The following is a 60,948-nucleotide window of genomic DNA, read 5'->3' as shown; positions in this document are numbered from 1 at the left end:
ACAGGCTATCAGCTATCAATGGCAATGGAGATTTTGTATAGCAGAACATTAGTGTTTTTAGGACCAGAAGGTAAGAATCCATTTTCACTCCAGGACTGGATATGGCCACCTCTGTGGTCTCTGGCAAGTCATTTAACTTCTTTTCCTTAATTTCCAAATCTTTAAAAAGTGGCAGTAATCCTTACTGATTGAAAAGGTCACGAGGTTGCAGTGATTTAAGAATAGTGCTTTAAGGATTAAAAGCCCTGTGGATAATGATTAAATAATGTCTTTTTCACTGGTGATCTCCATTTGGTTATCTTGCCTAAGACATAAGTCAAAAATCCCAAGGACTGATTAGCTTACTTGAAAAGAACAAAACATTTTCAAGATGTAACACATAATTGTAGAGGACTATTTATAAACATGACAAACCTCTTTATTTATCATCACTAAGAACAGTAATATTTATCACATATCCTATATTTCTGTGGGTTGGCTAAGTATATTACTTTTGATATACCAAAAACAAGTTTATAAAGGATTTCAAACAAAGATATACGTGTGTGTTGTGTTGGAAAATACAAGGAAAACATGAGTCCCTGCAGTTAAAACTGAGCGCTTCTAGGGTTCAGTTTGATGAGTTTTTTCTCAAATAAATTCACACAACCAGTACATAAATATAGTTAATTAAGTTTTTTGATATTAGAAAGAGTTGGAGTTTAGGGTCCTTTTCATGGATTTGCCATGTAAAAGGGGCTGCAAACAGATAACTCACCTTGTAAAGGAATGCCAGTCTAGGGCTTAAGTGGTATAAAGAAGCATCAAGAGCAATGTTTTATTATGTTAATTGACGACATTTTAATGTAATCAGTAGGGATCAGAAAATATGCTCTGAATTCGGAGCAAAAAAGGTGTTTTAGAAATTGCTGTTCTATAGGAGTAAGTAATTTTGAAGAGCATGTCATATTTGCAACAAAATTCTTAGAATAACTAACTTCTCTGTGCAGTTTTTTTCTTATTTCTTTTTGAGGTTGTAATGGGCCTATAGAGTAACATTTATTAGCTGAAGGTTGGTAAATACTCTTGTATCTGGTCTGGCATCGCTAAAACAGAGCAAACAAATGTTGATGTTGTCTAGACTGGATTCTGCCATGAAACGTGAATGTAAACTTGCGCACGGGCTGATGGAGGGCAAGGGAAAACTCCACAAAGTACTTGGAGTAGCCTGTGAATTATTCGGTCGTGCGGAAAAGGGAACGGAAGATTGAGGCCTCCTGGCCAGCATGCTCCTCCTCACCTTGCCTCCGATCACACTGATGTCTTTTTGAAATTTGAAATAAAGAAATGTATCTGCTTGCAATCCTGCCTTCACTACTCTTCTTCCCCACTGACAGCTTCCTCTTAATTCCACTCTTCGCCCTCCACTGGTGTCCCCAGAGGAGACTTCTCTGAAAAAGCTCGCAGCGGGTAAAAGTGGTGGTAAGGACAGAGCCGTAGCAGATACTGAATCCCTCTTCCATAGCTGAAAAGTCTATGTTTTGTTTCTCTGGCAGAATCCAAGTACATTAATCATGACTGCTAATTAAACTTAATTAATCCACAAAATTAAGTCCACGGCAGTCTTCCACTCCCCTCTGTGTTTGCCTTTGGTTTTGCCAGCAAATGCACATGAAATCAATTCAGAGACAGACAAAAAAACCCCCACCCCAATCCTTTGCTCCCCTCCTGAAGTGGAATCAACACTATATATGTATATATATACAGTTATACACATACAGACATATACATACATATATGCACGTGTATGTAACATATATATATGTATGTGTGCAATGGAAACCATCAGTCTCATCTAGATGATGGCTTTGTCAGAAACAGTGATAGTTATATTCGCCTTCATAAGCACGGACATCGCTCGCTTTGACTTTCCTCCTCCTTCCCTCCCTTCCTCCGTCTGCCACTACTCTTCAGAGCTACATTTTAGGCTTCCTATGGTTTTCACTGAGTTCATTATGTGTCTTTCCATTGAGTTCAGCAAAAAACAAACCAAGCCTTGCACCTACTTTTTGAAACAGTATATATAAAATAAAATCACGTGTGGAATCAGAAAAATATACGTGTGGGACAGTCTACACTTTTACTCCATGTTTCAGACTTCCTGTTTACTGACGTCAGGTCCTACAATGTTCACTTTTATATACGGTCTATCCCTGCAACAGGGAGAAAAAAAATTTCCTCTCTCCATGAAAATCATCCAGACAAGGCTTTTGCACCATTGATACATTCCTGATGTTTCATTTACAGACTGCACACATGCACTACATTACACATATCTCAGAAGTGATCCTGTCATTACACATCGGCAGCTGATAATTTAACTCTGACTGGCAAAGCAGATCTTGATTGCCCAAAGTAAATCTAGTACGTTACTTGGAGAGTAAGAAATGCATGACAGCTGGGCTGAGCATCCTTTAACAGTAGGCATGGGATTTTTAAGCTACAGCATGTATGCATATAATACCTACATATATATATATATATAAAGGTATATAGCACATATATATATATATGTGTATTCCATACATGCACCATAATTTTCAAGACAGCTACAAATTTCCACATGCATTAAACTATCTAAAAACATAGAAATAGGCAAGTCTAATAAGTGGAATTTTCTTAAATTATATTTTAACAATAAACAGCAAGAGTAATACTGCAAAGTACTGCTCTATTCTCATGTATATCTACAATAAAATTCTAGGAACAGTTGTCTCCCAAAACATCCCCCAATAAAATAAAATAATAAAAAAAAAAAAGGTAACACCGAGTGTCCTATATTTGTATATCCATTGTCAGTTCGAAAAAGAAAAAAAAAAAAAGTAAACAAAGAAAAGAGAAAAAAGACATCCCCACTCAGAGTTGCATATTTACATTCTTCAAACTGTAGCGGTGAAAAATAATTCTATTAAGTGCAGGACATTCCTAGTGTTGCAGTAGTGACATTTTTAATAAGTTCTTCATGAAAACATTTCTTTTTGTCTTAATAGTGACGCATTCCATGACTACGTGAAAATTCTATTATCCCCTTCACTTGCAGCCAGTGGTTGAGTCTGGATTGAAAAGCTCCTTGTATAATGGAGGAAAGAGTGTGTTCACTATATCTGGATGAGATTGCTTAAATACCTGTAGTTTCTCTCCGTGCAAGTTGCAAAGTGCAGTAATGGTTGGTATCTTGGCTATTAACTGTGAGACATTAAAATAAAAAGAAAAGGAACAGGGAGGAAGCAAATTTAGTATAAATTACAGTTAAACTACGTTAACATCTTGTTGGGTAACTGAATGCAATACTCTGAACTCATCAAAACTATCCCTACAAAGGACCAGACACTGCTCTTCCCATAAGAGGCTGAAAACAACTGTCCTGGAAGGTTTAGCCAAGTGACAAAGATGTATTTAACAAGGAACTGCCTCCAGGGGTATTTCTTTAAGGCAGTCTCATTCTTGCTAGGATACCAATTAAAAAGATTAGTAGGGTGAATAAAAAAATGGAGTAAGAGGAACCAGGGAAAAGCGTAAAACAAGCCTTACTTCTCCTATATATAGCAAGTACATAGTCTGCTGTTTTTAACTTACGTTAACACAGCAATACATGGAGAAAAGGCTACCAAAAAAAAAAGTCATGGTCAAGGAGCGCTTAGCTCTTCATTTTAACAATGTACCTTTGTCAAAGTCTCATCGTCGAGGTGGTTCTTCTGGATCACATGTTGAAGTGCAAAGTAAATCTTTTCCTGAAGCTTCTGGACCTTCCTTGGCTCTATTAACCAGGCTCGATCTGAGAAAAGAAAATAACCAAGACCCAAAGTCAAGAATGCACAGATGTGGGGCATGCTCATGGATGAACACAGTGTCCCATGCTGGCGAGCGTTCATGGCAATCATAATTCCCATGAGGCAGGACTGCACGATAATTAATTAAGACATGGTTTCAGAGGCAAAGTATCTTAATCCATTAAAGGAACACCTGAGAGTTTAATTAACATACAAAGCATACAGGAACACAATGTTGGCTCTGCATCTCTTTGTTTAAGCCAGGATGTTAAAGATAAAGATGGGAGTATAAATGAAACCAGGGCCAACCATTTTATTATTCTCTGTTGGTACAATCAGTGTTTTTCTAACTTCATAGTGGCTAGGTGAAAAACATGTCATATTATCTCAGTGGCTTAATACATAAATAATAAACATATTGATCAAAACAGTTCTTTGAAAATAATAGAATATAATTATTTAAAAATTAAAATAAAATATATCTCATTATTTACTAGGCTAACATTTTGAGACCAAATATATTCTGAATAAAAAGAAATGGCTTCCTTCAAAAGAGTTTCTTTAATAATTCAAAAGAATTATGAGTTGTTGCAATGTCTTGAAGTGCAAATTTCTCATTATTTAAAAATGTTCTCTTTTTAAACAACACAAAATAAAAGATTATCTGGGAGAATAACAGTTACAGACACAGTTGTTTGGAAACCTATATGTTTTCTACTGAACTCAAACCCCAAGTGTAGGAGGTCTTCCTTAAGATCTGTATTCTCACAAGTCATAGATTCTGGAGACAAACGTACAGAAAGAGAAGTAGCAGACCCCAAGGCAATCCCAAAACCATTAATACAGTGTGTTTACAGCACCATTAAACCTTCTGTTTTCCCATGCTGCAAACTTGTTTCTTCCTCCCTCTCTCCCTCAATCCAGACGAATCCTTGGGTATAGATTTTAGCTTTCAAACAGGAAATAAGACAATCTATGTCATCACATGGCATGAATCTTCATGTATAAATTGAAAAGTGCTGGAAAATTTTTGCAAAGGTTAGAGAATCATGCTCCCAGAAGGTGAGCCAATGGATCCTGTGCCACCAGTGGCCACAGGAACAGAATTAGCTGAGAGCACACACAGTATCTACACAAATAAGCACACAGTAATATTTAGACTTCACGGGTTAGGTGCCAAATTTTATGCTATTGCAAAAACATGTCTTTCAATAGTGTTAAATCAAGGCCTATTGTGGCAGACTGGAGCTAAATAGATTTATCATAGAGAGCAATCCTTAAAGATTTATCTTTCTGTCACAAAAATAAGCTTAAAAATAGACTGTGGCTGTTGGAGGACAGGTTTAATCACTTTCCTGTCATGGAACATGCTGTATATAAGACAAGAGTTCTTAAATTCATGACAAGAGCTAGGTGAAACTTTTACAATGGATATTAAGTTTGTCTCCCCAAATGTGGTTTCTATCACCTGAAAACCATCTGCAAATTCGGCGTGAATTCCCCCGGTACCTCTGGTTATATTTGTAAAAGTGCAGGAATAAAGCCAACAGCTCAGCAGCCACCCACACAGGATATAAAAAGCAGCGGTTCAATTCTGCACTTTTCTTTTTGGGTTTTGAATTTGTGTATCTTTAAACACTGCACGGGCCACGAGGCTCAAGAATAGTGTAGAAGGCGAGGGACAACTTAAAAGATCTGCTTTTGCAAAAAGAACCTGAGCAGTTCTATTAATGGATGTTCTTAGGTCCCCTTACTTCTGATAGGACCGCTCTGTTTCCTGTAAACTACCTAAACGGTGAAATCGAAGGCACAAGAATCACCTTTCAAGATGGTGGCTTCCGCAGAAAAGAAACACTAATGTGAGTACTTCCCACAGGGAATCTCTCTGTGCTTACATTAGTGGGTGGAAGGACTGGTGCAGGTACTTCCGTGAAGCCGTGCTTCCTTTTTTTTTTTTATTTTTTAAATATGTTCCCAACATGAAACACTTTGTTGTGAAGAAACCAGAACACCTAGTGTGGAAAGAAATTATTCCTTTCTCTATTGTTTACTGTTAAAATTTTTGTAAGAAAATAAATGGCAAATTTCAATGTCAGTTCAATCGGTGCTGCTTTTTCCTGCCTCCTCCCCACTCCCAAACTTTGTAGCCTAGCTGAAATGGGAATCATTTGCGCAATCCATATTTGCAGTATTTTTACGGAAGAGAGATTGTTTTTGCTCATGCACATGCTGCTGCAGCCCGTCGTTTCTTTTGTATTGCATCCTCTATGACTAAAGATACACGTGCTTACAGACTACAGAAATAAGCAGTTAGCATGCATCCAGCACTTTCACGCTTTTTTTCTTTTGGTTAATGGAATATGAGACAGTGTATGTGTCCTCTTGCTCGCAAGCAGGAAAAATCCAACTTTCATGTGAAACGGGGAACCGTGGATTATTTAAATATTTCATCTCGTAGCACCACCTTCAACCCTGAATCTTGATTATAGTGAAAAAAAAACCCTTGGAATTGCCTCTACTTATCTGTGCTACTTAGCAGAAAGAGAAGCTGCTATTCAGGAGACACCCAGCTCTGAAAGGCTGTATCAGGACCGACATATATCTGGTCTGAAACGCGGTACTGGTGGAGAATTTTGCAACACTTGCCTGCAATACAGCTGGCTCAAAGCCTGTGCTGAGTTGCTAGTTTTTTCAAGTGCTTAGTACAGCTGCAAGAAGTAGAGGTGAGAGTGGATACTCAGGCAACATGAACTGCTGGCAGAATGCAAGAGATTTTGGTGCTTTGCAAACTAAAGGAACATATGTAGAAATGCAGAGCTGAATAAGAATTTTGATGTCCACCTCATGCCTAACTGCAGCTAAGCACATAAATTACTTGTTCCAAAATCCATTAAAATCAATGGGAAACTTTCCATTACTTAAACAAACTTTGCTCAGGGCTTAGGCACCGGACACTCAGATACTAGGAGCTTTCTGCAAGCAGATTTTGCAGTTCTCCTTTCCAAGATTACATGGGAGAGAGAAACATGACTGCTTTTCAGTTTGGCTAGAAACTACATAACTGAGTTTTCTTTACCCCTGCAGATGAGATGCCCCCATCTGATCCAAAGTGCTTTGAAGTCAGCTTCGTAATGATCTCACTGTTTCTGTCTGTTCAACTAACTTCTACTTTTCCTGTCTCTAATGGTAAGAAAATAAGACAGTAGAAAAATAAGAGTAGAAAAACCTCCAGCTGTTACACAAGAGAAATGCAGATCCTGCCACCCTCTTCCTGCTTCCCTTGGTTTCACAATGTGAAGTCAGCTAGAAACACTGCAACCATCTTCTCCAGTCTCTGCTAACATCTTACTGAAGAACTTCACAGCCCAGACCCCAAATTCCCAGGTTGTCTTCAGCTTTGCACTGAGTCAGTCTGCTGAGTAGGCCACTAGTGCTAACGAGGAGCAAGGACTGGCCGCACATCTCTGGCATGCTCACAGCTTTGGTCTTTTCAAACTGAGGCAGAGCTGACAGACAGGAACCCACCAGGACTGCAAGCCCTCCGTCCCAGAAGAAGTCAGGGCAGCTGGGGGACAGCACACAGGCGACTTGCACCCCTGCGCACAGTTGGGACACCTCTGAGATGGAAATGGTTGCTGTTTGCAGGGTCCTCTCTGGAATATCCTGGCCTAACAGCATGAAGAGCCACCAGCTCAACCATTTCACCTCTGAGCAGATGACCGCAAGAACTGCTCAAAGGGAAAATAAAAGGAGCAGAGTCCTTTCAGTAGGTGTCATTAATGATGAGAATGAACATGTTGACACCATCTGTGCTAGTTTAATTCTGCCTAACATAATCTCCACCACAGATGTGCAAAAGGGCAAAGTGACCTAGAGGACGTCTTTACAGAACAGGCTGGAAAAATAATTCATGGTGGGACTATTTGTAAAAGTCCTTCAAGAGGTTATTCTTACTGGGAACTGGGGGTCTATCTCTGCTGAGGCATGTTTAGAAATTCCACACTAAACTGTAAGTTTGTCTACTAGACCCACCTTCTGAGTCAATTCAACTACAAACCCCTCTTTTCTGTAGTCAGACAACCAGCACTCACTGAATGCATGCTTGCCTGTGCCATTACGCTATATGAACACATGGAAAAGAGCCTGTTGCCCCTGGAATCACCACCTCTCACGTGGAGCTAAATTCACACAGGACCTCATACAGGCTTTTGCTGCTCATGTTCTCATACCCACAGAAAAAGCCCATCATGGTTAGGGACTATACAACCCACTCAGGGCTGTGAGGTTTGAGCTCCTTGAAAATGCTAAGAGGAGCATGCACCTCCTGGGGCACCATGCCTCTCTGTACACGGTCTGGAGGAATGCCAACCTGCATGGCTTGTCTGCACAATCCTGCTCCTTGTCTGTACCCCCACACTTTGGGTCTATTACCAGTATGTGTAAGCCCTGACAGTCTACCAAAAAGAGAGTGAGATATAGTAGGGTAATTCAGGTATTATTCCACTGCTGAATACCTTGCTTAGTGTTGCTTAATACAGCTTGAACAGCTGTTTAAGTAGGTAGAAATAGAGGTGGACAAGGATGAAAAAAAAAATATTGTGGTGTTTGGAATGAATAATTACCTGGTGATATCAGAACAGCAGATGAAAACAAGGCAATCTCCTCCTCAGTCAGCTGTAAGGAACATAAATTCTTTGCAAAGTCAAATGCTTCATTCACCAGATCATCAGAACCTGCAGACAATAGAGGACAAAATCAATGCTAGAAATTTATCAGCTCTTTAGTCCACCATAAAAAGAGAATTACTTTGGTATCAAAAAAATTTGTGAGTGAATGTCTGTACTTCTAAAACAAGTGCCTTTCATCAGCTATTAAAATTCCACCTACCACGAAAATATATCACTAAAACACCTGTTGGAGCACAAAAATTATCAAGAATTAGCGGCATGACCTGTACAGAAATTGCACAGACATCTTAGAAGAGGGTTGTCTTTTCAAGTCTGGAAAGAAATGCTATTTCTAAACATATATTAAATATAAGAGGTATGAATGACCAGTCCTAAATAACTTTCACATATATAATTTTATTAATTAACAGTACAAATATTTATGAAAATAACATAAAGACCAAAATAAATCAACTAAAGCAGAGTCATAAATGCTTTAAGCTTGAAAAGTAGTGTCACGTTTGTCCATATGCAAATAAGAAAATTATATACCTATATGATAAATACATACATTTGAAGCAAATATATCTCTCTGAGTTTGGTCCTGTATAAATTTCTGGTAATGCATCAGTCTCATGGATGGGCAAAAGTCACCCATTTAGCTATTAACATTTCAGCTGGCATTCAGCATCATGTTGCGAAATTAAGCAATTGTTTTAGTACATGAATCTATATGAGCTTGAAAGTTTTAGGCAAAACATTATTTTAGGTAAGTTTTTGTCTATGTTTTGTAGTAGTTCATCATTTTAGTCCCCTCATTGCTGGGGCTAAAATTGCCTTCTGCAGGACACAATTAGTGGGAGTGATTTGATATATCAAGCATAACTGAACTGTGAAGATAAACTGCTTGGCTCCTGCCATAAACACAAGTTTTATCAAAACTTCAGATGGCAGAGTAAGAGATCTATCTAAAAAACCCTCATGCTGCTCTTTTTTATTAGAGAAAAAACCTCGCACTGCTGGCAGATAGTGGAGTTACCTTTTTTCTTTTTCAGTTCCAGAGATTTGGAGGTTTGGGGATTCAACATTTACTGCAGATTTTCATTGTGGGTCACTTATTTTCAGAAAGACAAATCTGTCGCTATGTGGCTCAACGTAATTGGTTGAAAAGAAGAAGACTAACATACCCAAGGCTTTAAACATTTGCATCCCTCCATACTTTCCTTCAAACAGAACAGTATTGTTGAGTGGGTTGAAGGCACGGCACATTCTCACCAAAACCACTTCCAGGCAGCCTATCAGACACGAAAAAGCAAAAGTACAACACATTACTGCAAAACATCAGAATACAGGAAATGATGAGCAAATATTTAGGAAGATATCAGTCATTAGAAACATCAGCAGGGATAAAAACTCTTTGAAGGCATCTAGATGATATATGAGAGCCACAAGGATGATCCGAGTGCTGGAGCACCTCTCCTATGAGGAGAGGCTGAAAGAGTTGGGGCTGTTCAGCCTGGAGAAGAGAAGGCTCCCGGGAGATCTTATTGCGGCCTTCCAGTACCTAAAGGGGGCCTACAGGAGAGCTGGGGAAGGATTTTTACTAGGGCATGTAGCGGTAGGATGAGGGGGAATGGCTTTGAACTAGAAGAGGGCAGGTTCAGATTAAACATTAGGAAGAAGGTTTTCACTTTGAGGGTGGTAAGGCGCTGGAACAGGTTGCCCAGAGAGGTTATTGAGGCCTCATCCCTGGAGGTGTTCAAGGCCAGGCTGGACGTGGCCTTGGGCAACCTGGTCTAATGGTAGGTGTCCCTGTCTATGGCAGGGGGTTTGGAACTCGATGATCTTCAAGGTCCTTTCCAACCTAAACTATTCTATGATTCTATGTCTCTGAATGAGAGAAAATATATTTCTGTCTGCTTCGAGTATAGAAAGGTGTGATTTCTGGTCCAGCCTAACCACCTTTTCTTTAGGTTGATTTTTCCCCATTGCAGAAAATTGGCATCCTGGACTTAATCTGAATTTAGACCTGGGCAACTGTTTTCAATTTGAAATATTTTATCCTGAAAATTAGGCATTTACTGAAACTCTTTTTTAATAATTAAACCTTTTTAGTACAAAAAACCCGGCTTCATTCATTGTGTATATAAATCCCAGTTTCATTTGGTTGGGGGGTGCAGAACATCACAAAGATTTTAGGGAGGAAATAAAAGTTAAAGTACTGTCAGGAACACCCTTAAATTTGGTTTTACTTTTGTTTCCCCTGTTTTAAGCATCCCTTAACTAAATCCAAGTCTCCTGTAAGAGGAACTCTGAATCTGAGGATTCTTTTGAAGACGCGCTTTTGAATGAAAAGTCCTGACTTTTTAACTCCTGCTCAGCATTAACCGTAAAACAGAAAATAGAACCTAACATATTTATACATGCTGAAGCTAAACAGAGTTGTCTGACAGTACAGTCAAATACAACTGTATCTCTTGCTGAAGGTGCAGTTGTTAGCTTTGCCAGCCAAATGAAGTTAGTTACTTGGGGTGCGCTGGCACCTGCAGAATTCTCAAAATTAGTACGAGCCGAAAAAAAATAGTTCTCATGCTATGGCTCCATTTTCCCAGGATGTTGCCTGCATGTTCCCAGGGTCTCTGTATCCCTTCCCTTTGCACCTGTGCCCACCGTCTCAGTCCAGCCCCACACCGAGCCACAGCCCTGTGCGCAGAGCACTGAATCACACTGGCTTTCAGCCTTAATGGAGAGCTCTCTCTCCAAATAGGAAGCGCTTCTTACGCTTTAACAAGCCGCCTCACACAGCATCCTGCCTTTTACACATAGAGGGAGCACGAAACTGATATGACAGGGTAAATGCAATTAATTACCAGTCGCGGTTCACTCGGTCGTACCGTTTTGCCCTCCCGAGTTTGGTGATGTTACTACGTAGTCACGATAAATCTTGTCATGATTCTTCCGTAGGACAGAAATTACCAAGTCCCATGACAGGGAAGGAAACCCTTTTCCCCCTTGCCCTCATGCACGCACGTGCACACGCCGGCACGCACAGAGAGCACGGCTGGAGCACACCGCTGTAATCCGCTCTTATTTATTCTGAAACCAACTGGCGCCAGCGGGGATTTTCCCTCCTGTGCACTGGCTGGAGGGTATTTCTGTAGTCTCATTAAAAAGATTAGAGATGACCACAGAGGCAGGCCCCGGTGAGCCTGCCTTCGTTTTACTAATGACAAGTGGGGATTTTACAGGGTGGCAGATGACTGATTCGACCAGCTCAACTCGCAGGGTCCTTCCACCACATGTCATGTTGGAGACTGCAGTTTCTGCAACGATTGTGTGCGCGTGTGTGCTTAATAACCACAACCGACTGTAGCGGGAAGGGGATCAGAAGGCAGCAATGTGATTAATGGGGAAAAACACGGAAGGGTTAATGTAGCTAATGAAACAGACTGAAATTAGGGGTCCTTCAAAATTGAAATGATTTGCAGAACAAGACAGCAGAGCACATTTCTAATGTGCTGGGTCCTCAACCAGCCTCAAGCCTCTGGCGTTTACCCACCTGACTTAAGGAGGAGAATTTGGTCATTCTGGCAGAGCTCCATGAAGCCCGTTATGCGCTTCGCGAACTCCACCACGTACTGGATAGCGTGGGTGATCTGAATGGCACACTGCTGCCACAGAGCTTCTCTGGTCTGCCGGGAAAGCACACAGGGAGAAGCAAAGCGGTGAGCAAGCAGGTTCATCAGTGCGTTAAGTTCTTCGGGCGGCCTTGCAGAGAGGCGCACGCCTCGGACTCCACCCCCATCCCCAGGCAGAGCTAGCAGCATCTCTGCTTCTCAAGGTACCCGACGCTTTTCATTAGAAAGCTTCATCACAAGCCGATTGCCCCGCTGATCTGAACTCTGGCATGGCCTCTTCAAAAGAGGGGAATGCATTGTCCAATGTTAAAATGTGATTCTAATGTCGGCTTTTGTGCAACTCAGACAAACAGTATAAACATCCTGGAGTACTCTTAGGGAAGAAGTGCTACTAAGTTGTCCAACCGAATATTTTTGCTAGTTTGGAACTGAAAATAATATATAATTAAAGTACTGTTGCAATATGGACACTGTATCAAAATTTTGTCTCCGTGACGATCCTTTCCCCCGCGCACACAAGTGTGCAAATGTAAACGGATGGTTTTGGTTTGCATGCCACAGCTCTGCAAGCTGTGGTGAGCATCTATTCTTGCTAGTACTGCATAGCCCCTCAGCTTTCAAAGAACCAGCTGAAGTATTTTCTTTCTCTTGCGTGATCAGCAAATGTGAGAATCGAAATCTGACTGAAGAGTCATTGCTAGTGATGTGGGTGCAAGAGGCACAAAGATTTCTGCTGACTGGACTACAGCTGAAGAGGAGAAAGTGGGAAATAATCTGAATTTGACCTGAGAATTGCAAAGGTAGAATAAAAATGCAGTGTAATTAGATCGTTTTTCCATCCGGTTTTGAACATCTTCAGTTTAAGGAGTATTTTCAGTTTTTCATTATCTGTTGTCTGTAAGTGACAGATATTTGTTATTCACATAAAAAGGGGATGTGCTTTCAAAATTAAAAGGAAACAAAGTTAGGTTGTCTTATTTTCTTAAAATCCTTACAACAGAGGATCCAGTCCTGGTCACATTAAAGTCAACTGAATTCCCGCATGAGGTTTGGACCTGTGATAAGAAGCAAAGCATGGCAAGCTGGATTCCAGAACCGTAACCATGCCTAAGCTTTAACATTAGCAAACATCCCAACATGCTGGAAAGCTGCTGCTTCTTTTTATGAAGTGTCACTCCTCATCGGCATATTCTTGCCAAATACATTACACTGTTAACAATGTCAAACCTAGGGAGCAGGAGAAGCAGCATATTACAGAATTGTACCTTGCTCTGGTAAACCTTAATTTCTTCATATGTGTGGGTCTGCCACGCTAGCTGGTGTAGTTCCTCCATTGTATATTGACATGTCTCCAAGTGAGATTTAATGATATTCTGTGCAATTCGATCTGCAAAGAGGAGAATAAAAAATAACTTGCATGAAACAATGTACAGTGATTTTTAATAGCAAAATGTTGAAAACATTAAGTTGTTGGAAAATGAAGATTTTTTTTTTTCTTTCCAATGCTACCTTTCTTATTTTTGTTATTTCTGAAGCTGACTGTTGCAAAATGTTTCAGTATTCAACACAAAGCCAAACTATACTTGATAAATAGTGGATCTGCACATGAAAATAACAAGGAATCTTGTGAAACTATTCAGATTCTTTCATTCTGGAAATGATTTTTTTTTTTTTTCAGCGTTTAAATAAATGTCATTTGGAGACCCTGGTTACTTAATCACTTCTGTATGCCCCAAGCCTGCGCAGCTGCCCAGCTGTGACTACCCAATCCTGACATGGAGGGGTAACTCATACCAGAGAAACAGGAAACAGGTCTCTTCTCTTTTTTCTCAAGTTAGTTTTCAGCTGGATCAATTTCTGATTTAGCTCAATGAACATGAATGTGGAGACTGGTGCTAGCAAGGAGTGAAAGCTACAACCAGTACCCTGAGTTTTAGAGGGAGAGATGGGGAGAATGGATCTCACATGCAGGGTTAAATTACCTAAAGTTATTCTGAAATTGCAGCCTTAGAACTACTGCATAACACAGAATGCAGGGTGCAAAGGCAAAGGGAAGCCTTCAGCACTGGCATGAGATCCACTGAAACTAAGAGTAAACTTCTCAGGGAAGTGTTTTAGAGTAGATCTTTGCCCCTTAAGTCACTTGAGTGGATTAAAAAGCTTTTCACAAAAACTTCCAGCATGAATGCATTAACACTGCAAGTCGAAACGTCTTGATAAAACATGCTATGGAAATATGATGGTTTCTTATTTTGCAGCTTTGAGACCTATATATCTAATGAAGCTCAGTGCTTCAGCGTGAAGACATTGCTTAAGCTGAATATCTTTTAAATAACGGAACAAAGTTGAAGACACAGAACTGAACTGAAGCCCTTGTGGCAGAACTGGCATTTCGCAGAATACATGTTTGTCAAAAAAGGAAAGGACATTTACAATGCATTAGCCAAGCCTGAGCATGTGAAATAGAAAGAACCAGGTATATCATCATTTACTCATTCACATCTTCAGCAGTTTGCATACAGTGGGTGGATCTGGTGCTTGGAGTCCTAAAATAAGACTGTTTTTTTGGCCAAATGTTGACTGAATTAAAAAACACTAGGAAGGAGGAAAGCTGAAAAATGAATGTAAACATGTATATGCTTCCTGCAATCACTGCTATAGGAGTGTTATTTAAAGGAGAGACGCCTGTGCTACTGTCACAGTTAATAAGCTGAGACTCAGTGGAAAGGCAATGAAGAAAGCCCAAAAGAGTTCCAGGTTTTTGTAGGAACAATAAAACCTGCTCAATTCAATCTTTACTTGTATCCCTTTAAAGGTCGACACTATCTTTAGGTTTCCTGATGGAACAATTGACTCAGGCATAAAGATAACTAAAAATGTATATTAGTGAGTATAGGGACCTACCTATTGTTCTTTTATGCAAGGCTGGTGCAAGTCTTAACTCACGGTGGTAAGCTGTTGCAGTGTATAGTAAAAACCTTACAGACAAATGAGCATGTTGAAAGAAAGGGATAATGAATTTTAACAGATTTTTTTTTAAAGGATCAATAAAGGCTTATTTGCATTTCTTTAACCAAGAAAAGCAAGTAATCCCCATCTTTTTTAGAGAGATCAAATTTCATCAATTATGTTTATCCCCATATTTTTCTATTTAAAGTACAGTTTTAAAAACATCTGCTTTCTGGGAACATCCTTAGCCATGGTAAACCTGACTGCAGAAGTTAAGCTCAAGCTATAGGTTTTGTCACTTGTGATCCTGGAAGGGTTTAACCAGACGGAACTGAGGTATGGTCAGAGGAACATTTAGGCCCCATATCTAAAACACCAGTGAAAGAGGTTTGATTTCAGCTTGTATTACAATTCCACAGCCTGAATGGTGAGGGATTTTGCTTTCTACACCCTGGGGCCGGTCTTTTTCCCTCTTGTGCTTCCTATCCCTGCTCTCCTAGACTCACCATTTGTTACAAAAGCTGGAACTATTCACACTCTTGACATAAAGAAAATGCTTGCAATAAATACCTCAAATACTTTAATATTACTGCATAGACAGATTTTTAATCAGATGAGGTGACCTGAGGCCAACAATCTGAAAATAAGACCTTTTCATTTCACCGACCTCAAAATATACTTGATTCGCAGTTCTACACTACTGCAAAGAGCCTCAGCTCCACCCCTTTTCCTACCATTTATGTATTTACCTTAGAACCGAAGAGCTGACAAACTCTTCAGGGCTCTGCAGGGGTGGCATCCTGTGTTTTACCCCCATACATCTTTTCCTTATGTACTTGTGCTTATGTTGAGCTAACATGAGAACCCATTTAGATGTGTGAAGGCCTAGGGCAATCGCAGCAAGCAGCAGCTCCGAATGCTGACATCCAAAGAGGAATCAGGTGCAAGACAGACTTGAAACTCTCGCGCCGCAGGCTAGGCAAGGCTGAGTGTGTGATGGAAAGGGTACACTGGGTCTCAGGGGAGGAGGGGACTGCTCATTCAGCATAAGCAGCAGAGGAGGCTGTTTGCTTACACTCAGTGCTGGAGTCCCTGGAAGGAGCTTTATGCAAATATAGGATGCGCTGGGTGTGCAGACCTGACACGGTGGAAAAAGTAAAAGAAGTATAAGCTTGTCTTGGCTTCTCAGATGGTCCAGCAACAGAAGAACCAATGCAGGCAGAGCAAAAAACATCACTCTCAAAGGATTTTAAAGACCATAGCCTTTTTTTCTGACATTTTCAGATTTTAGGATCTTTTCACTAATGAAGTTGGAATTAGTACACATCTTGGCAAATCCCATGCAGAAAAAAGTTCCTAAACCACTGGGAATAATGTACTGACATCTAATATAAACCTGTCTTGTCACATGGCACAGGTACTGTGCTGTACCCAAAATATGATACATTTCTGCGCATCTCTGAAGCATGGCTAGCAACTGAGTTCAACAGATTAATTTTTCTAGTAGAGCTGGAAAGAAAGGGACAATGAGGAAAGAAAACAAACAGCTTCATACAGAGGGAGGAGAGCTACTGCCTTGATGCAGAGGCTGTGGCATCAACCCTGTGGAGATAGACTGCTGGGGTGATGCCCAACAGCTATGTTCCTCCTGTTCTCCAGGCTAGAAGAGTCCACCACAGTTACTCCACGCACTGAATCTTGACTTTTTTTTTTTTGTTTTCAAAAATCTTGAGTCAGAGATTTCAAGGGTCCCCTTACACTGTGAAGCTGCATGGACAGAACTAGGAATCCTGTTTGGATGGGCTGCAAGGACCATAAAAGACAACTCCATTTTTGTGAACTTGACGTGAACTGCATTTCTGCTTGAAATGTCGTCAGCCTCCATTTCACATAAACTACAGCAGGTTTGCAAGGTTTGCTTTATGAAAAGGAAAACAAAGAGATGACGCTGGCCACTCAGGTGTGATAATCAGTCTGCAACATTTTATTTGCTGCAACTGTTGAGTGAAAATTAATAATTCCAACTGAATGAATTACTAAGCCTGCATGATGGTACACCACCGGCATTATAATAACCACAGCTGTGAACTGCAGGATTTGTAAAACTTATCTACCATGGTATGTAAACACAAACGTAGACTAGGTGCTTCACTCCTCCCCTTTTGTCTATATGCTGGGTTTATTATATTAGGGCTATGTCTCCTCCATGCATCATGATCACCTGATACTACATGATACCACGGGGAAACGGAAAGCCACTGCATACCCTGGCAGATTGACTCTGTCTGGGGAACATGGCCCACAGAAAAGAACATGTTCCTAGTGTCTGAACTCCAGCATGCACTGTGACACGGAATACATTACATTAGATAGTTTTGTTCTAAATTTGGAGATTTCTTAGTATTGGTACCTTGAAATTTTTCATGGACAGCAGACACTTTTTGTACAAATGCTATGTTTCATCAAAAAAAAAAAAAAAAAAGTCTAGAAAAAACTATTTGCTTCCAGAGAGACAAACCAGAAACAACATAGTCAATAAAGAAAACAGCCAATAGTGGTAACCAGTATGAGGTCTTGAAAAATTAGAAATACTCGAACAAGCTGTACCCTGGATTGACCACTTGTATTTCATCTCTGTCCTGCATGTATCTGATTGGTTTTCTATAATGGCCCTCTGTCCTAGCTGTAAAGTCTCATCCATTCTTAGGGGGGTACAAGGAAACCTGGATAATGTTGGTTGGTGTAGCTGGAAAGCAGAAACCTGAGAGGTCGGACTGGCCTTCATGCTCTGCACAGCAGCTCGGGTATGGCTGGTGGGGCCCTGAAAGGTGCCAGCTGGTTGGGACGTAAATTAATTGGGGTTTTCCTATGCAGGAGTGTAAGAAAGAAGTCAAACGCATCGTAGGAGATGTCCAGAGGAAGCTGAAAATTGTACATCAGAGAGCTGAATCTGCCAAATGAGATTTGTTCTCATTCAGGAAAAAAAAAAAAAGTGGGTTTCTTGAAAGAAATACTGTGTGCATGTAAGTAATTTTATGGTCTGCGATGTGCAACTTGTCAAATAACATGGCCTCAATGCCGATGACTAGATGGAGCAATAAAATGCAACAGAAGATGTACATGTACTGTGGGTGGAACAAAGGCTGTACAAGGTGCAAGGGAGCATGGTAACAGAATAAATAAACATATATGGAACGTGCTCTTGGGCTTGTGGCCTGGTGGTTACAAATCAGACTGCTGAGGCCAATACCTGAAAGAGGCCACGTGCAAATATTGATGGGAACTGTCCTGAAGCATAATGAGGGACCTCACCGACGGTAACAGAATTAAATGAAGCTATCAGGGAAAAGCAGCACGTGAAGGGTGAGACATAGAATATAGGACATAGGCAAAATGGGGGTGAGGAGGACAGTGAGAGATCAATGCTGTTTTAGCAAAAGAAATGGCTTTTAAATTTGGCCTGGCCTACCTAAAACTACAGAGGACAAAAAAACTCGATTCTGTGAGGACGGCCCAGTGAACAGTGAAGAAAGCTGTATGTCAATTAGAGCAACGAGCCCATCCTGGTTTCCTACAGGCCTGTCAAATATTGCTTGCCGTTCCCTCTCTGACCTCCCATCCCCTGTGCTTGGCTGGGTAAGAGGTACAAGGAACATGTATGAGGGGCCGGTCTGCTCATGCTGATTGATTGGCCAGTAGCCACTGCTTTTTGGGGTGAACATGGGCCTGGGTCACAACTTCTGCCTTTCCCCAAGGTTGTCTGTCTCCTTCACCTACTGAGCAGCTTCTTTTCCAAAGTCTGTAGGAACCCAAGTGTCTGAGACTTCTGCTTCCCTTCACTGAAGCTGGACAGTAGCTGAAGAAGTATTGGATGGTCCTGACAGAAGGACTGGGCAGACAGCAAGACTGCAAAAGCCTTACTCCATCAGCAAAACAGGCCAAAAGCATATGTTTGCAAGGGAAGAGCAACAGTGCACAAGCTATACACCTCTTGCATAAACTTGGGACTACAGCTCTCAACTTCCAGAAAAGCAAATGACCTTTTCTGTTTCCAGTTTTGGCTACTCTGCTGGGCTCTCCCCCCACCCCCACCCCTTTTTCTTTTTTTTCGCCTACTGTAATTTCTTATTTTAGGTTTCAGTAGACACGTCACAAAAGGCACACTCTAAAGGTTATGATAGCTCAAACATGTATTGTACCAGTGGGTTATGAGCTGCTTAAATCCTAAGTACATACAGAAAACTGAACATTGCAACCTAGATAGCATAAATCAGCATAGCGCAGACCTGCAGGGGTCTATTGTCAGCTGATGAGTCTGTCCTACCTTTTTCAGACATTTCCTTGTAATAATCAGAGATCTCAAACTACAATACTGAGGAAAAACTCCAGCTTGGGGTCAAGTACAATGCTGATGGGGATGGGTGTAATAACTGCACGGACGGCACACAGCATTCACCAGCTGTGAGTTTGGCCTGCTAAGTGGAAATTATCCACAGTACTTGGCAGTGTCTGTTTCCTACAGGCTCTAGTTCTTTCATTTGTCTCTCTTTTCTCAGGAGAGACTCTAGTTTTTCTCAGCATTCCCTTCTTTTGCACTGGGAACTAAAGAACTTTGAAGTGTGCCTCCTAAAACACTGATAATCATCCTCAATTAAAATGAATAATGAATTTTTAATTTGCCACTTACCCTTAGGATCCAGTTGAACAGCTAAGAGCTCATCTCAGCTTATATCCTAAGTTGAGCTCTCGCAGGGATCCACTTTGAATTAATGCTGCAATAACACCACAGCTTTGGCTGGCTGCTACAAGCATGCGTATCAGTTCATACAACTATCAAAACCCCAGCTAGACATTCTAAACAAAATCTCTGTTCTAGGACCCAAAATAATGCCAAGCTATATCAGATCTGTACCCTAATTCAAGGGTATTGTGACTGCAAAATGAAAAGTTTTTGCAAACTGGTATCAATACACAGAATACTTCAAGAAATTCTTAGACAGTAGTAAAGGCAGTGACACAGGGAATAAAGCAAAAGTATGCCTTGTGGTTGCTGTCAAACATGCATAATGGGTGCCAACTTTTTTAAAATGAACTGGCTGAAAAGTCTGAACTTTTTTTCGCAGAAAAGCAGGAACACTTTTTCCTAAAAGTGGTTGCAAAAAGCTCATCTCATTTTTCATCTGTCCCTGGCATTCTTAATGTCATAACGCACAAAAGATTTCCCTTTAAAAAACTGTTATAGATGGACTAGCAAGCTTCATAACCCTCATTTGTTTAATAAATTTGTAACACTACACAATATGCAGCCTAGGAAGATGATATGAAACATTAAAAGACTCATATGAGCCTAGAAGTACTTGAATTTAGTTCAGCAATAACTCTCCCTTGTGTTCAAGTTACTGAATGCTTACTGTCAGGAACAGATTGCACATTGAGGCAATGTTATGTGTGTGAATTCTGTATTTCCTCTCTCTCCCTTTGAAATAAATCGGTGCTTCATTTGCCTTTCAAAAAATGCTAATAAATTACAAGAAATAACAATACAATTGAATGAAGTCCTAATCTGGAGCAACCTAGAGGATGGACCCAGAATTCTGTTAAATCCTAGAGGATCTTTATAAACGCTTAAAGGTCTCCACTTAATAATACTTTTCCTGGGTCTCAGCCAATTTAGTAAAAAACGTATATTTTGAACTAATTAGAAATCATTTAGCTGGCAGCAAAAGCACTAACCAAGGCAATAGCTAGAGCTTACGGGACATGGACTCTACAGGCACCGTATAATTATCACAAATTCATTGAGATGAGCTGTTTCCTAACTTCTTCCAGCATAGCTTATACAAAGAGATCTTTATATTAAAACTGAGACTGTTCCAAAACAAGAATGTGGTTTCATTTATTACAATTAGGCAAACATTGCTTGGAGTGGACATTGTTCATTATGAAACCTAGAAATATGCATGGAACAATTGTAATATTAAGGGGTTTAAACTAGGGTTGGAAGGGTTTGCTCTGGCATAGTCTGCAAAAGGCAGGGAGAGGCTAGACATGCATTTTAGCACTTCTTTCACTGTCACAGGCTTACATTTAACTTTTTACAAAGATTTTAAGCAACTTAGGTATAGAAATACTTTAAAAAGTAATAACAAAACATTCTATGATAGTTCTATTTTCCTGTAGTGTGGCACCTGAGTTGGATCAAAGTGGCGTCTGTCAGTGTAGTGTCAGCAAGTGAAACAATTTGGTTATCATAAGTAATGCCAAAGATTTTACAGATCAAGAGAAAAAATGTCCATGCAGTCAAAATGGAACAGAAGACAGTGCTCCGTGCCTAAATATCTTGCTTTAACTACCCCAATTTGCACGACTTTCATCCCTGCAAGACTTCTGCTGTATAAAAACTGTGTTCTGATAATGAGTTCCAGAATCTGTCTGAGCCCTATGTCTTGTTGCATTGCATTTTTCCACTAAACCCATCCGTGTTCCTCTCCCGCGCTTTTCACTCCAACTTTCTCATATCTTTTCACTCTTGGATAAAAGAACTGTTGCTGTTCTCTGAAGTAAAGTATCAAAACTGAATGGACTGAAGAAAGACATCATTACCTATAGAGTTGGGTACAAGATCACAAATTGTTTAACAAACAGAATTACATTATTCTCAAGAATAAGGTGGAAAGTAGTGAAAAGCATGAAGTGAGTGATGAAATCTCCCAGGCAGAAAGCACGCAGTGTGAAAAAGTGAACTATGGCCTCGGGAAGTCAAACGTAGGATGTTGCGTGTGTACTGGGAAAGAAAAAAAATTGCAAAAGCAAACTTCTGTTGGCTTCCTTGTTCCTGAGGATTAAAGAATGATCAAACAACGTTGGCTGGGATGACAGAGAAATACAGTATGGACCCAAGATTAAGCTCTCAGAAAGCACATGGTAAGTATGCGTATTCTCGGTGCTGACTGCCCAGAAACAACATACACAAATGTTAGGGACAGGGAGTGTCGACACTGAGATGAAGGGGTTGGTCACATGAGGAAGTAAGCGGCATATCACTACTAAATCAAGTCACACCCATTTTTGAAGATAGTATGCCACTTCCATATACTACAGTGATTCCTAAATCATGACTGCCTTGCCTTCTTGATTCTCATCTGCAGTGCTACGTTTGCCTCCTTGCGGGTCGTGTGTGAGACACAGCCCTGCAAGACAGCGTCCTTCACGTGTCCCAGGCCCTTCATGCTCTGCTGCCTGCTCCGGCCTTCTCTTTTTGAGGCTTTCTTGCAGAAGCCCATTATCATTTCTTCTGCTATTGACACTGCTGCTCTGAAGCGTACGGCAGGGAGTCAGCACAACGGCTATTCCTGCGACTGGCAGCAACAGCACGCCTCGGTGCTCATACCATTAGCTTTACACTGATCTTTTTGCGTGATTTCTAATCTGACAATATTCACAGCACAGTGCTATTCCTGAGAAGATTGTCATGATATATGGTAATATATGGGATGTATGATATGGTATTTTACATATTTTGACTGCTACAAACGGTTGCTTTCTAACTGCTTTTTGGATTCTCAATAGAATGAACATATTTCGTCAAGTTTGGTTATGCAAGAAAATATCCATATCTTTTGCGAAAAGGAGGAATTTGATATACTTGTTTTAAAGCATTAGAAATGTAACCACTTTAAGGAACTATATTATCATGTTTTAGAAATGTAAGCTATAGATAAGGTTGTTTTTAATACTGTTTATCCATCTTTTAAATTCATTTGTGAAACAATATGAAAATTAAGTAAAACAGAACAAAAGATCACAAAACATTCCCCATTCTCAATCTCAGTTAAAAGATGTCACTGATTATTTTAATTTCATTGCTTAACCCAGCTGCTGATATTGTTCCAATAGTTATAACCACAGTTAAGATGGGACCTTATTGTCTTGTGTGCCGCAGAAAAACAGTTGGTAGAAAATTTTTGTTTCTTGAAAACGTGCATCATATGCCAGAAGTATTTAAACTTTACCTCCCTGTGAATGGAATTCTTGACTGTATTCCCACTTGAAACACTTATCCCCACAGCAAACATAAAGGGCAATATTTAATATGGCATTTTCTGCAGCATCTGTAGTGCATAGTCGGTAGTGTGATCTAACCCCAGCTAGGAATGCTGCCAATGGTCATCACTGGTAAAATTACTGTGACGTTACTAGTAGGCCTGCATTTGACATATGAATTGACTTAACTGAAAGAGAAATAAAATTGCTTTCAGAAATAGCCAAAAAGCTTTATAATTTTCAGGAAAACCCAGTCTGAGGTACACTTTTAGGCTATCTACTGTATTTTCAAATAGTTGTAGATTAATTGTTTTACTGTATAAATTTGAACTAGAGTTAGGAAAACGGCACATTGTATTGTGTGTATTGAACTGCTGTAATTTGTGTTAAGTGTAGTCAAGCAGGACTGCCAGAACCAACATGTGACTGATCCAAAGTCCACTGCAGTTACTGTGAGGCAGTGGATGCTCAGTGATTTGAAAATCACAGGGTGAAAAAACTAGCGCTTAAATATAGTACCTTCTAGAAAACAGTCTTTATTTTCTAAATCTACATGAAGAGTTACAACACAAGCTCTGCCCTCCCTAAGTCTTCTTAAATCAGTAAGAGCTAAAATATGCACTTAGTAAAAGATAACAGTGTAATCAGTTACTTATGGACATTTGGATCATTTAAACTACCAGGTGGGGCAACATAAACTCATTAAAGCGTTTCTGTAAATCTGTAATTAGTCTGGTTTTGGTCTAAATTTACAAATAAAGAGAGATTAATTTGGAGGTAGGAAAAGATAGAACTAGAAAATTTTACAAACCTTCAAAAATATTACATTTTCCCAACATTTCTGCCAAATTATTTGTTGATTTTATTGGTTACATTTATTTCTAAATATATGCCTAAAAAAATTCAAAATCTACAATTATGAAAAAACATCCTTCACTCCAGCATCAGTTCAGCTACAATGTTTCAGCATCATACCGCTCTAATTTATTCCTCCACTTTTCTGTCAATTTTTTGTGAAGTTGAAGCATTTTTTTTTCCTAACTGAGCAACGCTGTCAAATTAGTTTTAAATCTTGCCATTCTCTGTTCTCTTCTTGAGTGTACGAAAAGGGAAAAAAATTAATTACTTACAGAAAAATAGCAGACGAAGTTCTAAGTTTTGTCACATGAACTGAAATGAGTACAGAACTGAAATATTAATTTATTCTGATTGTCACCTTTAAATAGGTAATGACGGTAAGATATAGTGCCCTAAGGGCATCTGAGCAGAAATGCACATGCTGCACATTTTTAATTGCTCACTAGATGGCAACATTGCTATGCTGAAATACAGCTGTACGGCGGTAGACACCTGCCCTGCAAAATTTTGCTATCTCCTTGGTAGGAGGGATAATAAACTATGGCTTAGAAAAAGATGTGAAGAAATATTACACAGGACTATGGTCACAAAACCATAATTTCTGCTTCACCGTGTGGTGGGTGGTGGCCTCGTAAAGGGAACATCAACATAGACGTTAATGTCAACTCAGGTATGGGTTTTATTCAGAGAGTTCATTGCATTTCGAGTGTGATGGTCCCTACGGTCCCTTCAAATAAGGTGTAACTGAACAATACATGTTCAGCAAGCTGTCCGCTAGCACTTGATTTGGCACATGGAACAAATCCTGGAGATATAAAGGAGGGAGTTAAAGAACAACAATAAAAAACGCTTATCACATTGGAGAAGTGCTTTTGCAACCTTCAACAGCAAGGCACAGCATAATTTTTAAGACATCAGTCTCATGCTGGTATACATATTGCATATGCAACATAGAGCGCTGTGAACATCCATGAGGAGTAAACGAAATTCTTCTAAAGTTAATGGGAAGATTTCTGCTGAAAGGAGAAAGGCGTGGGACTGGATTTCAAATATATCCTCAGCAGAGGAGCTGAGAACATTTCCAGGTGCAGATCTGTCAGGATGGGATAGTGAATGAAATAAATGCTAACCTCCTGCTTGTATGATATTGCAGCAATGGTAAATTAGTAACTTTACAGTATATAAAATTGATCACTGTAGGTTCTGGGATGAATGTATGACCCCAGCTAAATTAAGGCTTACATATGCACAGGGTGTCATTTGCAGTTACCAAAGGGCCTTCACTTTCACATGCCCATCGTGAGCCAGTCTCAAAAAACATTTTGTAGGTTTTGCTTTACTGTAATTTTCCAGTCAATGGGTCAGGGTCAAAAGACCTGTGTGCTATGGTGGATTTGGTGAGAAGGGCAGGTGATGTCTTCTCCAGTTCTCACCGTGTGGCTTCCCTAGTGAGTTACTGACCACCCTAAGATAGAGCAGAGCAGTGTCAGAGGGACTGGGGAAAGGGAAGATCAAGCCTGAGCCTACCAACCTTACTTAGTATTTGACTTTAATTTTGGTAGAAATCTAATCTCCAAGCCACAGGGTACCTTTAAATAGCGCTGATGTTGAAGAAATGCTATGTAAGTACCCATAAACAACACTCTTTTCTGTAATTACAGAGGCTAAGCTATGTAACCTCCTGTATGCTCTTGTGGTGACTTATTGACTACCTAAATACACACAGCTATAGGGCATTCTTCAATTTGATCTGGAGTGAACCCTCAACCAATCTGTTTACTCCACAAAAGCATTTGTTCATATTTTTTTCTCATCTTTAAGAAATCATAGGTTGGTAATCTCAACTGCAGGCAGGGCTGGGGAACCTTTCCATTAACTTTTACAGACCAAGATCTGAGCCACAAATTTTGTGAGGAAAATGCAATGCTCAGCTCAGTGGCAGATAATATTATGCACATATATTTAAACAAAATGGTCTTTAATTTGACCAAGTCTTTAATACCTGTTAATTTAAAATCACACCTGGGAGCAAGCATTGCCATCCCTCTATGGGGCTACCAGCATCAAGAATCGGATCTCCCTTCTCCCTTTAGGATTTCCCATGCACCAGCTGACCTCTCTGACTCTGCAAGGAGAAAGCCTTTCTGCAAATGGCCAAATTCTCGCTTTCAACACGATGAGCAAATTTCACCCCACGGGTTGAGCACCCAATGCAGCATCAGGAGTTTCTGCCTTCCCAGATGCACAGATGGCACGGTGGTCAGGGAGAAACTGGGTCCCTGGCAGCATGCACCCTCAGGCCATGGGTTTCTCCTGTGCTGGTAGTGTCACCGGCTGGCAGGACACATCTGGGTCATGCCACCCATGGACAGCAGGACAGGTAGAGTAAGAGCCTGTCCGACTCATCTGGTTGCTGCTACTTTGTGCTCTGCCCACTCTGCTACAAATCCAGATCAAGTCTCCAATATGATGCCTTGAGTTAAGCATGAAAATACCTCCCTTAAAAGAAAAAGGAGCTGGCCTGGAAATGCCGCTGACGCCAAGCTGAGGCTCTGCTCCTATATGCTTATTTACGAGCTTTGTACTGATTTCATTATACTTCTGAGTTTCTTTTTGTAACAGGAACTGGAATACTGGTGGGGGCTGAGCCTAACACAGTTCTGCCGAATGGGGAACTGCCTGCTTTTATCCAACTTTTCTCCATTGTAAGCTCTGTCAATTACATGAGAAATTTGTGTCTGTATCTGAAACTGCTCTTTGTTATACTTAATCCTCTCTTCCATAGGAGATATTACCTATCCCGCTTCTCATAGTGGTCAGATAATGTGCAGTTGTACCCTGGACTATTCAACTAATTTGGAGGAATATACTGATACTAAATACATGTGAAGGAGCCTTATATAACTTTAATTTGTCAGCACCCCTTTTTCCTACAGTTATTTCCTGGTACAGTATTTAGAGATAGTAATAAGCATGGAATGCAGGATAAGCTGTATTTCGCTTCGCTTGCTGTGCCATTCTAATACTATGTGTTGAAACATTTGCTACGTAAAAATTTTGAATTTCAAAACCGTTAAGTTGAACAATTTCCATTTCCACTACAAGGTCTACTGTAGATGAAGGTATGTTCAGGAAAAAGAGCACTTTCACATTCAAATTAAAGCACAGAACTGTTAAAGATCAAAGTAGGCCTGACCATTTCTGTTCCTATTTGGTGGAATTAGAAAATTAACACATGGAGAAAAGAATGTAAATGATGTGTAAATTATGTCATAGAGTATCTTAGAAAATATTATTTTTATAACCGAATCAAACTGACGGGGAAATGAAGACTTGTTGTATGGACTTTTTTCAGAGAACCTAACTGTTGGACAGCAAGCAAAAAGTAAATACTAAAGCAGTTTATGTAATTGCAGCAAGTTATTTAGTCAGGTGCAGCAAGGACTACTGTTAGAACTTGTTTTACAAGCATCTAATATTTTCGTTAATAATCTGAAAGAGAGGGTTCACAGTGTGCTAATTAAACGAAGAGATAATTCTAAATTGAAAGAAGTCACAAAACATCAATGAGGACTGAGACATAATGTAACAGGATTGAGAAGGTTAGAAAATCAAGAAAGAGAAAATGGGATTCAAACTTGGAAATGTGCGGTCAGAGGTATCTTAATAAAAACTGCCCTATACATGAGAGAAGCGAGTGAGAAACAAGCAAAGCAGTAACACTGAAGGACTAAATGAACTGGATATTGGTTGGCATGTGATGCAGAAACTGCAAAGACTATTTAGATTCTGCGCTGCCTCTGAAGAAGTCTGTTCGAGAGCTCACAGCAACTTTTAGGAGCTCAAGGATGGAAGGAATCTCACACATTCATTTATGAAGAAATAATTAAGAGGGCTGCACTCAGGATCAGGCAAGTGAAGTTGTGCTTGAAAATATACATGTGTTTTAAGAATATAAACACCAGAAAAAAAAATAGGACTGGAAATTTGAATCTGGTAGAAAACCTTCAGTGAGGAAAAGAACAATATCTGGGATACTTAAAGCAATGGTTCAGTTTATCACTAGGCAAGGTAGTATAAAGAAATTTCTATCAGGCATGAGGATCAATGCAGCACAGCTTTTCCATCTCCTCTATATTCTCTATGATTTCATCTAACAGTTAAGGCAGTAACTTCTATTTAACATGAGTTGAGCTTATTCCTAATTCTCACTGGAGTGAGTAAGATACAACACTGCGGTGAAATTTAAGCACACCGTAATATGAAATCAATGCAGCCCAATGCTTAGAGTTTTCCTCCTTTGACGGCAAGACTGCAGTTGTCCAACAATCCACTGCAGCATCAAGAGGCATTTTCTGTTTGTTTTTAAACACTGAAAATATCGTTTGCCTGTGCACTAATCCCAATATTTTATGGTACATCTCCTGCATTGTTTCAGTTGTGTCAGCTGATCTGTTATACTACATTATCTCTCACTAACACACTTACCTCTCTGCCCTAGGTGCCTCAAATGACACAGAGCAGTACTTGGGTAAAATCCTAGCAATTTAGGAGCCCCAGTTACTTTTTCCAAAAGAAAGAGAGGTAAATCCCAGCACCTGCATTTTGCTGTCAGCTCAGAGACAGGACCTTTGCTATGTCCTGCTCCCTGCGCTCTGGGGTTTTCCCTGCTTTGTGTGCTCCACAAGGGGAACACTGGCCAGGCAACACAGAGCTGAAATGTGGTGTGGGTTTAGGGCTGGCTGGTTTAGGGCTACAAGAGCAAAAAAATGCATGACATTTTAACAATGATGCATTGTTTCTAAACAATTCTGCAAAAGATAAGTTAAATGATTCTCTAAAGCTCCATGAGTCAAAAGAGCCCATTGACTTCAGTGGGATCCTTTACCCACTAAGGATATACTCCTGTGGCCATATTCCCAATTTGGGCTCACTTCTGTAAATGAGCACAAACACTAATTCATGGACTATCAGAATTGTCATACTTCTGGCATGTCCTCTGAGTCTCTCTGGGAACATTTCCCTTTGGTACAGGGTGCTGCAGGGAAACAACTCTTATGACTGTTTAAATTGTCTCTCAGCTGGTTTGGAGTACTGCGAACCACTGTTGCAGGACTGAGGTTTGCACAAGCCACGTGTGAGTAATATTCACACGGCCACAGGAGCCGAGAGGGAAGTTGGAGCAGATGTTCCTCACTAATCCTCTGTACTGCTATGCTGTGGGTGTAGGACTTAAACAGAGTGGCAGAAAAGCATAACTTTCTCCCGCGCAATTCACAACTAAAGCACACAATTTGTTACACAGCTTTCTGCGCATGAGCACCCACGGGTAGGAAGCATGCTACAGATTCTAGATGCACCCTCATTTTTTTATCAGACAGTACTACTACATACATCCTTTCTGCAATAGATATCGAGTGTGCGCCACATCTCCAGGGCCCTCAGTAGGTTTGAGCACACACATAAATTTACAGATCTCGGTGTACATCCATGAGGCAGCAAGGCCAGGCCAGAACTATAGAGGGGTTTTATGATGTGACATTAATTAATTTGTAACGGGTGGTCTTGAATACCAGCTTTGTTTTTTTTTCCTTCTTCTTTCTTTTTAATTAAACTCCACTAACAAAGTGTTACCCTTTGATTATATTCTCAACCACAACTGACTCAGCATACTTCACTTGTTGAGGTGGGAAGTACCTAATTAGGATGCCAATCTTCTTTCATGTTATTTCTTTATAATAGAAGTAGGACTTCCAGTTGCATTGGAGAGGTACGACTAGAGGCATTAGATGAACAGAAATCCTCCTTAGAGAAGAATCACTGTTAGCCATTGCCTTTCAAACTGTCTCATCTCACAGAGAGGTCTCTTTGCTACTTTTCAAAGAAGAAATCAAGGGGCAGGTTCTCCAAGGCATTCAAGCAGAGGAGCAGGTGTCTCCACACAACTACATTCAGAGTTTGTACACCTCACGAATTCGGTGAACCTGCTCTGCAAGTACATCTACACACCAGAAGTGGTGAGATGGTGCTTTTTGACAATAAATACCCTAGCATTAGCTGCCATGGGGATTCTGGGTGTTGGCAAGAATACGGATGGCTGGCTGAAGAGATCATTTAACCCTGATAGTAACGAGCTCGTTTGAAACAACCTCCCCGCTACTAATTATCACTTGGTCCTGATTGATTCATCACCTGCTTCGGTGCTCCTGTTTCATAAACAAAACATGAAATGCTGAGTTTAACAAACTGCATAATTTGCAGATTTTGGTAAAAACAGAACTGCCTCGATACTGTGTCAATTTCTGCCAGGCTGATTTTCTTTCCTTTACTCCCTGTATGTGTGTGCACGGATGCACATGTGTAAACATGTAATTATTGTGTACCTGTGTATGGAATGCCTATATAATATTTGAATAAAGACAGTATTGTGATCTAGCCTATATATATACACAGTACACTAGAGGAATAAGCATTTTCCTTACCTATTTCAGTCATGGATATCCCCGGAGCTAATTGCCCATTGTTGAAAGAGCTATAGGTAAACAAGTTTGGTACAGAGGTGAGGTCATAGATAGGTTCCTGCTTTATCTGTTTGATTCCAGTCATGTCTAACCCAGACTGGTCTGGGGAAGGCTGGGCAGAATCCACATTATAATAACCCTCGGACTTCGGCAGGTCGATGACGTGCCCGTTTGAGTAGGTGCTGCCAGTTTCGTTATTCAGGTTGCTCAAGCCATTGCTGATGCTGTTGCTGTAAACCCTGGCAAGGGCTTCTGCCTCACCGCTCTGCTGCTGCCGTTGCTCCTGCAGTCGCTGCTGGTGCTTCTGCACTTCAGCGTACAAGCTATCCCTCTGCTTTTTGGACATTCTTCCAAACTTCACAGCTGAAAAGCAAAGCACAGTGCGAACCATTGCGGTCTTTCATTTTTTCTTGATTCCCCTCAACCCCACCACTCTTTTGATATTTACTTTCAGCGTTACTTTTGCTGGGGAAACTTTTCTTTTCCTGTGGAAATGAGAGAGGATGCAAAGCTTTACACTGTACGCGTCTCACAAAGGAAAAAGTATTGTGTGCTTGGATTTACAAGGTGACGACAATGACTCCTATTTGACAGGAGGGCCTCAGTCAAGGAACTCACTTCCCACTGTGAATGTTAAAAAGACCGTGAATCCTTTTATATCTCTGTGTTCACTGAACAACAACCCAGAGCTGTATGAAATGTACAGTCTGTAGATTCATATCCCATGTGATTTACCAACTTTCCACAAACCTTTAAACAGTGCACTAACAGGATTAGTACTCTGGATGAAAACAAGCCCTAAAGCCTTATTATCGCATCCTTTCAATGGGGTGTTATCTTCACACTTTTAAAAAAATTCTTACAGGTTAAAGTTAGAACCTAGAGGAAAATAACAGATTTGAAGGTAAACAGCACAAATGAATGTCATCTTTTCCACAGAGGAAAGTCTCAGGGATTTACACAATCAATTTACATAATCTCCATGCACAAATCCATGCATTCCTTCTGATGAGAAAGCGAAGAAAACATCAGAGTGCAAAACACTCTTCCCAGGAACAGGGTTCATTACCCCGAGATTGAAATTTTCGAAAATGACAGGCTGATTGCTTTGGAACTAGGAGGAGTAAATCCACAGCCTGCATATACAGTGGGTCATAGCTGATTATCTTCCTAGCTGCCCCGCTCCCCAGCATCTCTCTATAAATTCTGGCTTTCTACTGGACTAGATCTTGGGATCTCAGAGAAGAGGTAGTTGTTAATTGTGCTGTAAAACAAATGAGGAATACACTCAGCAGAATTTATCAGAGGACAGGTAAGAGGACATTGCTCTGGAAATATTAATTTCTACGTATTATGAGGTGTATATTCCAACACTGATTATTTCCAGCCTATCTGTAATCGGGATCAATTCAGAATCACCACATTTATTAGCACAGGATGGGCTTGGCTCTGAAATTTGCTGCCCCTTACTTCAGCTATAGCCCTCCAGAAGAGTCTGAGCCTACACATGTGAAATGTGAAAATCTTCAGTTGGGAAAAAGATCAGAAAAGGAAGAGTGTAATATGGAATGGCAGTGCCAGAGCACCAAGGAGATGGCAGCCTCTTCAATTTATTTGCACTTTTTTACACTAAGAGCTTTTTTTTTCTTGTTGCCAACCTCAGCTTACTTGCAGCCCTTCACACAAGCTGCAAGCTACCTCGCATGAACACAGCCTGCCCCTGGAATCAGTGCACTGCACACTCTTACGGACAATATACAATGACTGTATTTTGAAAAATGCAACTGTGTATTTTCTTCAAATTTAGGGCCTCAGTAATAAAAACAAACACCCACTGTTTATTCTCATTATATATTCATTAATTGGATTCTCCAGCTGCTGTCAATTAGCATCCTGCCTCTGCATGATAAAAATGAGTCTGTTACATGGCTGAGAGGTAAAAATCACATTCAATTTCTCTGTTAAGAAAAATCCATACAGCCTATTTTAAAGTTGCAAGAGCTTTTAATATCATTAAGTATAAACACCCTTACATAAACAATGAAAGAAGAAAGCAATGCTGTCAGAAGAATCACTCCCTTTGTCTGTACGCGGTGGTCCCTGAATTATAGGTTGGGAAGACAGTGCTGTCAGTCACATTAAAATGCCCCTGTGATACCTCAAATCATTGGAAGATACTACTTTTAGGAGGAAAGCACGTGCTGTTAAATTACTGAAATATTACTGCTTTAATCTCCTCTGGGAAGAATCAGGGGCTAAGGCATCAAGTAAGCTGCATGCTAGGACCAAAAAGAGTTCACGGATTAAAGGCTGGGCTGCAAGGCCCCTCCCAGACTGGAGAGACTGGTGTGCAAGTTGTTTCAGTGAGACATGAGACACACTGAGGAAGGAAAAGACCTATTACAGTCCAAATTTAAAACAAGCTTACAACCTGCCGACCATCTAAAGAAATAGCTCTTTAAGTAACTTCTCCATCCCTGACTGCTAATTTCAAATAGCGCATTTTGTGTAAACTTTCTAAGACAGAAAACTGCTGCCAGGCCAGGCAGTCAAAATTAATATATCCCACCTTCAAAATCAGAACAGGCTTCCTGACCATTTAAAACGCGCTTGAGAGCTGGAACCCCCCTGCACGAACAGTGGTGGCTGGAGCAGTGCGTCTGTGGGCAGCCTTGCCCAAGCCTCCCACTGCCCGCAGCTCTGGTGTGGTGCACATCCTCAGCCTGCTGATCATGGCTCGTCGCACCACAGCTTGGAAGGTGGACCAGGGCTCTGCAAGGACCAAGGAATGCTGCTATCGGATACACTGTGGAGCTTTCCTCTGGTGTAGTGTCCATTTTCAGTGCTAAACTATGAAATGTTTCTTCTATAGACCCAGACAGGGACAGCGGCCAATGTACAGGTAAAATAAATGTGGGTTTTTTTAGCAATGCAAAATATTTGGTCAAGTGCTCTGAATAAAACAAACAGAAACCCCTAATGCTATCATGGTGTAAATTTCATCTTAATTTCCTATTTACCGCCACAGACCTTTAGAGATCTCAAAGAAAGGAATGCTTTCACACATCAATTTGTAACTTTAAGATAAATGTTAATGTTTAATATAAGAGGTTATCTAAACTGGAATATAAATGCAACTCTCCAGAGGTGCCTCTTTTGTGCTTTTTATCAGAACAACACATTTCACTCCTGACTCTTTCTGTTCCAAACTAATACTGCTCTCCATTTTGTGATTTCCCCACCCTCCCCATGAAAATAGCCTCCTTTGTTCGCTGAATGGCAAAGATCCGTGTCTCACAGTGTGTGCATTACAAAGCAAGGAGCGTCTCCTCTCTCTTTTTCCAGAAATCTACAGGGAGTTTAAGTAAGTCAGCAGTGAAGAAGAGTTTCAAAGGGTTTAGGCGTGAAGCAGGAATCTGACTCCTTACCATCTCGAGACATTCCCAGGGCAAGACATTTCTGCAGTCGGCAGTGTTGGCAACGATTTCTGTTGGTTCTGTCAATTAAACAGTTTCTCTGCCTTGGGCAGGAGTAAGAGGCATTGTTCTGCTGACTCCTCCGAAAGAATCCCTAGGGGCAAGAGAGCAAGAGAGACAGAATATTACCATGTGCACATATGAGCGCACACGCACGCACGCATGGAGAACCATGTAAACAACTACAATAAACTCTTATTTAGTGCAGTCCCTCTCATGCTATGGCTTTGCAGATGTGTTGGCCTTGTATGGTGAAATTAAAGAACATTTACTTATAATAAGGAGAGTTATGCTTTATTCTGTAAAGAATGTAATTCTGCTTTGTTAAAATGCAAACAATAGTGTTACAGAATGCATTCCTATTGTGCAATAACGACCATGTATCGTCTAATGCTTGCTCCTAATAGAGGAAAAGCTTGTCAGCATTTGTAAATAGATGACTTAAAGTACTTGTTCTGACTATTTTCTTCCTTTAATGAAAGAAATTGGTAATAACTGGCACTGGCTATGCAAAGCATTAGGAGCTGAAGTCTGCTGTTCAATTTAACCTGGCAAATGTTGATCTGATCTGGAGGGACCATACACTTCAGGAGTGAAAAGTAATTCAAATTCAAGCATCACAAAAGCACTAGGATTTAATGACTGTATCAAGTAAAGCCAATACACAAAGGAGAAAACAACACCTTTAGACACTACCATGAGAAAGTAACGACATTTTCCATTTCAATGGAATATAACATCTATTTTATCTATGTAAAAATTTGTACTTATTCTATCTCCTAGAAGGTTTTTCTGGCCAGTTGTGGGCTATTTGGCTAAAGATCAGAGGTCTAGGAAGGAGAGTATTAACCCATACCTAAGGCCTTATGAGCTCCCCGCTGCTATGAATGACACTGGGAAGTACCGCTATGGTAGAAGTGACATGAAAGTGACAAGAGGAATGAAACCAGGGGATGAGGATTAGAAAGAGAAAGAGAGAGGGAGAGGGCATTTTATGATATTCCTTCCTTTCCTGTAAAGTAGAGGACCTGAGGAACAGCAAGTCCAGAGAGAGAGAAACAAAGCAGAGAGGTTCCTTGGTTGCTTTGGCATCTCTAGATGCAGGCAGCTGCAGGATAGTGTGGTGAGAGAGCTGAAGGATAACCTAGCCACTGCAGGAAGCCACAAGGAGAAAAAAGGGCAGAAGGCATGATTACTGCATTTACACTAGTCACCAGAAGTGATGCCAAAGTGGTTGTGCCATTCTGGGCTGGTTTGCAAACAGCTCTGAATAGAGCCAGAAAGCAAGAGTTAACTTCACTTGTCAGGCAAAACCAGTGTTATCTCCACATGGGCTGACAGACGGTAGTACTGAGCAATGGAAACCGTGGCAGCTGTGTGTTTTGGGGCAAAGAGAGTAGGGGAGCAACAAGGCATCAGTGTCACATGGCTCAGTCGGCTTGCTCAATGCAGGTAGTGCCTAAATTCTCACTCAAGTCCTGGTGAACCCAGTGAGGATGGTGTGGAGTGTCAGTAACAACAAGTCCCACCAAGGACACCAACAGCACCAGTTCCTCCGACTGAGCTGAAAGATACTCACTTCATCTGGCCTGTGGTGGGTTTATCAGTGATTATAGTATACTAAACTAAGTTTTATGATTTGCACTTTTAAGAACATGGATGCTCTTTAGGGAATGTCTCAGAAAAAATCTGATGCGGACTTATTGGATCCTGGCTGACCTGACTGATTCCTGAAACTGTGGAGGTGAGTTTAATCTAAGGCTAAATGGATGCTAATTGCAGATATTTCTACTCTATTTGCTGAACTTTACAGGCAATTTTGGTTTTGACATGCAAAGAAATTTCTGGTTTAAAGGTTTAGATTTTAGCAGCTCCTATGTGGATATGGATTTGAGAGAACAAATTAATTAAATAACATCAAAAAACCCAACACAACCATCTAGCATTGACTGTGCCTTATCCTGTAGTGCTGTTTTTTCCCATTATGGTTGATCTCATCTCAGAAGAATTTGTTTGTTTCTTCTTTGCCTCTCTTAGGGAAAAATCAAGGGTTACATAATCACATTAATCTACAGCAGGTACTTTATTTTTCAGAGGGGACTTTTGTACTCTTTTTCTCCTGCATAAGATCTACGTGTTGTCTTACAAAGTACAGACAATGCTTTCATTTAATTTTTTAGGGGATCTTTATATAATATTTGCTACATTTACTGGCAATGATTCCATTTGAGGGAAGGAGTTGGAAGCTCATTACTGAGGACCTACGGACTTAAAGACAAGTTTCCCTGTATTCCTAACACTGACAAGTCTTTCTGCATCTTGAACAAGTCACTTTATCCATCACCAACAGCCAGTCTGAGGAGGAAAAGGGTCACACGAACTACCCTCTAAATCCTGGCAAAAGAGTGGTAGCAAATACTTTGCTCTGGGGGTAGGCAGGAGAGATGATAAAAGGCTTCTCAGCAAAAGAAGGAGCCACAGAGGCAGATGGCGTGGACACCTGCCTTCAGGTTTCACCCTTTCAGTGACAACAGTGGCAGAGCCATCATTTTCTTCAATGGGTCCAGCGGGTTATTCCGCGTACGCAGGCACGCACACGAAAGAGCAGTAACACTGATGGTGCCCCTTTAGCACTTATAATATGCATTTGCAGCAGCATAGCTAACGTAGGGACACGGAGTTAAAGGATTTCCTGTCCTTTGAAGTCTGTAGCACCGCCACTGGCGGTACAACCCTCGGATGCTGTGTCCTGAAACACTGCGTCTGTCTGGAGCCTGGCTCAACCCGTGTGTGTGCTTGTGGAAGCAGTTCTCTCCTCTTTCTTCCACACATGGTGTCCCTCTTAATTAATTCAGATTTCTAACACATTCAGACAAAAGGAGCCAGAAATGACCAGTTATTAGTATGCAGGCTGAGCAAATAGTTATTTAATTGCTGAGCAATGAAAAGCAAAGTTGCATTGCCCGAGACAGCTCCTACCTTAAAAGAGAGCTCTGACAGACTGAGATGCCTCCCATCGGACCCGATGTGAAAACCGACATCTTTTTTTCACAACAGGCTCACCAAACAAGATTAGACTAATTGATCTGATACTGCAAAACTGGCACAAAAACAATAGGGTTAACACTGTCATAAGTGGAAGAGAAGCTCTTTATCTCAATAAGCAGTCTACACACAGAGCTGAGGGGTATCATCTCCTCTTGAGGCACACACAAGGGCCAGCATTAACCCTAATCACATCTACAGGAGACTCTACCCCTAACTGCTCTGTGAGTGCTGAGTACTGAGAAAAGACATTGTTTTTATGCTTAAAGCATTTTCCTCCTCTAGCTTTTGTGCCAATTTTGAAGTATCAGATCAATTAGTCTAATCCTGTTTCATGTGATCATCATAAGAAGATGCTTATTTCTAGTCCAGTGTCACAATAAGACACTGACGCATTGCGGATTATTCCATTTACAATTGTTAACATTTCTGAAAGAAATCTGATCATTGACAATATATTGCTTCTTAATGTCTTGGCATTAAAAGCTTTCTTTTGGGAATGGGTACACCCACATTTTCAGATTTTTCAGATGTTCTAGAATTTTATAAAACATTAATAAATACAGATTTGCTATTTCACTCTACAAATATGGACACACTTTCAAATGTACCCGTTTGTGTTTTTCTACACAGAAGAAATCAAAGATGCTACCTCTTCACTTTTGCAATATCACATTTACAGTCAAAGCCAAAATACCAACGTGTAGTAAGAAATTCTAGTTTTCCATAAGTAATTATATAATTCCTTAGATAACAAAATCACAGAACATTTTTGAAGTCGAAATCTGAAGCCTTCCTTCTCTTGGCTTGGGGTCTTATTTGTGGTATTTGAGGTAAAATGCTTGGGATAAGATGTTAATATGACCAAGCAGCATGGAAAGGTGTTCCCCACCCCCCCATTTTTTTTTTTCTTAACCTCCAATTACCAGCAATTGTCCTGTGGTGGAGCCTATAAGGAAGAAGACAAAGGTTGCTTTTACAGTACTCATAATGCAAGGCATTTTTCCTTTTGGAGATTACAATTGGGCCTGCAGAGAATACAAATGGGATAAAATAGGACCCAACTGACACCTGTAAGCTTTTAAGATGTTGAACTGAGGTACTGTGCCAACTTTTAATGGAAACAAGATAAGAAATCCATCTCTTGAGCTGATTTAAGGTAGAACAGGTGTGACTTACAGTTGGCAACCTCTGTATCAGCACTTACACTGCTTCAGATGCAATTAATTCATATTTCAAACAAGGACGTAACTCTAAAGACTATTTGATGAGAAGGAAAGCAACTGGTAAAATTAGGCATGAAATGCATCTATACCAGCATCAGGCTTTACAGCCTTTGGCACCACTTGCTTGAAAGCGTGTAAGAATGTATTATTGTATACAGATGCCTGAGGCTAATGCAGATGCTGATCACTATGCTGTATTAAAATCTCATACCTTGCAGCCTTCACATGTGATGACTCCATAGTGTATTCCAGAGGATTTATCACCACAAATTTTACATGGTATCACTTCAATTTGTGCTGAAAAAGAAATCAAGACAAATATTTTGAGTACATAATTCTATTTCATTTTTTTTTTCATTCTAAAATGAAGATATTAAAAACTAGAGCTGGATAGCAGATAACCTGTTCACCCACCTGACAGTATGAAACGGCTTTGTTTTGTACTGTGTGTTTCTGAATGTTTTGATTTGGCAAATTTTAATTGCTTCACGTTATGTAGTTTCTACCATACCCCACAAAACTCTTCAACAATTCAAGCTATCTCACAATTAGCAAGTTTTTCTTCATATTTGGCTCTTTTGGTTTTAATTTCATCATCATTATTGCTGATGACAGTCATTAGGGGTCCTAAATAATTATCTAGATTGTTCTTGCATACACATATCAAATATTCACGAATTTTCATTTTTCTGAGGTAGAATTACATGGTATATTTTGATGCATTTTTCAAAGCATGAGAAGTGATGAAGTTTTCACATCTGACAGTGGGATCGAGCACATTTGCCAACAACATCAAGCTGTGTGGCAAGGTAGACATGTTGGAGGGGAAGGGATGCCATCCAGAGGGACCTGGACAAGCTGGAGAGGTGGGCCCATGCCAACCTCATGAAGTTCAACAAGGCCAAGTGCAAGGTCCTACATCTGGGTCAGGGCAATCCCAAGCACAAATACAGGCTGGGTGGAGAATGGATCGAGAGCAGCCCTGAGCAGAAGGACTTCGGGGTGCTGACTGATGAGCAGCTCAACATGAGCTGGCAATGTGTGATTGCAGCCCAGAAAGCCAACCGTATCCTGGGCTGCATCAAAAGAAGCATGGCCAGCAGGTCAAAGGAGGTGATTCTGCCTCTCTACTCTGGTGAGACCGCACCTGGAATACTGCATCCAGCTCTGGAGCCCCCAACACAGGAAAGACATGGAGCTGTTGGAGGAGGTCCAGAGGAGGGCCACAAAGATGATCACAGGGCTGGAGCACCTCTCCTATTAGGAGAGGCTGAGAAAGTTGGGGTTGTTCAGTCTCGAGAACAAAAGGTGCTGGGGAGACCGTATAGGAGCCTTCCAGTATGTAAAGGAGGTCTACAGGAAAGCTGGAGAGGGACTTTTTACAAGGGCATGTAGTGATAGGACAAGGGGAAATGGATTTAAATTGGAAGAGGGTAGATTTAGATTAGATATTAGGAAGGATTTTTTAACTGTGTGGGTGGCAAGACACTGGAACAGGTTGTCAAGAGAAGCTGTGGATGTCCCATCCCTGCAAGTGTTTAGGACCAGGCTGGATGGGGCTTTGCGCAACATGGTCTAGTGGGAGGTGTCCCTGCGCATGGCAGGGGGGGTGGAACTCGATGATCTTCAAGGTCCCTTCCAAACTAAACCATTTCATGATTCTATGATCCTTCAGATTATGGCTTCAAACCAGAAAAAGATACCAATCCCACTGGCAGAGGTAGCGTTGCAAATGATTCCTTAACCTCTCCTTCTCTTCAAGCTATTTGTTTCAGCACCAGGTCATATACAGGCAATGTCTACAGGCTGAGTTTAAGTAGCCAATGGCTGTGTGCTGGGAGAGGCAGGTACTATCTGAAAATGTTTGAATATGGATATCCTTCAGATCCTTTTATAAATATAATGTCCATTTAATTCAGAGAAGGGAAACATATTTCACTATCTTCCACATATTTTTTTTTGCTAACATAGCTGTTTACTTCCCTCAACTACTTTGAATTCAGTTTATGTTTCCTTTGACAATGCTGTAAGAATGCATACTCTGAAATGTAAAGAAGGATCTTGCCTTTATTCTAGTCAGATGTGTTGAGAAGAAATGGAAAACCTATTTTCTTTCCCTTTCATTTGTTTTCCTATGTGGGATTCATGCCTCCTTGCAAATCTCCTGCCTCTTGGAAGCAGCATACTTGGTAAGGATCAGTACTCCTGGTAGATGTCTTTCCCCCCTGCTCAGAGCAAGAATAGCAGCAGTTCTCTGCAACATAATTCACTTATTAAATCCTTGGGTAGCAAAGCTGAAAGCTTGTGTAGTAGGGATACCCTAAGCACAAGGATTGCTAACTGTTAGTACTTTAAGTGAACACATCCAACTCCAAAATGTACTGGGAGACAGGGAAACAAGGTTATTGTCCAGATGCTCATCCTAAGAAAAGCATTCTGTTTCAAACCTGTGGGCAGTTGAAAAGGTTATAAATGCTGCAAAAATATACTTAAAAATGACTGCACAATGTAAGCTAAGCACTAAGCACACTTGTACAGCGGATGCTGTGACAATGTAATGACATAGTCTGGATTTTGCCCCGTTTCTACCTATGGTTATCATTTATCACTCTTAGCAGAAGCCAAGAGTTACCTTCTACTACTGTGTAGTTAAACCAGACTCAGAACGGTGTCCCACTGAGCCACCACACTTCCCACTGAAAGATGCATGGCATCCCCTACTCCCCTAGCCCCCTACATAGGGCAAAGGCTTACCAAGGTAAACTCCACAAGGTGAAGGCTAGCAGAACCCTCTTCTCTGGAAAGTCAAGTAACAGTTCCCTTGGGACACCATACCCCAAAAGGAACCAGGGAAGAGGGACGTTCACGGATGGCTAAAGAAACTTTATTTCCCCACTATGAGCTCAGTTTCCTGAGATGCTGTCTCTGATCAAGCACATTTTTAGGCAAGGCTTAGGGAAACAAATCAGTTTTTAAACTGCTCCTAATCCAGGATGGATAGAATTTGTTTTATTGTATGTTCTGGGTAGAGACAGCCCAGAAACAAAATCTTGCCTTCTTTGTGCTTACGAAAGTTCATATTTAGAAATAAAATTTCCTATGTCATCCACAATTTTTGGGTTAGCTTCTGACCCTGTTTCGTTTTCATGAACTAGGTGGTGGTAGTTGCTTTCTCTTCTTAAGCTACTAATACCCATTAGCTATCCTGACATGACAGACGCATAAAAAAGAAGGCAATTCCTTACAGAAAAGCATCTGTGGTTTCTTGGCAATTTTGCCAGGTTGATCCTGCTCAGAAATTCCTATACCTTATCCCCATTGAGTTAATTAAAACATTTAAACATGCACCTCCAGGTACTGCTGTTTGAGAGGCTAGTTTGAGTAATTGCTCACAGGTCTCTGCTTAGAGACGTGTGGAGGGAGCCAGGCTCAGCTCTGGGACCGCAGGCTGCTTTATGTTGACAAGCCTCAAAGACATACGTCAATGTTAGAGGCAGGAACTACAGCGGGAATGTGAGGAGATCTTCAGGAAAAGACAAGACAAAGGAAGAAAAAAGAAAACCCAAACAATATGAAGGTACTTTTAATGTGACCCACATATGCAGTTTGTAACTGCAACAGGAGCAGAGACAAAAGAATTGATCCTGTGACACTCGTTGCATTTAGCACAGTACTCATTACTGTGAGCAATCAATAATTCCATGTATGACTTGATTGTAAGCGCTATGTTCATGGTAAATATTTGCGGACCAGGTCACTAAATGCTGAGGCTCTGGATTTCAATTAATATGAAATAAATACTTTAGACTTGCAACTCATCAGTTAATTCAAACCCTTATTCAAAACTAACCATTCTATAAATTAGTAAATACAGGCTCCTTAGAGAGCTAACAGAAAAGGCAGCATCTTCAGGACACAGAAGGCATTTGAAGAAGTTTGGAAAAGTAGACTCTGCTACTGTCTCCAAGGCATTTCTTTTTGTTCATAAGACAGCAGAACAATTTAAGGGTTCGTAACAGAAAACTTGAGTCATTAATTGTACAGGCCAGATGAAAAAGAAGCCACTGTATTCCCAGAAACCTCTTGAATTACTGTAATTAACACCCACTGTACCAGGTTTCTTTTGCAGATTTAATGATTGTCAGAGGCTACTACACCTTTTTCACATTGTATCTTTGTTCAGCCACCTATAATTTTATGTTGTTTTTCTTCTTTCCTTCTCCTCTTAGATCAACAAACAGTTTAGGGACTGGTATATCCTACCTCTCTTTATAGCTATTATAAAACAAGCAGCTTGCTTCTGAATTCCTTACATGTGTAAAGCGCATTGGTTCAGTACCTATTCCTGAATATTGAGGCAAAAATGTAATGAAATAGTAACAGTGAAGTTACCACAATGATAACTTTCAGCAGCACAGGAATAGAACGTGTTTTCTTCCAATGTAGTAAACATGAGGAAGGAATAAGAGCAAAACTACTTATCTCCACTTTTAAAGTCCTCCCACCTGCCTTCTTACCCACCAACTTAAATAATGCAAATAAGAATAATGGCTCCTGCCTCTTTTCAAGCAATAACACCGGTCTCAGCTGTCCGTTTGTCCAATTTTTCAACAAGCACCTTCAATTTTCATCCTGTCTTGAGCTGTATCACTTGATAGAAGCCTGCAAAACCACCATCACCCTGATGTCTAACAAAATGTTTGTAATGTGTGGACACACACTGCATTGTGATTGCTCCTTATCACCAGCTGTAGCTTCTCTCATCAGTACCAGAGGATCATCCCATCTCTCTGTGGTATGCGTCTCTTGCTTTATACTTAAGTTTAAAGTTCTTTGGGGCTGGGAACTGCCGATAGTTTTCTATAGCACCCTACAAATTAGAATATTGCAATGGAAATAAATTAATTCTACATGACTAGTAATAATAATCCACAGATGCTGGTTTTATCACCTGGAACCTAATTCATTCTCTCAGGATAAAAAGATGAAGGGTAGAATTCTATGAAGGAAGCAAATACAAAACCATCTCACCATTTGAAATGAAAACTTGGGTAAAACCAAATATGTACTTAAAACCATCTTTAAACAAGCATTAACTATTTTCTCAAATGCTGCCCCAAGAGAAATAAAAATGTAGATGAAGCTGATTTCTTTCCCTTTTTTTTTTTTTTTTTTTTTACCAGCCAAAAATTTATTGACAGGCACAAAATTCATTATCCTAAAAGCAGGGAAATAATCAGGTTTCAAGAATTGTTATATTGGTGAAATTAAGAATAAATCTGGAAGGACATACACAGTTTAATTTGCTATATTCCTCTTGAAACAAAGATAAGAGTCAACAAGGCAGCTAATGTGTCTGTTGTGTACTTGTGAGGGCTGACACTCACATGCATATGTCGTCTAACAAGAAAAAAGCAAAGCTCATGTTTTATATAATCTCAATTTAACATTTGAGGCACTTAATCCGGGAGAGACAGGACTATAATCTCCCAGACCTGTAGCTTTCGTTCCAAGGGGAAAGAAGACTCAAGCTTTCAATATTTAGTTTTTGATCAAAAGAGGATACTAAAGCATGCTGGGCATGAACTTTGAAGAGGAAGTCCTCTCTCTAATTTGTTGATCCAGGAGGGATTGCACTTGGAAACATCAGAGAACCGATAGCAAAAAAAAGCAGCTCCTTCACCTTCCAAGAATTCCCATCATCCTTAAGCAAAATGAGAGCAGATTAGCCCAGTTCACTTTCATGTTTGTATCCCTAAGTGATTTCAAATTAAGTATATTCAGCATTTTTATCTAGTTGCCAACTCTGCTTTTTTTTTTTTATCCTGACCTCTGTGAGTAAGACAGGTTTGTTTCTTTGAATGTTACCATCAGTAGAAGTTTTCACTATAAGTTAGGCTGCCAACTAGATCTTGGTATCCCCCTTGCCACTGGATTAGGTATTCTGTGGCTTCACAGCAAGAGTTCAGGTGCTTTGCATTTGTATTTAATAATCTGAAAATATACAGCTGAGGATAGTAGTTATGTTTTCAGCCTGTGTCATACCTCATGCAGTGAGAGCCACATAGTTAGCAATATCTCAGCAAGGTAATTAATGCCAGCTAATGTTAATTAATGTGTCTGTAGATACATTTGCTGTCAGCCATACCCCAAATGAGCCATTACAGTAAGCAGATATGATGGAGTTCACCCAGGAAAGTAAGGTTTTCATAAAATCTTACCGTTTTTGCATAGTGATAAACACAACTCTGACTGTGAGTCTGGACCCTGGCCATCATTAGAGCTATGAAGACTATCAGGTCCACTCTGCCCAGGGCTCTCTCTGCATGTGCAGCAAGGCTGATGATTCCCAAATATGGCAGTACTACAGCTCATGTGCAGAGACGTACAAATTCCCCAGAAGCAGAAGTTCTTTTATATCTATAGGTCTCACTAGGCACAAACAGTAGATTTGATCTGCACATGATCTGTAAAAACTTGTCACAAATTTCAAGGTAAGTGGTAGTCCTGCAAGTTGGCTATTGAGAAATCCGATAGATCTTTCCTCAAAATAGATAAGTGATAGATTACTGCTAAAAAGATTGTTTTTCCTATAAATCCACGCAATTGTCAGGTCTGATTTCTTTCATAGTGTCGCACTCTTAGCTGAGGTTTTTTTAGTTTACAATCAATGTCACTTGGAAGGGGTTTTGGTGACACATTTTCTTTTCCCCTTCCTCTTTTTATGATTTTCCAGTGGGAAAAGAAAGAAGGAAAGAAAGAAGAAAAGAAAGAAGAAAAGAAAGACAGAAAGAAAGAAAGAAAGAAAGAAAGAAAGAAAGAAAGAAAGAAAGAAAGAAAAAGCACTGAATTGTACATCAACTCTTCTTACAGATCAGCTCTGACATTTATTGCATGGCTATTCTAAAGACTATTGGAAAAGAACCTTTTAAAACCTCAAGGTTTTTTGATGAAAAAAAAAGTCTTTATGTAGTTACCCTGTGCATTCTTACTGTGTACATTAAAAATTTATTTTTTAAAAGAAAAGGTAAGATCAAACCTTAGAAATATGCACGACAATGTCTGTAGACTGATGAAAAGTTTCAAAATTGAATGCTATATATTAGCCCTTTTGTGGGTTTTGCATATGAAGGAAATATCTTTATATCTGCACTGTCTAAATACACTTTGGAAGACTTTTTGCATCTGTTTCATGGCCATAATAATGTTTACAGACCACGGCCAAATGCTTTAAAATAGACAGATGCAGTAATATGAGTTCAAAGATTAGGGCTGCTCCAGAGCTAAAGGTAATCTCCAAACTGCTCATATTATCTATCTTTTTGTATCTTATTGTTACATACTAATTTTGGAAAAAATCTGGAAAGAATGATATGCACAGAATACTTGCCTTTACATTCAGCAGAGAAGGTGAAATTATTGGGAAAAAAAATGAGCTCAGTAGAACAACCTTTTCCTATCACAATAAGAACAGAAATAAGAAAAAATGTGTTTGTTCAAATGCCCTTTCTTTCCTTTCCTGAGTATAACTACAATGGATGTAGCAGTGTTATTTAACAATTTAGGAATAGTAAAACGTTGCTATGCTTGTGATGGTCCAAGGATATAGATAAGATGAGACTGTCAGATAGAAGTTATATCTTTTATTAGACCAAGGGAGACGTTCTTTTAAAAAGAAATGCTTTTGGACCCCTAGCTTTTTATCACACCTTAGATAGGAGCAAAGGACTTCAAGTTTAAAACAGGCTAAGGATAATTGCTCAGAGCTGAATTTCATTATGCTAATCAATTAGAAAAGCTGCAAGATTTACAAGGTTAGATGATTCTCTGTGGAGCAAAGGTAGATGCGAGCAAGAGAACCATAAGAGTCTTAAGACCAGTGACATGACGTTGTGAGATAATTGATATATACTTATTTTGGATTACCAGTCTTTTATTTCTGCAGAAGTGGTTATTTTAATGAGTTAAAAAAAAATTGTAAATTAACAGAAAATCTGGATTTCCATGGGGTTATTATAAGACAGTGGTGGTGATGCTGTTTCCTGGAGTCCAAATAAAAGCTGTGCAGCTTTTTTACCAAGAATGGCAGCCCAACACTCAATGAAACACGGAAAGGTTAGGAAGATGCCAAAGGCACAGAAATTGCTACCTAGCAGCTTGTTTGTTTTCCTTTTTTTTTGGACAAGACAGATTGGTTGAAGTTCATAAGTAGCAGAAGCGTCTAAGGCTGTCTCAGACTTTTGTAGGATGGTTCACTGGCAGGGAAGGCAGCAGAAGAGAAGCAGAACTGCCTGTATCCTCTGCAGGGAAGTGATGGTTAACACAGACAAGTACAGCCCAGTGTCCAGGTCCAAAAAACTGAAAATCAGCTCCCTTGTCAGAAGCCATGGGTGAAAGCTTGACCCTTAAAAGGCGGTACTCAGAGAGGTCAGAAAGGGTCAAAGGATCAGTGAACTTTGGCAACTAACCTAGCACGTAAATCTGTACAGAAGCATCTTCATTGCCTCTCAACTTGTGCTTCGCTATAATAATCTAAGAACTCTTTTCCCTAGTAACTCATATGCATGGAAATTACTTGTGTAACTTCAAAGGGTGGTGCTACAGTAAAACAAGTTACCACACAACAAAAACAGGTTGCCAGACTGAAGATTTGGGCTCCATAGGTGAGTTCAAATCAGAAATATTTAATTAAATTCTCAGTCTTATCCTGGGCCCCATAAAGAGCACAGATACTTGCCTTATTCACACGGAAAGATTTAAGTGTATAATAAATGCAGAATTATGACTGTACAGTTTCTACTTCCCTCAAAGACTCAAGCAATGGTTCTGCTGATACTGCACACTTTCCCTGAAGAGATTATTACGGTAATCCCAAATATTATACTACCCAAGCTATCTTATGGTTGAGCTCATCAGATCCAATGTTCTGCAAATAATCTCTAGCAGCTTTAGCTAGCGTCTATTATATAAGCTGGTCAGGATGGCTATTTGAGCAGCGATGACCATGTTTTCTACACAATTCTCTATACAGTAAATGTGCACTTGCTCAAAAAATAGCAGCCTATACAGAAAATACATTGCACAGGCATGCATAAATAGAAGTATATGAGAAGTGTATTTAGTATTTACTCTGCCAACCTATTTGTCATAATTTGTGGGTGTTTCACTTACATGGCTTACAATATAGCAGGCATTTAGCAAGACAAGTTCTTTTCCCTCCATACTTGTCTTTACTCAGAAAGCTACTCAGGGTGTGACCAGTGATTCTGAATTACTCTTTCCTGATAGACAACCATCCATGGCTATTTTTTTTTCTCTTCTGGATAAATGGACTATTGAACTTTGCAAATGAAGAGGCCAGATAGCATGATAAACATTTACAGTCCATTCTGCCTGTCGAGAGCTGGCTGAAATTGTCATACAGTACTCAGCATCTTAGTGGGAATTCTTTATATTAGATATGCAGAGATGACTGCTGTACAGTTACAAAGCCTCGTAGCACCAAATGAGACGTTGCAGGAAGAGAGTCTGAAGACCTTCTGTTTTCAAGGCTGTGGGATCCCACATGACCTTATCTTTCCTCACATCCACCCAGTGTTACAGCTTGCTGGAGTCGGGTGGAAATGAACTTAAAACTTACTTCAGCTTGCAGTGGAGGGAAGGTGTAGTGTTTATTCTCAGCGCTGTCTGTGGCAGCAACTTCTTCAGCTCTTTGGTACCGGACTGCAGCTGCACCACACTCGCAATCCTCGCATTCCCCCCCTTCCCCCGCTCTATTTGCATTGGTTTTTTTGAACGTCCCCAGTTTCCTATACTTCCAGTACACTCAAAGCCATGCAAAATCATCACAGGAAATGAGGACCGTTGCACAGTTCAGGTCTCCACACAGAACCAGCTGACACTCAGCAATTTGAGTATTCATGACTCAGTTGCCACTAAACAGAGCCTGAAGCCATCCTCTGTATCACCAGAGGCTTCAAGTATAATCCTATTTAACTCCTCTTCTACAACTGTTTATTTTCTGAACTGCTTCTCAAGCACTTCTCAAGATAAAGGGAAGAAAGGCTGCACCAACATCTGGGATGGGCATCTATAAGAAACAGTAACATCATGCAGGATGGGTGTTAGTAGTGCAATATTACAGTGCTTAAGGGTTTAAGAGGTTTGTTCAATCTGTGAATACGCACAAAATAGGATTGCTGGACCTACAGAGAATGGAATTTCAGAGAAAGTAACAACTGAGCCAAAACCTTGTTCTATTGTCCCACCTCCCAGATATTTTCAGTATTTTTAATTAATGCAAAAGTTGTCTGCAAATTATGAATTACTCAGAGAATTTAGAATGTTTTCTTCTTTTGGGAACATATACAATAACAGAGAAGAATCAAACCATCTAAATCTTTACTTCTGAAAATAAGTAAGTTATACACTGCTAGAATTATATACATTAAAAATATGATAAAAAAATCACTAAGCGATACGTAGAATGGAAAAGTACTTTACCCTCACATAAGTAAGTGAGCTCATGATTCAAATAAGCGGATATTTATGTTTCATATTCTTCCATTTCTGTGGAAATCCATACTGATATTTATTGAGATCTCAGTATGTTCTACTTTTTAAAAACGAAATAGTGGACGTGAAAAGAAGGGAGGTTGAGATTTGAAAAAGTCCAAACCTAATACACACCCAACAGGAATAAGTAGTTCCACTTCTAAGGTTTTGTAGGAAAAAGCAATGTTTAAAATGTCAGCCTTAGTAGGAAAAAAAAGCATTTCAATGTCAAGAAATCACTACATATGGTAGTATGCATAAAACACCTAATAATTTTGTATCCTCTGTGCACTTTTAAAAAATAGATTTGTTTTTCTTTTGTAACCATTCTTACAGTTGCCTTATACATTGCCTGTCAGGATACTGTACCCAAATACGGCGTTTTACTTTACAAGTTACGAGAACGTGACTTAAAATGACTTAAAGACAATTTAAAAGCATACTCAGTGGTCACTAATGGCTTTTGCAGCTTTGAAAAATGTTATTTTACAACTTTTCTCTTTTACACATATTTAGTTATAGGGAAGATACAGAAAAGACTTTCACGTCTAACAATCATGTGTAACAAGGATATGTTTCATATAGTAAGTATTCTGCTTTGGAAATCACATGTAAAATAAAATAAAATGTTTCTTTTGCTTTATCAGTTAGTCCAATACCTTATTCATCAAACTAACATAGCTGATTGCATATACTACATCACTGTTATCAGCGAAACACCTCTTTATATTTATTTGAATATGCATGCCTGCAAGATTGTTTAAACATTTAATTACATTAATTGATCATATCCTCAATTTCCCCCAAATATTACATCCCCAGTATGTAATTTTGTAGTTGTATCACTTACTGTAGCAACCAAATGTCACAATAGTTACATTTCTGGAAATTAAGTCCTGGGAAGTTTCTTTTATCTGATGCTGGAAATTAAGCACAAAAGGTAGACCAGCACTAACCAGTGAAGTATATACATTGAGTCATCTGAACATGTACATTTAACTACAGAAAAGCCAAAGGACTTTCAGGAAGTCCTGCACACAAAATATCAAACACTACCTAGTGTGACCCATGAGCAAAGGTGTGGGAATGGCGTAAAAGGGGAGTACAAAGTGTTATTTTGTACACTGATGCACACCCTCACCTTCAACACTCTTGTTCCATGGAACTTTTATTATTCCAGGAATCTATGTAAATGTATTTGTCCATTAAAATTAAAAATGCTCAGTTATACTGTTTTCTGACTGCTTTATGCAAGATGTCTTCAGGAAAATTTCAGCTGATTTGGCTATTAGAATCATATACTTTGATTAACAATACTTTGGTGAACCACAGGGCATGATGCAACTTAAAAACCTCAAAGCATTTTAGTAAGCTAACTATATTGTATATTTGCAGTCCTGATAAACCGCTAATTAATGCAGCTTTTAATGTTAAATGTTCTACAGCTTAAGGCTTCTTGCCAAAATAGCTAACTGTAACGCTCAAGGAAAAGTTGAGAAGGAAGAATACATAAGCATAGTTTATGTCTTTATTTTTGTTAATGAGCATGATTCAGTAGCAAAAGCCTTCTTAAAAACGGGAGTTGCTTTTTTTCTTTTTTTTTTTTTCCTTTTTTTTTTTTTCCTTTTTTTTTTTTCTTTTTCTTGTTAAGGCAGAAAATCATCAAGTTGGCTGCCCAAGGGAAAAAAGGGATGGGGAAATGTGTTTCTGTGGGTACAGATTTTGGTTCTGAGTTGCACTAAGTAAATTTGGAGTAATTCAATACACTTAAGTAAAATTATAGCAGTGCAGCAAAAAAGACGACCGAGCTTGCATTGTCTGACACTTTATGTAACTGCCATCACAGTCAATGGAATAATTTCCCATCCACTTTGCTGGATCACTTTCCTTACGATACCGTCCCCTGCACGTTAGGCACAATATAACTCCCACGAGGCAAAATGACAAGAGACACAGGCAACAACAAACAAGTAATAAAAATGATTTCAGTCTGAAACAACTCTGAAATCCTTCTGATGTACCCTTCTTAGAGCTTTCTGAATATGTTCATATTTTTGATCATCACTATGGATTTCCACTTTTGCACATTTTTATTTAAAATCTTTGCCCCATCTTTTGAAAAGCAATCAAATCAGCTGGAGATATTCTTGGATTTGCATCTGTTGCTGTCTGAATAATGTTATACTTCCCAACTGTCTACTTACCAATTTAATCTGCCATCTTTTAACACAGGAGGAAGAATTAATCTTTAGTAAAAGTCCAAGTGCAGTTGTCTCAAGAATAGATTTGGTATAGCACAATTAATATTTCCCAATTTATTTTCATGGAATACCTTACATTTTTAAGGAAGTGAAGAAGAAAAATGTTTCAACTCACCAGTTGCATCAGTTTTTATTCTGGGTTGAATATCACACATTTTGTCGAAAATAAATAAAACTCCTAGGAGCAGAACAGTATTCTTCCTATCCTACTTATTCACAGTTACACCTGTGCTGTTACAAAAGTGGAGTCTTAACAGACTGCATTAACAAGATTAAATGGAAGAAGTGATAAAGGCATAGACTGTTCCATTTCATTAAGGAAGGGAGGAAGACTGCTGGAGGAACTAAGTAGCGAAACAACATTTTCTTTTGATACTATCTTCATGTAGAATGCATTTCTTATGCCAGCCCAGTCATTTAAATATAATACTTATTTTCTGTAAATTCTGAAAATAAATCTCAGCTTTCCTTTACCACCAGTTGTTTTTCTTTCAGACTATATAAGAAATGGAGGATTAGAATGGCAGACGTAAGATGCCAAATTATCACAGATAAAACACTTGTCTTGTGAAATAACACCTATATCCTACCTACCTTTATCCAGAGCTGAAAAGTTAAATTTGCTTACAGTGTTTTTAGACTCCATGTGACAGACCTGACTGAACTGCTCCAGTTGGACACCCATTGCATTAAAGGAATATCAGCTGAATCCCAGTTGCCCTTAGTTGCCAGGGGGAACTTAGGGGTAAGCTCTCAGTATGAATCACTAAAAGAATTGCTCAAAGCCTGGAACTACATTTTGTTTTTTTTTTTCTTTTTTTTTCCCTAGGCTCTCACATTGGCTGGAATTGCATCCTGGTTCACAGGTTATACTTGCAAGGGCATGCAGTGGCTGTCATGCACCAAGCACAGTATAGACAAACAAAGAACAGCAAACTTTACACAGGCTTTCTGTCAAAACCAAAACACAGCAAAACAAGACATAAGAAGAGAGCACTTTTACAAGGCAGCTGATACATTAAATACAGTGCCTCTCGCTAATTCACTTTTCCCTTGGGAGAATCCCTGTGCTTGGAAAGAATTCCCCTCACCTCCCTGTCACACGTTCCCAGGCTTTTTTTTTGTTGGAAGAGCTCTGCAAGGTTACTTCATTTCCAGGTAACCTTTCCTCGTTAAACCATTTTCTCATGTCCTATCCTTTTGCATAAAGTACTCGTTGGAATAAGAGATGATTCAGATTTTAACAGTTCTGTCCTGCTAACTCTGCATATTCATTCCCTTGGAATTTGTGCCAAAGATAAAACCGAGAGGACTTCATTTTCAAGATTCAATAAGCCTTATGCATACAGAAGACTGCTAATCCTACATACTATTAAAAAAAAGATGTTCAAAATTGCTGCCATCTCAGCCACTTTGCTCTGAATTCTTGTTCTGGTTAGATACAACAGTTGAGGAATTTTCAAAAAAAGAAACCAACACATGGGGAAATATTAGGAGAGAGTTCCAAAGTTTATGAAAATAAGGAGAATTACTGAAGATTAGGAAAAGTACAGAAAACAAACAAATACATGAGCTGAGAATAGGCAGCCTGAAAAAATATTTTTCCAATAATAAGGAAAACATTATTTGAAGGGTAATAAGAAACAGGATGAGTTAATTACTTATAATAACTCATTTAAATCTGCATAAACATTACACAGCTATTTTTTTCATGACTGTTCCTAGAACCAGTCACGTAGGCTACATGTGATGCTGTGGGATTATAATCTTAAATAAGGTCCCAAACTTTTGGCCTGCTGCATTTCACATGAATAAAACTCCCTGGCTTGCTAAAAGAATAGGAATTGCCCTCTCTCTACTATTTCATAAAGGGAAGCCTTTGATGTTATGGGGCATAATTTTTCTTGACTGGATAAATAATTGGTGTATAATTTTCCTCCTGTTGCAACAGCGTTTCATTCTGCTGAAGTAGTGATTGCCTTACAAGATTTTTAAGTCTCACTGTTTCATAATATATTACAGTTCCCTATTAGACACACCACTTTCCTCTCAGATAAAAAACATGGATCAAAGAAATGGCCAAAAGAAATGAACAACATTTAAGGGTTCTTTTTCCCTTTTCTTGCTCTCTAATTTGTGTAACTGAAAATTAGTTCTGCATGAGTCAGAAAGAAATCAATAGATTGTTGCCAAATATTACAGACCCTTCTCATGCAGGAATTAGTATCAAACTGGTACTGAGCAACAATTCCAGGCACAGTGGCTTTCAAATCGAGAATTATCACTCGACTAGCAGCCTAATAAATCACCCTGTACTTCCTGTCGGGCATGTTCTACCTCTACAGGCATCAGGGCAGGCAGAATTTGGTCGCAGAAGTCTTAGGCAATGTTTGTGTTATGTAATAATTCAGTTCCAGAAGAAAAAGGTGATATTTAAATTCTTACAAAAATATAATGATACAACATAGTTTTCAATTCTAAGTTCATATTTCTAGAAATGTACTTTACTGACTCTCAGCTAAAAAAAATCATATTGAGGAACAATTACAAGAGCTCAACAAATACACAATGAAAAGTCCACTCATCTATAGCATAGAGTAAAGGAAGCTCTGACACCCACACATTATTAGCTGCCTTTTGACCAGGAAGCTGTCTTATGAGCTGGCTTAATAACCCGAACCAATGGACAATCGGAATAAAAGGGGTCATCATGCATTTAGCTTTCTTTTTAACTCTTTCAACAGTAAGGGATCATAGAATCAGAGAATAGTTTGGGTTGGAAGGGACCTTTAAAGGTCACCTAGTCCACCCCCCCCTGCAATGAGCATGAAAAGGTCCTATTTGCACGTTCATGAAAAAATGTTGCCTGTGTTCATTTCTGCCCGATGATACTCAACAGCAAAGAGATTTTTTTTTAATGTGATATCTTTTTTTAAGATCTAGAAAGGGAGGAACTTGACACCAATGAATGCTATGGAATACAGCCTTATTGTTTAATGCCCTGACAGTAAATTCTCTCAGAAGTCTAATTTGCTTTGCAGTTTATAGAATCTTATAACACAGAGTGACAGCATTAAATATGGAAAAGAGAAATGTAAAAATTTATCCCAGTAATTTAAAAAGAATATAAAAATTGTTGTACAGAAACTGACTATTTCACAACAGTAAGAAAAACCCCACAACCCAAACCCACCCTCCTGAAAGACAAAGGTATTAAAATTCAAAGAGGTAATCAATTGGATATTACCGATTTTTGTAGAAACTACAAATATTGGAGGACATGGTCTGCTGGAGCCATGTTGTGCACTGTGATAGCTCAGGGAGTCTTTCAGCTGTTGTGGGTAAAACTTGTTCTAGGTGATAGCTCTGGTAAAAATGTTTTGGCTAAAGCAAGGGCAATCCAGCCAGCACTGTAAAGACCAACAAATGTGGAGGTTAGAAGGGAGACACAGGGGGATTTACTTCCATCCGCCCACCCTGCTCTTGTTAAGAGCAGGCACCAGATGCATCCATAGGCAGGATTTTTTTTTTTTAATCTTGCTGTTCTTGCTGTTTTTATCAAAAAGAATCGAGCTGTCTGGGGAGTGAGGGGAATGAAAAAAAAAAATGTGTGTGTGTGTGCGCGCTTGCTTCCGCGCGAGGGCAAGACTGTACTGGTTCAGAACCTCATTTGGTGTGAACCGGTGCAAGGCTGCTGAATTCAGTGAAGCTGTGCCAAATTATATTAACTGCGGGTCAGGTCCTCTTCTCATTTACTCCTACATTGTACGACAGTTGAGAAATAAAGGAAAAAGGTGTTATTAAAGAGGCTGTATGTAACTGTATCTCTCTCCTCCTGAAGGCTGCGTATGGTACATCTCCCTGGTCTTAACTGCCAGAACTACAGGAAATTGAGCAGCAGCTTCTAGGTTGTGGCCCTGCACTATTTCAAAGAAGATGCTTCTGTTCTTTCATTTTAGGAAGTAGGTATTGTCCTTGGGGAATGTGATGAGATGAACCTTGCTCTCTTTTGCTTTGTATATTCTTCAGCCATGCAAGCTCTGATCCACCTTGCAAATGTCCTTTTGGATGTTGGCCTTCCTCCCTTGTGGATGGATACAGAACAGAAAGAGAAGTCTGGCTGCATCCTGTAATCTTGTGATCTGTAAATCTAAGGCTCTGCAGCCCTGGGGACATTTCAACAATGTGAATCAAGTTCTATTCCACTTCCAGGCTAAAGATACAAAAATGGTGATGCTACCTCCCAGTTTAAAGTAAAAATAGTATAAATGTATCGAGAATCCAGGTGCTTTAATCAGGGCTGCTACGTGTGGGGGCACCACAGCAAAAGGATTGCACAAGAAATTGGTAGCAGGCCTTGCTGTCCTTTTTTTTGTTTTGTTTTATTTTTTTTTTCTGGTGAAAAATAACCCCACCAGACTGGGTGAAGGGGAGCTGTGAAGGGGAGCCATGAATGGGACAGAGTATGCTCTAGAGGTCTATTAGTCCACTGTGCAGTCCATTTTAAGTTCAAAGACTTCAGAAATGATAAGAGAGGGAAAACCTTCATGTGCAGAAAAGAAGGATCTTTGGAGAAACTTGTAACTTTAAGGTGACAGACTTCCTATGTTGGTATGACCTCTAATGGCTTTGAAAAGCACTGAATGAGTTTTAAGAACTAAGGACTAGATGGTTTTCCATAGAAAATTTGAATAAAATCATGGCTGTGTAGGAAATAGTATCTTTGAACCAAACTGAAATTGCTGGCCTCAGATTTTTAGCAGGTCTATTATTGTATTTCCCCGTGGAAACTTGCAGCGTCCAAGTGACTTGTTCTGAGTGACTTTTTTTGTCTCACCACTTCTTGTTTCACCTTCCAAGAAGTGAGAGACCCCTCTCAATAAAAAAGTATCTTCCCTAAAATGAATGCTGCATCTCCTTGGCACATGCAAAGAGAAGTTTATGGCTAAATCCATTCAGAAGTGAGTCAGGCATTTTAGACTTTTACAGTCCAGGTGTTCACACACCACTTAATCAGACTATCAAAATTTTGCGTAGGAAACCACTGATTTTCCAGAACAACTATCACTGTTTTCATGATTTCAAACCTCATATGTCACATGTCTCACAAGTCAATCTCCTGCTATTGGATTTAGCATTGGAGCAAATTGTTTGTCATTGGCTGTTGCCTGTGGAACTACTGATTATTTCCATAGGTCCATACACATTTTCTGGTGTGACTGCAACTATCAGTACCGTGAAGATGTACCTAACAGGGCTTGTTTGGAAGCAGAGTGACCACCTGTTACAACAGAGCAATTAGCCTCTACTACCTAGAGCTACCACCAAAATTCTTATTAGGTTGGACATAAACAGAGCGCTCTCTCCCACCCTACCTCAAATATATAATAAATTGGAGCACTTCTGTACAAGAAGCTGACTCATTCTGCATTCAGACACATTTCCAAAGATTTGAAGCATTGGACAGTCTCAGCCGACATGCTATGCTCCAATCTTCATTGATTGTTGTCCAATTTATTGATATTTTTACTATGATTAAAGTAACCAGCAAACGTTCTCTCAACTGTGAGTCACCTTCTTAGAAGTAGGAATACTTTGATGGATGCTTTCACATTGAACCCATTGATCTATATTACTTGTTTTTTACTTGATACTCTGAATATGAATTACATAGTTTGGCTATTTAAAAGTAGATTTATTTTCCTGCATTGGATAAAAAGTTACATGCTCCAAATCTTGGCCATTTACAGATATGAATTTGTTATGATGGCTGCATAAAAAGCCTCAGAGTTCTTCCTCCCATGAACCAAAGCATAACTCCGTATTTAAGTATATATATTATTGCCCTTCCTTTGCCATTCACTGTGACTCTAATAAGCCGGTCAGCTGTTTGCCCATATCTCTTCTTCCCCTAGGCTGACATATCAGACTGATCTCCACCTTCCTCAGGATCCTGGGGGCTGATAGATATTATAAAGGAAGAGTCCAGACTTAGAAAAAAACTTACTCTGGTGGACTCTCACTGACCGTACATGTATAAAAGCTTCACATGGAAGCTGCCAGTTGAACTGCCATACAAACATGGGGTGTGGAGAGGGAAAATAAGATGTTATTATGTTTTGTGGCTTTGCTATTGAGGTTCAATAAACTTGACAAGAACCAAAGACTGTCTCCTTGTGGGTCTCCTAAGCTTATGAAGCCTCATTCTCTTGCCTAAGTCTTTGTGCCTCCACAATAATTTTCAGCTTTCTGGAGCAACAGAACCACTGTCTCCAGAGAATTTGGTCTGACCTGTTAAGGAAAGCTGTGGTTTACACAGGCTTGTGTCTCACAAGAAAAGCAGAGAAAAATCTAAAGTGGTATTTTTTTTTTTTCTTTAAGAATGAGCAAATTGCTTTCTGCATTTCTTTATCACTCAGAAGAACCAGCAACCCAAATATTCTTCAATTACTGAAGTGATCTGTTGAGAAGAGTAGCCCCTAAATCTTGAAAGTGAAAAACCAAGGCAGAAGGATTTAAGCAACTTTGGTAGTTAAATAAATCATATTAAAAGGAAACATTTTCAACAGTTTTCTAGTATTCAATGCAAGCCTTAATCTTCAATACTTTAAGCAAAGTATGAACTGAAACCTCTTGGTTTTACTCCCATAAATGACTGTGAGGACACTCTGCTTCCTATAATGTAGTCCACTTTAAACTCTCTGGATTACACTCTATAACTACAATGTGCAATTGGAAACCTAACAAGATGGGACAATTTATCTGCCAATGACCACAAGCATCTTCAGTAAGTTAGTGAGGCCAGTGTGACTATACATAGTTCACTCTGAGACCTCTTTATTCCCATTTTAATGTAAGGACAATAAAATGTCTCTGGCACCTCTGCATTATATGTATCAGTAAATGGTATTTGATTGGCAGCGCTGCTGCTTCTGAACTGTGCTTGTATCATGTCCCTTCAGTCTGCCAAGCCCAAATATTGGAAACAGTGGGGTGAAATGACAAACACAGCAGAATTATTTCAGTGAGGATCTTGAACCTCTCATGAATTTGTGCTACATCCAGCTGCGGGGAGAATGAGGATTTTGTGTCGTACATTAAACTCAAATAAGCTTTCACAAACGAGAACATTGCCTGCCATGCTATAAGGTCAGCCACAAAGAAAGCATCACTGCTGGGTTTCTAATCTTGAATCTCATGCTCATTAATAATACACAACAGAACATCAAACCTTTCTAAAACAACAAGCCCAGAACTTTGCTTTAATACCTCTGTCAGCACTTCTTCTTTGCACTCCTGAAGATGTGGATTGTGCTTTTGACAGAAAGAGCGAGTGCTTTTAAGTCACTCTTCTGAATGCTACCACAGGCTTCTGTTTCCAAGTGCAGCATGTGAATAATAGATGCAGAGGTCAACAAATTTCAAAATAATGAAAAAAATCAATTACTAACTAAAGATCATGTCTGTTGCAGCAGAAGACGTGTAACTGAGGGCAAGCATGAACCACGCAAAGAACTGTGCTGCTATTTTAGCTATTGTGTTCAATAGGATCTCCAAGCGTAGGACAAAGCTTGTGACACCGTCCTTGAAAGTCCCCCAGGAAGTCATGAAATGGAGTGGAGAGAAACCGCAATCAGTATAACAGCTTCATTCTGACTGATGACATGAAAAAGATATTAATCCACACTAAGATATGCTAGGGCCAGATCCAAAAAAAACCCCAAAGAACAGAGGCTCCTAAGATTTTGGTGCTCAAATACCTGTCTTCTGAGAGCAGTTTGAGTCAAAGTGGGATTGGTAAACCTGTATGAAGTGCCTAAATGCTTCTACAGGCAGTTCAATGATTTGTCATTAGATCTGACAGTTTCTGGACTGGTCACACACAAAAGCGGGAGAAGAAAGGAAAGTATCTTAGTTGCCTTCGGTAACTTATTACGAGAGGTTTTAATTTTGAAAATTCATCTAATTTCCTTCTCAACAGCAACTAACCAATAAAATTTTACTAGTGGTACCACAATATAAGGGAAGGAGTTAATGAGCTGTTCTTATACAACCATTAGATACACTAAATGTAAGCATCTGCTTGCAGTGATGTTTTTGCCCCTCTGCCCAAAGTACCTGACTTTTTTTTCTGGCTAAGTTTTTGTGAACGTAGCTGTAACGTCATTAAGGCTAAACGGAATACAACTTTCTCATCCTAGCTGTATAAAACAGATAGTTTTTTTGTTTTGTGGGTTTGTTGTTGGTTTGTTTTTTTTTTTTTTTTTTTTTACTTTCTTTCTTCCTTTTGTTAAAGATACAGGGTAAAGGAGAACCTGTTTATAAGTCCATGCCTGGCCACATCTGAGATAAAGTACAATAGCTTGTAAGCCTCAAACAGCAGTACAGACCAAGAAATGCAAAAGGCACATGGACAATGTTTTAGACACACAGAACTTTGGGGACATTTAGTTAATTAGGCAAATGTGCCTGGTGTACTAGGAACAATGTGTCAGGACACCTTCACAGGATTCAGTGAGAGCCCTCAGTAAGAGCCCCTCACCCCTTTCAGCAATTGATAAAGCCTATCACCAACTATGGGATGAAAGGAAAGAGCAATATCAAATGAATCACAAGTACAGCTTCCTGCCACGCTAGTGAAATAATACATCCTTCTCAGAAGCCTTTCATACAGCCATTTTAAAAGAAATGAGAACAAGCTGTAAGGAGAGAAGAGACCACCAGTAGAACAGTGGTGTTACTGTCATTTTTTTATCACTGTCACACTGTTCTGTCATTAGGTTGGGTGTGCTTTTATGGCTTCCCCTTCCAGGAACTGCCAATGAATTTAGAGCAATGAAATATCAACCTTTACCATCTACCTCTTAGGTTCAAAAACTCCCCCTCAAAATAAACAAAGCTGGGGACAAAAAACTGATTCATTGTTAGTCAGCTTCATAAAATATAAAACTTGTGGAAAGGGGACTCTGCTTTTCTAGGCCATCAAACATAAGCCTTCTTCGCTGGTATATTTTGACTGTTCTTGAAAACAATAACAGATATAACCTTTGATAAAGACATTGAAATGATTAGATGCAAATTTGGTACCTCCTAATGAGATAGGAGAGCTGATGAAATCTAAGAATCCAGTAGGAAATGTACAATCAAAAATACGTTTCCTGGCATTTTTAATTCTGATACTTATGTAGACAAGACACATCTACTTGTCTAACCGAAAGTGAAAGAATTCCCACTCTGGGTGCTGAGACTGAGAACTTAATTTGCTTTAAAAAGTTAAATGAAAGGTACAGCAGAACAATCATATTTATCAAGGTTAAGTACTAAGACACTGTCTGTTGTATTCTTAAACATGGAACTACAGTCATATTACAGCTGTCAGAAATGGCATCGCTATTAAAAATGTTTTAATGGTACAGTATACTCAGGTCTGCTTATAATGACCTTTTCATCCATTTTTCTTCTCTCTACAAATGCTCTTTCTGAGGGGGGAAAAGTGTATATCATCTGCCCCTTTGCACAGTTCTTATGCATAATGCAATTACTATGATTTTCTGCACCTCAAAAGTACAGCCATTTCCCATAACTACACAGACAGAAAGAAAATGACCCAAATTCAAATTACCGTACAGGAGACAGACCTTTCTAACATAGCTCTTATTACTTAAGATGACAGTGAATAACTACAGATAGCATTAGTATTTTCAATTCAGGTAGTTCTACACTCGATTATTAACCAGCCCTACCTGATGTTCCCTTGGACACTAATGACTTCTGATCATGTGACTCAGGAGATCTGAGAAAAAACGTAACATTGGTCCCACCGAGAATTACCTGCCTAGGTAAGGGGAAAACAATATGCCAAGGATATATGCCAAAACTGCAGCCCATGTTAACATCCTCT

At 39.7% G+C, this 60,948-nt stretch overlaps 1 protein-coding gene across 1 annotated transcript; it reads right to left on the bottom strand.

Annotated features, from left to right (window-relative positions):
- Positions 1–3,069: 3,069 nt before the first annotated feature.
- Positions 3,070–38,851, bottom strand: RORB (RAR related orphan receptor B; the record flags this gene model as incomplete). The annotated part of the gene is made up of 10 exons (XM_082497978.1): positions 3,070–3,225; positions 3,702–3,814; positions 8,432–8,542; positions 9,664–9,771; positions 12,036–12,168; positions 13,380–13,501; positions 30,447–30,848; positions 33,914–34,055; positions 38,444–38,529; positions 38,779–38,851. The coding sequence occupies 10 exons, from the start codon at positions 38,849–38,851 to the stop codon at positions 3,070–3,072; spliced, it is 1,446 nt and encodes a 481-aa protein (XP_082354104.1).
- Positions 38,852–60,948: the final 22,097 nt, after the last annotated feature.

The sequence above is a fragment of the Vanellus vanellus genome (assembly GCF_965231255.1).
Source record: "Vanellus vanellus genome assembly, chromosome: Z".
NCBI lineage: Eukaryota > Metazoa > Chordata > Aves > Charadriiformes > Charadriidae > Vanellus > Vanellus vanellus.
Note: the sequence above shows the minus strand (reverse complement) of the source record. Positions and strands in the feature narration are given on the sequence as shown.